Source organism: Octopus sinensis, linkage group LG14, assembly GCF_006345805.1.
Source record: "Octopus sinensis linkage group LG14, ASM634580v1, whole genome shotgun sequence".
Classification (NCBI taxonomy): Eukaryota; Metazoa; Mollusca; class Cephalopoda; order Octopoda; family Octopodidae; genus Octopus; species Octopus sinensis.
In genome coordinates, this window is record NC_043010.1 from 33,914,929 (window position 1) to 33,986,133 (window position 71,205).

The 71,205-nt window shown below is 37.3% G+C and overlaps 2 protein-coding genes across 3 annotated transcripts; one reads left to right on the forward strand and one right to left on the reverse strand.

Moving 5' to 3' along the window:
• Window positions 1–310: 310 nt before the first annotated feature.
• On the forward strand, window positions 311–36,174 carry LOC115219317 (bromodomain-containing protein 8). 2 transcript variants are annotated; one of them, XM_036508866.1, is made up of 22 exons: window positions 311–768; window positions 4,037–4,130; window positions 5,024–5,096; window positions 7,694–7,743; window positions 8,839–8,958; window positions 10,645–10,725; window positions 12,208–12,320; window positions 13,361–13,479; window positions 15,164–15,459; window positions 15,613–15,626; window positions 15,738–15,883; window positions 17,688–18,117; window positions 21,996–22,196; window positions 23,088–23,392; window positions 24,873–25,077; window positions 25,858–25,907; window positions 27,436–27,611; window positions 29,545–29,625; window positions 30,279–30,347; window positions 30,596–30,773; window positions 32,067–32,147; window positions 35,513–36,174. In XM_036508866.1, exons 1-22 carry the CDS (start codon window positions 753–755, stop codon window positions 35,624–35,626), a joined length of 3,012 nt encoding a protein of 1,003 aa, XP_036364759.1. In that variant the 5' UTR covers window positions 311–752; the 3' UTR covers window positions 35,627–36,174. The 2 variants fall into 2 exon arrangements, with proteins under 2 accessions (XP_036364759.1, XP_036364758.1); XM_036508865.1 differs by lacking the exons at window positions 311–768; window positions 15,613–15,626 and adding an exon at window positions 1,775–1,823 and having other exon boundaries at window positions 15,164–15,450; window positions 15,721–15,883.
• A 3,535-nt stretch (window positions 36,175–39,709) lies between these two features.
• Window positions 39,710–49,085, reverse strand: LOC115219200 (DENN domain-containing protein 10). Its single transcript, XM_029789320.2, has 8 exons — window positions 48,927–49,085; window positions 46,567–46,766; window positions 45,706–45,934; window positions 44,990–45,101; window positions 44,404–44,547; window positions 42,006–42,073; window positions 41,596–41,690; window positions 39,710–40,390 (listed from the first exon to the last, which is right to left on the reverse strand). The coding sequence occupies exons 1-8, from the start codon at window positions 48,964–48,966 to the stop codon at window positions 40,217–40,219; spliced, it is 1,062 nt and encodes a 353-aa protein (XP_029645180.1). The 5' UTR covers window positions 48,967–49,085; the 3' UTR covers window positions 39,710–40,216.
• Window positions 49,086–71,205: the final 22,120 nt, after the last annotated feature.

Here is a 71,205-nt window from a genome sequence, read left to right on the forward strand (position 1 = left end):
TTAGTTAACTAGAAATTGGGTTGAATTCTGTCTGTCTAAAGGAAAAGATCCGGTATAAGATCTCAAGAAGCACCAATATGAGCTGGCATTCGAGAAGCTGCAGTTCAAGTCCATATTACATTTTTCTCTTTCGAATTGATATAATGTCTAATATTTTTATTAATAATAACTGAAAATCTAATTTATCACAAATGTTAACTTTAAAAAATATTATCAATTATCTTTTACTGGTACTATTCGTATATACCTTAAATTTTTTTTAGTCACTCACAAATTTTAATAATATATATTATCATTTATTAAAACACTTTGTTTCGTTTAATTCTATAATTTTGATGTCAAAGCTGGATATCGAGAAGACTATAAGAATGGACTTTTATGTGCAAGAGCTACAATGAAACCAAAAGGTGTACGTAATTCAAATTGGGTGGAAGAAAAGAGGGAGTGGAAGTGAAAGTATGAATATGGCGGCTACCAGCTCTGTACAACCGCCATATTAACAATTACCGGTTGTCACGTGACAAACACACTCCACTCGACTATACTGGGGAAACAATCAGATCCCTTACACGATTAAAGCCTAAGAACGGTCGCGATCAAAACGGAAATAGAAACGCATCGCTCCTTCCTAAGTCGTTTAAAACAAAACACATACTTGCACAAACAAAACCGAATTTGTTTGTCTTACATGCTTAATTAAAGTGATCGTGCGACTAGAACATTTCCATTCGGCTCGCAGACCCGAGTGTAACATGGCTACCGCTCCTAGTGAGTAAACTCGCTCTATCTATCTTTGTATTTCTATATTCATATATATTTAGTTTGCATTTTCTCTAGTAGTGGTTTGTCAAAATTTAGATATCCGATTGAAATTTAAGTCTTCCGCCCTTTATTACTGTGTCTATTGTACATAATCATCCTTTTATTGTAGTATATGTATGAGCGCTCATGTTTTTGTTTACCATTGAACGACCAAAATCCGCATGCATGCACGCACGCTCACTTACACACACATACACACACAGCTGAGTTTCGGAATAGCTATCACTACTTCGTGGAGAATGAAAAGGGTGAGGAATTAGAAGGAAGGGGAGGCAGAAGTATTTAAAAAAATTGAAATCTCTCGTTGAAAAAAATTCGACAATCACTTTCTTCGAAATGGTTATTCCCGTTGCATAAAGCAAATAAGACATAAGGGCGATCTTTCGATATAAGATAAAAAGAAAAACAAACAACTCCTCCCAATTCCTTGCACTTTTCTGCATCTATGAAGTAAACACCACACATTCACATACGTCCAATTGAAGAAAACTGCATTGCGCCGTTTACACACAGAAATGCGGGGATATTTGGATTGATAACTCGTATATTGTATTTATATAGACATTCAAATTTGATATTCCTTTATATATATTTATACATATTAAGAGAGTAGTTACTGGATTCAGTATTTCTGGCATTTATCTTTATATCAACTTCCCTCAGTGAAATGAAAAGCAAAAATCGAATCCGAACGCAATTTTAACTCAAAACAATAAGGGACAAAACTCTTTCTTTCGGCGCAATGCAGTTTCCCTCTTCAATTTCAACACTCGAAACCAGAAGACTTTCGAATGAAAAACCTATGTTCATATTAAAGAAAAATATGTATATCTTTAAAAAATGAGTCATACATTGTTTTAGTTAATGATAAAGTTTTCTTAGATACAACATAACAAAATATAAATTATGGAATTTAGCTTTCGGCAACTGCGATTTGAAATCTCTACAAGCTGATGACGATGCCTCTATGCTGTTGTGTAATTACGTCAATCCCCGATTGAGTAATCTAGAGTCTTCGAACCATAGCCATCTGGTCTTTTTTTTTTACAAACACTACCATAATCGAATGTCTGTCTTTTTTTCTCTGATGATAGAATATTATCTTAGTGACGGTTGGCTGCTATTCCTAGCAGATCGAGGAACCATATAGGTTGTTTCTTAAATGAAACCCTTAAAAGAGGAGATATATTGTATTGTGTGGTTCTAAGTGACTACTGAAAACTAAAATTTCATTTTTTCTGTTCGGTGGGGTCACAGCCAAATTGTTCCGGATTCGATCCCACTGCACGACATCTTATGAAGGACTTACACATTGCGAGTGTAGTTAATTAAGCGATAACTGTTGTTGTTTGGCTCCTAAATCAATTTGATTGATTTGACTTATGGTCAAAGGCGTTCCAGCCTTTGATTATTGGATCCTTTTAGGGTATGTAGGATTACATTGGCCAATGTATTATTCCTTTTTTGACACAGTAGAGTGTGATTTGAGTGGATTTGGCTGATATTTCTAGCAGATCGAGGAATCTTATTGTTCTAGCTAGAGGTTGCTATAAACAGTAGAGTCGACACAATCGCATATAGTCCCCACTTACAAATTTGTGGTCTTGTGCTTTATTTATTTTAGAAATAACAGAATTGGTAGAGCTGGAGTAACATACAAGGAAACTTCTATGAGTGACTCTATCTGTTAGAAATAACAGCCAAGTCTCTTGCAAATTATACACCACTCCTGAAAATGGAAGGATTCAATAGATTGATATATTATAGTTGTTGATACACAATGCCATAAGTCTGATCTGTCAGAACTGAACTGTAACTCCCTGCCCTTTGAGGAATGAAGCACTGTATTGAGTGTTGTGGGATTTGAACTCAGAAGACATGACTGGTGTAAACTAAATGCAGCAAGGTGTTTAATCTAGTCTTTCTACTGTTTCTACCATTCCAATGATAACACTTGAACCTGCAGAAAGTGAAGGCTGACCTCAGGAGGCTGAACCATATGTAATTGATAAGGGCCCATCGCTAATGCTCATACTTTGTACTGAAGGAAATCTGTCTGATGTATGGAAGCATGGGAAAACATGTATAATGATGATGGTGATAATATTTATCTCTTGAGGCATCTGACTACAAATTTTTTTCACGAGAAGGAAGAAGAGGTTATATGGCATCTTTACTTTTCTCAAAAGTAATGTAACTGCTTTAATTAGGAATCATAATTAACTTTGCACATTTATCTTCCCAGAAATTTATTATCTGCTGCTATTATTATTATTATTGAGTGAAAGTGACACTGGGGTAAAATATTATTATTATTAAGACGGCAAGCTGCCAGACTTGTTACATGCTGTACAAAATGCCCAACAACATTTCTTCCTTCTTTATATTCTGAGTTCAAATGTTGCCAAGGTCCTTTCTTCCTTTTGGTCAGTGAAATAAGTACCAGCTGAGCATGGGTTGATGTAATTGACTTATGCCATCCCTTGAAATTGCTGGCCCTGTGCCAAAATTTGAAAAGAAGACAGCAAATTGACAAAATTTTTAGGACAGTGGACAAAATGCTTAGTGGCATTTTATCCATCTTTACATTCTGAGTTCAAATTCTGTCAAGGTTGACTTTGCCTTTCATCCTTTTAGGATTGATAAAATAAGTACTAGTTGAGTACTGGGGTCTATGTAATCGACCCCCTCCTCCCAAGTGTCAGTCATTTTGCCTTTAGTTGAAAGGATTATTATTATTAATAATAACAATGATAAAACAACAAAACTGTTTCTAGGCACAAGGTCAGTGATTTTGCGCAGAGAAGCTAGTTGATTGTATCAACAGTAGTACTTGACTGGTTCTTCATTTTATCACTCCTGGATGGATGAAAGGCAAAGTTGACCATGGCAGGATTTGAAATCAGAATGTAAAGAGCTGGGATATATAACATAAAGCATTGTGTCTGACACCTTAATGATTCTGCTAATCTGCCACCCTGGGTAAAAAGCCAGAAATTTGGAGGAGGAGAATAGTTGATTATATTGATCCAAGTAATTAACTGGTACTTTATTTTGTCAAAACTGACATCAGCAGGATTTGAACTTATGATGTAAATAAATGTAACTAAATACACTGCAGCATATTGTATAATGTGTTACTGGTTCTTTTATCTGCTTTGACAATAATGTATGTAAATGATTTTATTTTTTGAAAATCTGGCTTTATTTCCAGAACACAAAGTGAAAACTGGTCAGTTAGACAAATGGTCAATCAAAGAACAACTTTCGCTGGCCTGTTCTGTTATGAAGAATGGTGACCAGAACTGGTAAAATTTTCTTCTTTTTTTATTTTTCTCCTGTGTGATCTCTCATTTGTCTGTGGCTGTCTGCGTTACGTCATTTTGGTGTGTCTGTCAACATTTCTCTGTGTATGCTTTTACTAGCATCTCATATTGTGTTCTACATTCACCACTAAAAACTATCACACTTCTTATACATCTCATAGTCCTTGTTCACTGTCATATACCATTCATACTTTTTACACACTACAAACAGACCTCTACAGTCATTTATGTTTCACTACCATACACTATCACATGTCTTACATATGTCACTAATAGTCCTGTGTATTCATTGCTCACATATCACTATTATTACCATACACACCTTGTAAGTGGGGTGGGGTTAAGACCCCCTTTAGTCATGAATGCCCATGGGATTGCAACTAGAAAGTTTCTTTCCAAGGCACAAGTCCACACAAGATTTTTGTGGAAGACCAACAGTCATTCATGCATACCAGTGTCTCCTCTCCATGCTACTGATGTTGTTCAAGGGAAAAGCAATAACCAATACAGCTTGGCACCAGTGACGTTGCAACTCATTTCTATAGCTGAGTGAACTGGAGCAACTTGAAATAAAGTGCCTTGTTTAAGAACACAACACATATAGCCCATCTGGGAATTGAACTCATAACCTCATGATTGTAAACTCTGAGCCATTCACCCATGTTACACTTAATATACTGCTCTACACTCACTGCTCATATATCACACACCATCACAAATCTTATATAACCACATATAATCCTCTAAATTCATTGGCCTTTCTTTGCTCTTCATATAAAGAGAAAAACTCATATACCATTTAATGTCAATACTGGCAACTGTACTCCAAATCTCTTTAATGGATTACAAAAAAAAAATTATTATTTTCTATTTAGGGTGTCTGTCAGTCGTGCAATTAAACCATTTGCTGAAGGAGGATCTCGACCTGCAGATTGGTTCTCTCAAAAGGTAAACTTGAACTTTGCACAATTTTTCGTTTTTTATGCATATATATGTACACGCATACACACACACACATGCCAGCATAGAAAACTGACATTAGATGATGATGACTCCCTTCCTTCCATGTTATTGTATGAATGGGAGAAATTTTATGAACCTGTATGGTAAGAGGTTTGCTTCCCAACAACATGCTTCCAGGTTCAGTCCCACTGTGTGGTACCTTGGGTGAGTATCATCTACTGTAGCCACTGGGTTGACCAAAGCTTTGTGAGTGAATTTGGTAGACAGAAATTGAAAGAAACCTGTTGTATATATTTGTGTGTCTTTGTGTTTGCGTCTCTCTTTCTCTCTTCCCATCACCACCACCACCACTTGACAACTGCTGCTGGTTTATTTACATCTTCATAACTTAGCAGTTCAGTGAAAGAAAATGATAGACTAAGAACCAGACTTCAAAAAAAATAAGCACCGAAGTTCATTCATTTGACTAAAACCCTTCAAAGTGGTGCCCCAGTATGGCCGCAGTCCAATTACTGAAACAAGTAAAAGATAAAAGATTAGAATAGTGTTAGAAATTATATTTACACTTACATGTCTATCTGCAAATCATTCAACTGTAAAGTTGAAGTGGAATCTGTTAGATAGGCTGAGGTAAATAGGGCTATGTACATTCCCTCCATTGTTCCACAAAATCAGTGTCGGATTATTTGAACTTGCACCATTTCATATACACTGGGGATGAATTTAGTTGAAATATACTGTTCCCCTATAATAGTAGTTCTCAACTATTTTTTGCTTATGGATCCCTTTGATTCCTATTTTACTTGAGGGGGCCTACATAACCATTCCATGTTTAAAAAATCCTATTTATATTTTTATAATTAAACTAGCAGTATCGCCCGGCGTTGCTTGGGTTAGTAAGGGAAATAACTATAAAGCATTTTTTAGAGAGTTATAGCCAAAAAATGGAAAAAAATGATGGTAAATTTTTTTTTTAGTTAAAAAGGTCAAGTTGCGTCCCCTAGACAGTCTGTGGTTTGTGTTTCTGATTCTCGACCCCATGTCGAATTTATCGATTTTTTTCAGAACTGGGGGAACTTTTCAAAATTTTCGCTGCGTTAGTTTTGAATTATGACATTGGGCTATGTGTGTGTCAAGTTTCATCAGAATCGGTTGAAAGCCGTGGTCAGGGTGAGGGTACAACCTGACAGACACACAGAAACACACACAGACAAACTGCCGTTTATATATAGAGAGATATTAGGAATTGCTTACTCTTTCACTTGTTTCAGTCATTTGACTGTGGCCATGCTGGAGCACTGCCTTTAGTTGAGCGTATCGATCCCAGGACTTATTCTTTGTAAGCCTAGTACTTATTCTATCGGTCTCTTTTGCCAAACCGCTAAGTTACGGGGACGTAAACACACCAGCATCAGTTGTCAAGCGATGTTGGGGGGACAAACACAGACATACAAACATATACACACACATACATATTTATATATATATATATATATATACGATGGGCTTCTTTCAGTTTCCGTCTACCAAATCCACTCAAGGCTTTGGTTGGCCCGAGGCTATAGTAGAATACACTTGCCCAAGGTGCCACGCAGTGGGGTTGAACCCGGAACCATGTGGTTGGTAAGCAAGCTACTTACCACACAGCCACTCCTAATATTGTTAAAATATTTTCTGTATTGTAGAAGTGTAGCCAATTTATTGCACATAAACTTTAACAACAGAATCTTATATGGACCTGCAAGTGCCTTAAGGGCCCCAGTTGAGAACCACTGCCATATAAGATTGACATTATATTCAAAATCACATTTTTGTAAATCACATAGGTATAACTAAATAATTGGGTTGTCTGACTAAATAATTAACCATTTATTTAATCTCATCCTGCAATATTCTGAGTTGAAATCCTACAGTTGCATTTGCCTTTCATTTCTCTAGAGTGAATTACATAAGTACCAGTCGCATATTGTGGTTGATTTTGGCTGCACTGTAGTTTCATACAGTTCTGGTTGTGTAATAATGTAAGAAATCATTATCATGTTAGCATCTAATTTTGTCTCCTATCCTTCAGGATTACTGGCTTAATTTAATCATTAGTCAAACCTGTATCATGACTTTTTTTTTTACTTTTGTACATTTTTTTTAGTTTATTTTCCTTACATTTTTTTAAAAACACAAATTAACCTCCCAGCTGACATTAGCTATATAACTGTAATTTAATTTTGTTTGAACCATCATCATACATTTATGTTCCACACTGGCATGGGTTGGACTCCTGTTAACAATAATTAACAATATTATTACAGAGTTTATAATGAAAAGAAACTGGTTTGTTTTACCAAAGACAGTATACACATACTTTTTTCGTATACAAAAAAAAAATTATAATAATTAATGTCTAATGGGTCTCACTTAATACCACATCCAGATGACATTGGTTGGGGTGAACAGTACAAAATAGGATATCCAAATGAACCCCTATTTTGTAAAGTGTACAGTTGCAAAGTAAAAAAAAAGTCATTATATTCAATATCAAGAAAACACTATGATTCTGGTAAGAATAAATGTTGTCTTTATTCCAGAATTGTGCCTTACAGTATGCAGATTTATTGGAAAAAGTGGAAATCCCAAAGTATGTAAAAACTTCTGTAGTTATCCTTAACAAATGTTAGTTAAAATCATTACCACCTTCACTGTGTTTGTGTATATTCACAAAAGATATGGCCCTTGGCAAAAGAAATCTAACCCTTGTATTTTCTTTCTCAAGTTGCATGTGCACTTCCTCATTACTCTTAACATTGTTAATGCAGTGAGCCAATGATTTGCCTGCAGGAAGTCTGTGACCTAAAATGCTATTGTATGCAAGATGTGATATATATTAAATATAAGTGTTATTAACAACATGGCTTTGGGTTCAGTCCTATTGTATGACACCTTGAACAAGTGTCTTTTATAGCGCCAGGCTGACCAAAGTCTTGTGGGTGGATTTGGTATATGGAAACTAAAAGATGACCATCGTGTGTGTGTTGATATTACATGATAGATGTAAATGAGATGTCACTGTGATACAAGTGGTGCCCTTCATTTCCAGTCTTCTGTCCATGGGGAAATATAACCTTACTCGGAAACAGGTGACAGTTAATGACAGGAAGGGGATCCATCCATGGAAAAATCTGCCTCAAGGAATTCTTTCTGACCCATGCAAACATGGAAAAATGGTCATTAACCCTTTGGTGTTTAATCTGACCCTTCACACTATCCCGACAATATTACTCTAAAAATAAACTATCACATCATCAAAATCTTGAAGCTATGAGATAATACATGATTAATTCAAAACAATGCGAACAAATGAGCATTACAATAATTTGAATGCTAAAGGGTTAAAGCAATGATGATGATTGATGTTTGCTGCTAGAGGGTCAGTGTGAAGAGTGGAGATGGCAAGTGATTCATCAGAATTTTTAGGTTCAGAGAAGAGGTCATTGTTGTAACAACAGAAGTGGGGAGAAAAGGCAGTTTCTGTAAACTAGTAATTGTAACTTAATGGTGGGAGTCAGGGTGGTGTTTAGTCTTTTGGCAGTCTGTCAAATGACTTTGTTTTGAATCTTGTCAAGGATGTTTATATGTGATCCCTGATATTTGAGCTGTATTCCACTGTATAAACTTAATAGAATAAATTATATTGCTTTGTTTTGTTTGTCTTTTTTTGACATTTTCCCTCTAGAAGAAAACGTAGTGATAAAGAAGCTAATGAAACTCCTGGTGAATTAATTGTACGCAAACTCACCATGGATCGGCTTGAAGAATTGAAAAAAATTATCGTTGAAGAAGAAAACAGATACAGGTTTGTATAATATGGAAGTTTGTACTTTGTTTTTAACTCATGATCTGCTTATAACTGTTGGCTAATTTACTTATTTAAATTATTGCTTGAATTGCTGAAACTTCAAATTTAATCAGAATTTTGGGTAAAATTTTCGTAAATGACTACTAATTTAAGACAGAAAATGACAAAAAAGCTCCTTGTATTCCTTTGACTAATCCATAAAAATATCTTGTAGCCAGTCCCATTATTTCTTATTCCTTATAGTTATATGTGCCAATTAAAATGTAACTGTGTCAGTAATATTATTGCAAGCAAAGAGTGGTGATGGTGGAATGTTTGCAGACATTCGATATTTTTCACTAAGTATTATCAGATACTATTTGTGTAAGAAACTTTTTTGTGGTACAAAAAAAGAGCATTCAGATGATGATAATGGTGATATCTCCAAGAGAATTAAGGGCTTTTGAATGTGGATCAGTGCTAGCTCCAGTTTTATTGTACTTTACAAAGATGATACTGTGATCATATCTTCTTTTTGCTCTAGATATGACACCTGTCTATCACAGGCAGACTTTCCTAGCAGACCTGTTTTTATCCATTTGCAATAAACAATAAGCTGAACTGGAGCAATATAGAATAAAGTGTTCTATATTGTGACTGTCCAATACTCCATCCACTTTACCATCTCCCATTTCTCTATCTCCCTATTGAAACTGTTAAGAACAATAGGTATTATATGTGAGTGGAGATATTAGGCAGGTGGCTACAGTGAGCCTTATTTTTTGAAGGTTGGATACAGACGAAAATTATATGTAATATAGATAGAACCTTTATGTAATAAGTCATAGATGTTTTCTATATGTAATATGTGAAACTGTATAAGTGACTTATATGGAACCCATATTTAATAAAGACATAGTTGAGACGTAGGTTCAGTCCTACTGTGTGGCATTTTGGACAAGTGCCTTCTATTATAGCTCCAGGCCCAAGCCAACCAAAGCCTTGTTAATAGATTTAGTAGGCAGAAGGTGAAATAATCTTGTCATGTACATTATATATATGTAAATATATGTGTGGGTAAGTTGGTGTATCCTTGTCTGGACATTGCACAAGGTTGTTAACGAGCATGTTCATTTCTAGTTTTCCATGAGAAACATGTCTGGCCTTTGGGAAATATTACCCTACTTGGAAACAGATGAGGGTTGGCAACAGGAATTAGAAGAGCATTTGGTCATAGAAAATCTGCCTCAACAAATGCTGTCTGACCCATGCAATCATGGAAAAGTGGGCATTAAAACAATGATAATATAGTTGGGACTCATATTTAATAAGTTGGACATGGAGCCCATAAGTAATCTGTTCTAAAGATGAATCATCACCATCATAGTTTTATGTCTGCTTTCCATGCTAGTATGGGTTAGATGGTGGGGAAACCACATCTTACTCGTGTATTTCATTTTTAGATTGGTTTCCGTGGTTGGGTGCCCTTCTTAACACCAGGCATTTTACAGTGTGATAGGTGCTTTTTTCATGGAACCAGTTATGTATTAAATTATACAGATGGAACTGGGATGCAATGAGTTATATAGATGGAATCTTAAGATACTAATTGTTATTTTGTAGTTGTTTTTAAAAATATCAAACTATTGCATCACGTGTGTGCTATGGAATACTCATTATTGACTCCTTCTATTTATATACCAGAAAGTTAAAACGAGAAATTGAATGCATAAAAAATGGCCAGTTTGATGACTGTATCCAAGAAGTATGGGAAGCCATGGTCCAGTAAGTGATATTGTTGATTGACTTCTGTTAATTAGTGTATGTGTTTATGTGTGTGTCATCATTGTTGTTTAACATCTGCTTTTGGTACTAGAATGAGTTGGATGGTTTGACTGAAGATTGGCAAGCCAGGAGGCTACTCCAAGCTCCAATCTGATTTGGCAAGATTTCTACAGCTGGATGTCCTTCCTAATGCCAACCACTCTGATAGTGTAGCGGATGCTTTTTATATGCCACTGGCATGGGAGCCAGTCAGGCAGCACTGGCATTGCCCACACTTGAATGGTGTTTTTTTATGTGCCACTGGCACAGGTACCTGTCAGGCAGCACTGACATCAGCCACACTCGAATGGTGCTTTTTACATGCCACCGGCATTTTGTGTGTAAATTTATGTGTGAATGTCTGGCTTTAGTGTGCGTATTTGTGTTTGAGTTTGTGTTTTTATATATATTTGTGTGTATATTTGTATGTGAATGAGTGCATGTATTTTTGCATCTATATATATGTGTTTTATGTCTGATTCTGTGGGTATATTTTGTGTGTTAACCATGCATTGATGGATATTTCTGGTCATGTAAAATGGTCAAGTAATTTCATAGACTCAAAGACTGGTCATGTTTTTTTTAACAAATTATTCAGAAGAGGATGAGAAGTAGAGCTCATGACATTTGCATGCCTTCTCAGACTGGTGAGATTGATGCTGCTGTTGGCCATCTTAAGCAGCATCTGTAGTATTAGTGTAGGCAAGGAGAGAACCAGGGATTTCATTTCAGTGCTTGTCACAGAGCGAACTCTGCTAAAGGCACTCAAGAAAAAGCAGAGCATTTATTTGTTGTTATTTAGCCCCAGGTCAACTCTGATAAAGCAGACCAGTGTCCATATGTATTCTAGTCATGATCAGCCTGTCTCTTTTGGGAGAATCTATGGTTAAAATATCTAACGTATCCTTTCCTTATTTAAGGTGGTAGGGTATAGTTTGATGGTGTGTGGCTTGGTGATGAGGGTATTCTGCTCCCAGTTGTGAGGTTGTGTGGCCGATTCCCAGAAATACGTTGTGACCTTGAGCAAGAAACTTTATTTCACATTGCTCCAGTTCACTCAGCTGGCAAAAGTGAGTTGTAGCTGTAATTCAAAAGAGCCAGCCAGCTTTGTCACATTCTGTCACACTGAATCTCCCTGAGAACTATGTTAAGGGTACACGTGTCTGTGGAGTGCCCAGTCACTTGCACATTAATCTCATGAACAGGCTCTTCCATTGATCAAATCAATGGAACTACTTGTAACTGATAGGGAGCCAGGTCAGGATAAAGTTTGAGGGAGATTTAAAAAAATTTTTTTTTTTACTGCTATTTCTAGCTGTTAGGTGACCATCTTAATCCTACACTCAAACTGCTTTTTCATCTTCTGCATTGTTTTCTATAATAAATGTTATTACTTTGCAAACTAATACTATGTCTTTCATGAAACTCATTCATTGTTTATAGGGAGAAGAAGGTAAAAGATGCCGCTGTCCAAGCTGCTGCTGCTGCTGCTGCTTCTCGGAAGACTGCAAGAACAGAAGGTTCTTTAGATCCTCACCGAACTTTAGCCTCAATAGGTAAGACGTCATCATTATAATAATAATAATTATGTCTTGGTATAAAAGATGGGCTACAGGAAATATTCTGCTCAATACCACAGATTTGCTTGTCAGTTGTTTGACCTTAACCAGTTGAGCATGTCCCTTAGTGGCTGATGATATGTGCATCTCTGATCAGGAGCAGAAGTAGTGGGGGAGCATCATAGCCATGTGCTGAGAGGAATTCTTTGGGGTTTGAATAATTCACCCTTGGAAATATGAGTGTTTCGTTCAACATCCTTAAACAACCCTTATTCAGGGACCTTTTGAGCATGATGGGGCTAATCGACCTGAAGAAAATTCTAACTGGGCCCCACCACAAGGTCATGTGCTGTTTATCTTGATATGAAATCATGTCACGCACATATGATTGTGATGCATGTGCCTAGTACACCCTTATCAGACAGTCATGATGGGTTTGCTGGGCTTCGTATATTTTACCCCAGTGTCACTTTGATAGCATGCGCTGCTCTCTCACTCAATAATAATAATAATAATAATAATAATTATTATTATTATTAAAAGCAAGGTGCCATGTGAAAAGCATTGGTACTGGTGCCATGTTAAAAGCACTGCTGATGGCATCACATAAAAGACACTGCTGATTGTGCCATGTGAAATGCACTGCTGACTGTGTCACATAAAGAGCACAGCTGGTGGTGCCATGTATAACAGCACCCAGTACACTCTGTAAAATGGTTGGCTTTAGGAAGAGCCAAAACTGACATTGGATCCTGGTGTGGGCCCTGGCCTTGCCAGCTCCTGTCAAGCTGTCCAACCCATGCCAGCATGCAAAACAGATGTCAAATGATGATGATAATGAGGTGAGCTGGCAGAATTGTTAGCACACTAGACAATGCTAAGTGGCGTTTCATCCATCTTTACATTCTGACCTTAAATGCCACTGGCAATTATTGGACAATTAAATTTAAGATATTTAGTTATGGGTTCTCATTACAGCATTTACCAATTCAGTATTTTTTAAGAGATTGTTTTCACTTCTTTATTTCTTTTTTTAGGTTCCTTTAAAATAAAACGTCCGAATCCAAAACGTAGCCGACCACCATCATCAACAGATGTGTTTGACGATAAAGATGATGAGCCCACAACAGAAACTTCAACAGCCGAGAAAATTACAGTAAATATAGTCTTATTAAAGTTCCTCATTTTTTGTTTTGTCTAGTCTTGCCTCAACATTCAAGGTCTTCTCTTATGAATGATTTAAATCCACACTTTTGTTACTGTGAAGACACATGACTTAGTGGTTAGGATGTTGGATTCATGATTGTAGGATTGTGGATTTGATTCCTGGACCAGGTTATGTGTTGTGTGTTCTTGAGCAAAACAATTCATTTCATATTGTTCCATTCCACTCAGCTGATAAAATTGAGTAATCCTGCGATGGACCGGTGTCCCATCCAAGTAGAAATGTATACGCCAGACAAACTGAGAAACTGGCCTTGTTCTCCTTAAAGGAATAATGTGGACAAACTCCCCACTCCCTTGTAAATTGAACAAAATATCCTTAAATGGATGGGTCACTGAAGAAGTGGCAAGTTAGTAAGGTGAATCCTTTATACACACACACACACATACATATATATGTGTGTGTGTGTGTGTGTATTCCTTTAATATTTAGACAGGCCATATCTGGCCAAAATATTCTGCTTATGTTCAAACTGGCCAGATCTGCCCTCTCACATCAACTCTGTATTATCATTCTAAAAATTAAGTTACCTCATCAAAATCTAGGCTGTAAGATAATGCAAGATTAATTCAAAATCATGAGAATAAATATGCATTACTTTAGACAGAATAATGCAAATGCTAAAAGGATATAAATATATATATCTTGAGGTTATTAAATGTAGCTAGAAATACCATGTAAAATCAGTAATACATAATACTCTACCCTAAAGTCCCTTTACCATTAATATAAACTGACCAACTATGAAGGTTAGTTGAGCTTTTTGATTCTCCCTTCCCTCTATCTACTGCCTGTATGCTGTTTGCCGTCTCTCCCTTTTTTTTTTTTCAGTATGTTGCTTGCCACCAAATCATGCAATTCTCAAATTGCCCAACACACCTAACTGTGAATAGATACCATAGGATAGATAGATAGATACATAGATACAACTGTCTGCTCAAAGAAAGAACAGCAAGGGCACTGCAGCAAAAAAAAAAAAAGAAAAAATAGTTTTTGTAGCTCTCAGTTCAACACCTCCTGTAAGGTCTTGGAGAAAACAAAGAGAAACCATTTCATTGTAACATTCCATAGAATTCACTTCACTGGAGTCATTATGTGAAGACTAGTTCTTGAGTCCTTGGATGCTTTAGCAGAGTTCATTCTGTTGCAATCATTCGGGTCAAGTCTCTGGTTTGAAGATATCTTTCCTTCTCTTGTTGTCCCTCCTGTTTAAGAATACTTTTCCTTCTCCTGTTGTCCTGCAGGCTTTCACATTGACATTGTTTGGACTGCGGGGACTGAGGCCCTATAAAAAAGTCATGGGTGCTTTGTGCTTCTTTTCCCTCTTGGCTAAGTGATAAAATAAAAATAGGGACTCGGCAAACAACACAATTACAGGACAAGCCAGTGAAGAAGCCCTTACGTTGTAGTCCAACCTGCAAGAAATAGCAACCAAATCTCTCAAATCATCTAATGTAATCTTAGATATGTTATGTCTGCAAAAAAGACAAAATGGTCATGGTTGGAAACCTTTAATTATATGTCTGCATGATCAGAGCTGACTTAGGATTTAAAAAATCTTTAGTCAAGTGTTTCAAGTTTTATCTTAGTCTTTTTTCTAATTTTCTTTCTGCAGGAAGCTGAAGACTTTGAACCTAGACACATAACGCCACAGGTGACCGAGCAGCCTGAGTTGGTTAATACTACTACTACTAGTAGTAGCAGTAGCAGCAGCAATAGTAGTAGTAGTAGCAGCAGTAGTAGTAAAGTGGTGCAAACTCAGGCAGCTGGTACATCTGCGCCGGTAGTGTCACAGGGATCATCACAGCAGCAACAACAACAGCAGCAGCAGCAACAGTTGCACTTGAAACAGTTACAACATATTCAGATGCAACAGTTACAGCAGCTGCAACTACAACAACAGCAACAACAAAAACAACAGCAACAGCAGCAGCAGCAACAACTGAAGCAGCGTCAATCACAGCAGTCACAACAATCACAACAACAGCAACTTCATACTTTGTCTCAACTGTCACAGCAACAACAACAACAACAACAACAGCAGCAGCAGCAACAAGCACAGCAGCAACAACAACAAACTCAACCTCAACAACAACAACAACAGCAGCAGCAATCTGTACAACTACAACAACAGTTGCAACAGCTACCACCACAACCACCTCCTCCTCCACCACCACAACAACAACAGCAACAACAACAACAACAGCAGCAGCAGCAGCAACTACAGCAGCAACAGCAACAGAAAACCAAACCAACCCCACCGTCGTCTCCACTGCTCTCTTCCTTATTACAGAGTAAATTAAAAAGTGCTGACAGCCTCCAGCAACTGAAGAAGGTTCGTCCTTTTCCGGTTTTTGAACCCTTTTTTGCAACCATATTTCTGTTGAGATACACTGCCTTTGTTGCAATTAACTGAAAATAATCAAGATTTAATTAAATAACTTTGTCGTTATTAAGCTGGTGTAAGGTGGTGAGCTGGCAGAATCGTTAGCACGCTGGGGGAAATGTTTAGCAGCATTTTGTCTGTCTTTATGTTCTGAATTCAAATTCCGCTGAGGTCAACTTTGCTTTTCATCTTTTTGGGATCAATGAAATTAGTGTTAGTTGAGCACTGGGGGTCGATGTAATTAATTTATCCCCTCCTCCAGACTTGCTGGCATTGTGCCAAAATTTGAAACTATTATTATTATTATTAATAAAGCAGCAAGTTGGCAGAATCATTAACTCACCAGGAAAAATGCTTGGCAGCATTTTATTCATCTTTATGTTCTGAGTTCAAATTCTACCAGGAGTCATCTTTACCTCTCATTTTTTCGGGGTCGATAAAATAAGTACCAGTTGAACACTGGACACTGAACCTTTCAGGCAAGATGACAAAGGACCAAGATGTCTGGCATCTTGCTGTACTGAAGAAGACCCATGCTCTGCATCAGAAGTGTTAAGATTGGTGCCTCTAGTGGTGTAAAGTGCTTGTGACAGTGCCATGTAAAGCACCCGTGCGTTGCCATGTAAAAGCACCCATATGGTGCCATGTAATAGTACCTGTGTGGTACCATGTAAAAGCACCCAGCACACTCTGTAAAGTGTTTGGCATTAGGAGGGGCATCCAGCCACAGAAACCATGCCAGATCAGACAGGAGTCTGGTGCAGCTTGCTGGCTCTAGTCAAACTGTTCAACCCACATCAGTTTGGACAACAGATGTTAAGTGATGATGATGGTGATGATAAGTTGATAGAGATCTACCAGTGTACTCAATGTGGGATACTATCAGTAAAAACAACTGTTAGTATCTCCACTTGATGGTAGATTTATGGATGGACGTATTCATTAGAACATTGATTGTAACTAAATACTACTATGTAGTGATTAATCGCAGCCCTTTATGTTGGGTGTTGTTCAAACTCCAATGAACTTGACTTTGCTATTTATCTCTCTCTGGGTCTGGACAATTACTAAACAATGTATACCTATGAAAGCCTACAGGCACCACATCTAAAAAGATAAGCACCCATTGACACTGTGTTGTTCAGATAGAAAAAAAGATGCTAATTAAGATGCAGTTACATGTTAGTTAATAAGCATGGCTGGTTATGAGGAAATCACGCTAGTGTTTTCTTCTGCTGTAATACCACTTGAAATGTAAGGATGCAATGTGCAAAAGTAGACATAACTGCTATATATACATATGTACACATGTATTGTTTCTATATTAACTACAAGCTGTTAATGTAACTAATAATTTTAACATAGCTCCTCTTTATCTATCCATCCATTCATCCATATTTACATATATGCATGACCGCTAAATCTACAGGGTTTTTTTTTTCATTCTCTGTCTGTTTATTTTCTCTTCTTTTCTGTTGAAGAGCGTAGGCTCGAAACGTAAAAGAACTTTTCATTTCCCCAAGTATCAAACTAATACACCTGCTTCTTGTTCATACACCGTTTTCATCTTTTGTTTTTACACACACACACACTCTATTTTGTTGTATAGTGTTGTACATCAAATAATGTGTTTATTTATACAGCCATACCCATATATATCACAGCGTTATATTTTTTTATTTTTATGAATATTGACAGAACACCACCACCATCACCACCACAAGTAATAACAATATTAACAATTCTCTTTTAGGAAGCTGAACAGGAACACTCTGCTTTCCAGGCACTTCAACATTTGCAAGTTCCGGTCACACATTCTCTTCAATTGCCACTTTCCACTTCATCAGCGCTGACCGCAGTGGAATTACCAATTAATGTGACAACCAGCTCATCGAGCCTGAACGTATCCATTTCCAGTAAGCCAGTCTCCTCAAACAGTAACCACAGTTCACCTGTCACCACTCCACTGCCAGCTATTGCAACCCTCAGCACGTCTCAGCTATCAACTCTCTCTTCTTCCACTGCCAGCACTGTCACTTCTACACAACAACTGCCACCAATGACTGTCCTGGCAGCTTCAAAAGTCCTATCTTCAGCCACTCCCACAGTTCTTGGTGCACTCTCAGGTGACCTGCCTACAGTAATGAACAGGGTCTCTGTTGATAATACGTCCCCCTCTACCTGTAAGTTTCACCTTCAGATTTACAGCTTTTATAAATGCCATAAATTCTTTTGTAAGGAGCAAGAAAGGCTGTCTTTATTTTTGTTCTATTCTTCATTTAGCTATAAATAAAAAATATATAATTAAATTATTTAAGATCGTTACATCTTCAGCAAATAGAATTCCACCCTTCCCACCCATCCCCCTTTTCTCTTGCATGTGTCTGCTCTTCCTTTAAATTTCAGTTTCTCATTATTTGCACTGATGTTGTCAAAAATGATTTGTCATGATTTTGATATGAAGCTATTTGATATGTCACATATCTGGATGCAGGCATGGCTCCGTGGTAAAGCAGTTCATTTCAAAACCACACGATTCCGAGTTCAATCCCACTACAGGCACATCAGGCAAATGCCTTCCGTCAGAGCCTTAGATTGAACAGTGCCTTGTGAGTGAAATTTGATGAACAGAGACTATAGTAGCCTGCCATTTATTTTTGTGTGTATATATATATATGTATATATATATATATATATATTAGTGGTGTTTGCTGCATGAATGCAAAGCATGCAAAGCATGCCTATAATAATAGATAAATGAATGCAAATAACAAGCCTGATTTTGATATAAATCTTTTATTTTTAAAAGAAACAACTTGAATAGAGGGTAAATATATTCTAAATGTACCCTGTTTCAAATGTATGGCTTTGATTTTTAAAATTGCATGCTCTGGCTCAAGTATCAGCAGTCACCCCCTAACATATCAGCAACAGATATATATATATATATATATATCTTTTACTGATGAATATTAGCAAAAGATGCAAAACATCACCAAGAAAATTTGTAAACCAGTATTCTTTGGAACTAAAATACCTTGCGGCATCTCTTCCACCCAGGTTATGCATGCATGCACTCACTCACTCACTCCTTTGCCATTTCCTCCTTCATAAATGTCAGAAGCAAATGATTGTCCCTCTAGAAACCTGTAGCTAGTGGCACTATTGTTCACAAAATGCTATATAAAATAAATGGATTTGCTCTAAATTAAGCAATGTCAGGACTTGGTAAGTTAAGCTGTCTTCTGTCTGTTACTTGTTTTAGTCATTAGACTCCAGCCATATTAGGACACTGCCTTGAAGGCTTTTTAGTCAATTGAATTGACCCCCCAGGACTTATTTTTTAAAACCTTGTACTTATTCTATTGATATCTTTTGCTAAACCGTTAAGTTACTGGGATTTAAACACACCAACATTGGTTGTCAGTGATGGGGGAATAAACACAGATGCAAAGACATGCACACATAGATACATACATACACATGTACATATATATATGTATGAGACTTCTTTCAATTTCCATCTACCAAATCCATTTACAAGGTTTTGGTCAGTCTGTGACTTTAGTAGAAGACACTTGCCCAAGGTGGCACAAATTAGGGCTGAACCTGAAACCATGTGGTTGGGAAGCAAATTCCTAACACAAAGTCATGCCTGCACCCTGTATTTAGCCTTGCTGTAGAGAGATTTTAAATTAAGACTAATATTATTAACAAAGTCTATATAGGAGGCAAATGAGTTCTTTTGGTGATGTGGGGATTTAATCCAAACATGTGTAGCAGACTATGTACATATGACTAAGTTTAATCTTAGGTTAGGTTTGAACAAGCAAACTTGGGATCACAAGCATTCCAACCTTTGCCATACTGCCCCCACCTTTTTTTTTTTTGACAATAAGGTAAGAAAGTAGCCTCTATGCTGTCTGTTGACTAGAGTGAGCTGTCATATCACGTTCAAAAGGCAAGCTTAACATTTCACTAGCTGGTCCTTGAAAGCTTTTAGTGAAGTGTGCTTTGTTGTAAACATTTGGATGCAACCCTATGCTTCTCTTTCCAATCACATTATTGCTGCAGATATTGACCTATAAATGTTATGAGATTGGACCTCAGTTGCATTTAACAGGTCTGAGAGGGCCTGCAAAATATTTTTTTTTAAATCATACCCTAGCATCTTAAAAAAATAGGGCATGCTGGAAATATAATGTAGTCCTAGATACATTATGTTTGAAAAGAAACACAAGGCAGCCATAACTGAAATGCCTTTGATCATAGATCTGCTTGATCAGGACTGATCTGGGGATTAACCAGTATCGAGATGCATAGACATGGTTGTGTAATTAAGAAGCTCCCTTTGCAACCATGAGGCTTCGGGTTCAGTCCCACTGCACTGTCCTTGGGCAAGTGTCTTCTACTATAGTACTGGGTCAATCAATACTTTATGAGTGAATTTGGTAGGTGGAAACGGTGTGGAAGCCTAGCATGTGTTTGTGTATGTGTCCTGCTTGGCAACTAGTGTTGGTTTGTTTATGCTTTGTAATTTAGCAGTTTGGTAAAAGACCAATAGAATATGTACTAGAATCAATTTGTTCAATTAAACATTTAAGCTAGTGCCCCAGGATGGCCACAATCCAATGACTGAAACAAGTAAAATGACCCAGTAATATAAACAGATATACTGATGAGTTAGTATATGATGTGATATGATTGTCAGAGCAGTTTACCAAGAATTTTCATTAGACAAAAATTTTACAAGAAATTTTTGACTTAGATTATTATTATTACCTGTTTAATTAAGGTGGTGGGTTGGCAGAAATGTTAGCACACCAGGCAAAATGTTTAGTGGCATTTTGTTTGTCTTCATGTTCTGAGTTCAAATTCTGCCACGGTCAACTTTGCTTTACATTCTTTTGGGGTCAATAAAATAAATACCAGATGGTCACTGTTGTCGAAACCATTATTATCAGTTTAACTGAATCTCTAACTACTAAGTTTATGAATAAAACCCTACATTTCTGTACAGCTAAATTTCTAACTACTTACTGTGTTTATAAGTAAACCATATAGTTGTTTTGCCATTGTTTTAACATTCACTTTTCCAGAGTTTATTGAAACACCTTTTCTATGATTAGATACCCTACCTGCCACCAACAAGTTTCCAAGCAGTGTTGTATTTGCCCATTGCCTGACATGCTTCCATGGAATATTGGATAGAGTCTGGCCTCTCTCCCTTGACCTGTTCAGTGTAGGAAACCCCACCAGAATCTTGTGCTTTGCTGGCATAGCATTCAGGCAGACATACAAGCCACTCACCTGCAACAAGAACTGGACCTTGTAGTCATCATCATCATTTAATGTCCATTTTCCATGCTGGTATGGGTTAGACGGTTTGACTGGGACTGCTCAGCTGGAGAGCTGCATGAGGCTCCAGTCTATTTTGGCTTGGTTTCTACGACTGGATGCCCTTCTTAATGCAGAGTGTACTGGGTGCCTGCCTATGTGGTGCTACATAAAAGCACCTGTGCAATGCCATATAAAAGTACCCGTGTAGTGTAAAGTGGTTGCTTTTAGGAAGGGCATCCAACTGTAGAAACCATGCCAAATTAGACTAGAGTCTGGTGCAGCTTGCCAGCTCTGGTCAAACCATCCAACCTATGCCAGCATGGACAACAGATGTTAAATGATCATAATGATGGTACTGGTGCCTTTTACATGTCGCCAGCACAAGTTTCTCTTATGCATCACTGGCATGGGTGCTTCTTATATGTCAACACTGGCAGTGACCACAATTCACTTAGCTTAGCATGTCTTCTCAAGCACAGCAAATTGCCAGAAGTCTTAGTCACTTGACATTTCCTCCAATCAGCCTGGCATTTATTCTTGAGCCTGTTCAGGAAGTAATATACTGCTTTACATTTATTTGTGTTTATCATTTAAAGTAAAGTACTGAACAAGTTATCAATTGCACTTTTCCTCAAAGTGTACGACCTTGTATCTGAGTTAGAAATTATCAGTATTGTTGTTGTTGTTATTGTTATTGTTCTGTTTCTTTTGTTGATACCAGCTGCTCCTACATTATCAAAACTACTTGGCACACCTAACCAAACCAAAATACACCCTCTGGGCCTGGATTCTTCGCCGGGCCCTGCAGTCAGCCAAAGTTTAGAAAAAAAGGAAGTTGAAATTGAAGATCCGCTAGCTGTGAAGGAAGAATCCATTGAAAGTACAACTACTCAGGCCACTGATCCTCAATCGGTGACGCAAGGTAACGGCAAATTTTTTGTTACACAGCATGAATGGACAAAAATAAAAGGTGGGCTGAGTGTCATTGCTTTTGTGTTATGTTTTGTTTTTCTATTGGTGCATGCATGGCTGTGTGGTTAAGAATCTTACTTTTTGCAACCATGTAGTTCCAGGTTCAGTCCCACCGCATGGCACCTTGGGCAACTATCTTCTACTATAGCCCTAGGCTGACCAATGTTTTGTGAGTAAATTCAGTAGATGGGACCTGTGCACTGTTCCCCTCCCCCACCATCACCACTCAATAACTGGTGTTTGTTTATATCTCCTTATGTTAGCAGTTCAACAAAAAAAGCTGATAGAATAAATATGAGGGGCAGTTTGTTCAACTAAAATCCTTCAAGTAAAAGATAAAAGGAATTGGTGGGGTTGGTATTTTGCGTTTTGTTGCAGTGTTTTGATAGTTTTGTTTATAACTGTTGGATATTTGTGAACCAGACAGAAATAAGCTATGTGCTTGGGAACCCTTGATGCAATGCACTACTGGTAGCGGCTGCTGCTGCTGCTGCTGGATGCCCTTTTTGACACCAACTACTTTTCAGTGTACTCTGGGTGCTTCTTTCATGCTACCTGTGCTAGTGAGATTGCAATGCAGCTTGCAAGACTACAGACGTCTAGTGGGGATGGATAACTTTACATTTGGAGAGTAAGGAGTAGAGAAGGGCTAAGTATTAGTGGGGGAAAAGGGTCAAAGCAGAACAGGTTTCGTGCTGAAGAGGAGCTACATGAATACTCACATTTTAGAAGAAAGGGTTGGTGGGAAGCTGGAGTTTGATGACAAGGTGTAAGAGTGGACCTTTAAGGTGCAAATGAGTTTTCTGTTTCAGTTTTTAAAATCTATTTATTTTGCTTTTAGAAACTATTGAAGAGAAGATCCCAGCCCCAAACATCCAAGATGAGGACACATCATCGCTAGATTCACAAGCTAAAGAACCTGTGACTGTTGAGGATGTTAAACCAAAGGTGACGTTACACACTGCAACGAATGTTGACCTAGATGAGGAGGAAACGCAACAGGTTCCGGCTTTGTCACCAAAGACAGAAGGAGAAGACACTCACGGAGTTGCCACAACATTTGCCGAAACTGTGTCCTTGGAGTCGCTGCATAAATCAGAAACCCCAACTTCAACATTGACGACTCAAACTCAGCTTAAGATGGATGTAAGGGTGACTTTTGCTCACAGCTAAATTATTTTCACATATTAGGAGGACTATTGTGTGTTGGACTATTAGTTGAAATGTTAATTTGCATGTATTTTTTCACAGAGTTAACCCTTTAACATTTAAACTAGCCATATCTGCACTAGCATAGCTAGGGTGTGTGCTGCCCGGGACGACCCTTCAGTTTGCCACGCCCGGGCTCCCACAAAAAGTTACATATTGCCTACAGCAGACCCAAAAGTGGTGCCTCCTGGGATGAACCATACTATCTTTTACATGGACATAATGTATTTAGGACTGCATTTTACAATGTGTTGTTACATTTTTAAGGAGGTAGGCTGTGATTTCTAGAGAGTCAAGTGACCACATAGAGAGTTGCTCTTTCATTGGATTGTGCACTCCTGTTTGTAGGAAGGTGTACCACTTGTTTATTTGAGAGATTGCTCTCTTATTTTCTCAGGACAAAACGTATAAGCCAAATGATCAGTCTTCAACTACCAGGAGCTATAGGATCAGATGCTTTTAGGGACCATGTTGCTTTAGTCATTCAGATGTTTCCATTTGGAGTAAGGCAGCTTGCTGCCTTATCATCCAGTTTAATATTACCTCCTGACACATAGATACCTTTAGTGAAGGCCCTCTGTTGCATGCATTTGTGCCAGGTTTCAGGTCTGAGGATAAACTTCCTCTCTCCACTCTTGGAGGTCTTGAGAAGGGTCGTGAACTCTGCCTTTCCTCTCCTCACAAAACTATAAAAATAATATCATCATCATTTAACGTCAGTTTTCTATGCTGGTATGGATTGGATGGTTTCATAGAATTCAGTGAGCCACAAGTGCATCATGCTCCACATCAGCTTTGGCATGGTGATATATATATATATATATATATATATATATATAGGCGCAGGAGTGGCTGTGTGGTAAGTAGCTTGCTTACCAACCACATGGCACCGGGTTCAGTCCCATTGCGTGGCACCTTGGGGAAGTGTTTTCTACTATAGCCTCGGGCCGACCAAAGCCTTGTGAGTGGATTTGGTAGACGGAAACTGAAACAAGCCCATCGTATATATGTATATATATATATGTGTGTTTGTGTGTCTGTGTTTGTCCCCCTAGCATTGCTTGACAACCGATGCTGGTGTGTTTATGTCCCCGTCACTTAGCGGTTCGGCAAAAGGGACCGATAGAATAAGTACTGGGCTTACAAAGAATAAGTCCCGGGGTCGAGTTGCTCGACTAAAGGCGGTGCTCCAGCATGGCCGCAGTCAAATGACTGAAACAAATAAAAGAAAAGAGAAAAAGAGTAATATATTTATTATGTATTAAATGTCATGATGATATATATATTGTCTACATTGAACAGAAACTAAAGTAAGAGGTGAGGATTAGAGGGTCCCTGTTCTGTTGCTATAGCAACTTTGTCATTTTTGTCTTTGCATGTTTAATGTTCTTTTCTCTTATCTACCCCTTTTCTACAGGAAACCAGCAAAGACAGCAGTGATGATCAACCTATTACTGAAACAGAAGGTGTCGATTCACCTGCCATCAACTCCAAGTTCATCAGTGTCGACGAGGAAATCTCCATATCTATGAAAGATGAACCACCTTCCCCCTCCAGTAGTGTTTCTTCCAAATTGAGTGAACCTACCTCGAGTGCTGGCCGCCCAAGGGGTCGTGGAAGAGGTCAGTTCTTCATATTTAAAAAAAATATTTTATTTTGTTTTTTGTTTCTCTTTTTATGTACTGTGTTTATGAAAGATCTGTTACCCTGAATATGTTATGATGTTTAGTTTTGATGAAAACTTCATGTCTGTCCTGTTTGACCTGTGTGGTTAAGAAACTTGCTTCTTAACCATATGGTCTTGGGTATGTCTTTGTCTCCCACCACCACTTAACTGGTGTTTGTGTGTTTTCATCCCCATGACTTAGCAGTTTGGCTAAAAAGACTCATAGAATAAATACCTGGCTTTACCAAAAAATAACAAATACTCGGGTGAATTTGTTCGACTATAGTTCTTCAAGGCAGTGCCCCAGCATGGCCACAGTCTAATGACTGGAGAACGTAAAAGATAAAAGATATCTTTCTGTGGCCAGAAAAAGTTTGGATTTGTTCTTAACACAAACCAGGACTTAACTGAAATGGCCAGTCTAATTTGTATAATTCCAAATTATCCAACGAATACTGCATCCTTTTGTTTCCAATGTTTTGAGAAAACCTTCTCTGGCCTCGGGGAAATATTGCCTTGCTTGGAGACAAATAACAGTTGGCAACAGGAAGATTATCCAGCTGTAGATAAATTGCTTCAGTGAGTTCTGTCTGACCCATACAAGGAAGGAAAAATGGGTGTTAAAATGGTGTTGACGATGATAATGATGAAAAAAATTATTGTGATTTTTTCACTGAAAAATTGTATTTTCCATTGTTCTTTTTAATGCTAATTTTTCTTCTTAATATATTTTCAGGCAGAAAAAAGGGGGGAATAAACAGACGAAATGTCAAGAGGCAAATAATTGTGAGTTATATTTGTATTTATTTATTTATATATTTATTTTACTGTGTGGCATGACTTGCCATTTCTTAGTTGGTCTCCCTCTCTGCTGAGTGTCATAGGGCTGGCTCAAACATGAGTATGAAATTGTAAGACTGATCTGAAATCTGAAAGAAAAGACCTAATACTGGTTTGAGACCCTGGGCAAAAGCAGAGCAAAGTTCTAAGGCTATAAAAAGACTAAGGGAAGGGAATGAAGTCCTAGAACTGGCTCAAGAACAGTGGCATAGCTAGAGTGTGCTACCCAGGGTGGTCCTTAAGTTTGCTGTCTTCTGCCCCCGCCTGCCCTTACAGACTTATACAGTAGACTCGGATGTCATCTCCCCCCACTCCAGCTATGCTACCACTTATGAACCAGAGGGTTGAAATTGTAGGACTGGCCTGACACATGTAGTGTGTACAGTTATAGGACTGGTTTGAAATTAGTTTGGAGTATAGTCATAGAACTGGCTTGAATATAGAGTGAGGGCAGACCAAATAGCAGAACTAGCTTGAGATGTGGGAAGTGAGTAAAGCCATACAGCTATGCTTGAGTGGTGAAGTTTTATGGCTTTCCCAAATCCAAAGGTTATGGATTGAAGTCAGTATTCTTAAAAAAAAGCTTAACTTGAATTCTTCAGGCTATCTTCTCAACTACCCCACACCTTTTTATGTAATTATCTTTCCTAGACTCTATTTTGACTCAGTTGAGTTTCCCAACTTAAAACTCAGTGCAGCAGAGACATATACACAAAAAGATGAAGCTGTTGAGAATCTGAAGAACTTGAAGTTTTTGTTGTAATTACTAATCTCAAAAATTACTATTATCTTTTTCTCACTTCATTATTTCTAATTAGCTTTTTAATGCCTCCATTAAAATATGCCAACACTCACTTAACTGTTGTATTTTTATATGGATGGTGTTCCTATAATTTATTTTTTAAAACATGCTTATTTTCTACAACACGTGTACTATATTGCATACGTTTCTTTAATCATTCCCTCATCCTTATTTGGGCAAATACAGTTAGTTCTAAACTTATGTGAAGAGATCTAAGACATAAATGCGTCTAGAGTTGTCTCCCATACTTGCTAGAATAATTAAATTATTTGACATTGACCGGCATTGTCTTTTCTTCACCACATAATTATTTCTAATTAACTTTCTAAATGTTTGCTTAATTTAATATGATAATGCTTACCGTAAATCCTCGAGTATAGTCCGCCCTTGAGTATAATACACAGGGGATTTTTAGGGGGTTATACCTTTGAAAAACCTAAATCTTGTGTATAATATGCACCCCTTCTCTAACTTTCAGGCTTAGCTTAAGGTATTTTCGCTCCCGGCATCGCAAAATGCGTCTGAATAAACATTGCCAGATATCAAATAGAGACTTGAACATTGCTTAGAAAATAATTTTCATTTTTAACCTCCTGTATAATACACACTAGGGATTTTGACAAAGAAAAAATAAGAACAAAGAAACATATCCATATTGTTTATCTTTTAAAGGAAGATGAGAAGAAAGAAGATGGCAACAGTTCTAAACACAGTGAGGCTGAGCTGACTGAAGACGATTCAGCCAGAGAAAGTGATGATCCAACTAATGCCATGCTGCTTGCAAGATCCACATTATCAGGCGCCCTATCTGATTCCATTCCAAACAGTCCTGCCTCTTTGTCACATTAGTAAGTCCATTCTCTTTTTTACCATCTCCTGTATTTATCTTCTATTTTAGTGATTTATTTTGGTACTTTGTGTACTAAAAATTTTTTTTTATGATTAAATTAGAAGAAGTGGAGCAGTACCCTTGATATGTTCAGTCTTCATTTGAAATTTATGGTATTGGCGTAGTTGATCTTCATTTTATGTAGCTTTATGGCTGTAGATTAAAATATAAGTCAGTAGGGAATTTCAGAGGGTTGATGTTCTACAAACAAGAGGATTGAGTGAAGTGATTAAGGTGGCACCTGTGACTGAAACAATAATAATTATGAAATTATTGTATACAGTGCTCAGGTGCACCACAACTTGTCAAAAGTGCATATAAAGCATATGCAGTAATGTACAAATGTCTGGAAAGTGAACAGTGTATGAGTCAGATACATGCTTGCGTGTGTATGGAGGGGAGAAAATCAGGTGTAGTGTTGGTGAATCTCAGGAAGCATGGAAGTTTTGAAGGATGCAGTGCTCCGACAACTAACAACTGATGCCGGCAGTTTGTTCCATGCTTCAGCAACTCTTAGCGTGAAAAAATGTTTTCCAAAGTCATGGGAGCTGTGCTGTTTTCTGACTTTGTAAACATGTCCACAGGTGTTAGACAGATGGAGTTTGAAAAGGTGCTCAGAGTTATTGTTAGTAAGATGGTTAATAATTTTATGGGTGTCTGCCAAGTCAGCTGCCAGACGTCGGAATTTCAATGCATCCATGCCCAGGGAAGTAAGGTGTTCAGAATATGGCAAATGCCTGATGGAGGGTATTCTCTTGGTTGCACATCGCTGAACGGTTTCCAGATGATTAATATCCTGGGCAAGATAGGGGTTCCAGACCGGTGATGCAATATTGATGTTTACTAGAATATGGCCTCTTGAGCAGTTGAATCTTCACTAGTCTCAGTGATAGGTTTCTCCAAATCTAACAGTAACCTTGGTTAGACTAAGAAAAAACCTGAAACTAATTTTTTTTTAAATTCAAATTTACTGACAGTTTTATTCCATTTATCAACTTCCTCATTTTTATTTATCAATTCTATTTGGTTCTGAGTTTTAATTATAATTTCATATTTTTGTTATTAAAATGAAAATTTTTCTTTCAATTTCAGTTTTTATTTGAACTTCAATTTGTGGAGTTTTCAAAATTTCGAATTAAAAGCAAAAAGAAAATGGAGAATCAAAATTAATCCAAATTCTTATCACTGCTCTAGATTTAATTTAGTATAATTTCGTTGCCATTCACTCTGCTATCCTTTGTGAAAGCACCACAGTCAAAAGGGTGGTAACCACTTGGCCAATCCAGTCTCTGATTTGTATGGTTACTTTCACTGTACTTCACCATTTCAATACTAATTCACTTGAAACCACCTCTGTTTTTACAATATTAAGCATCTCACATTAGTGTTCATGTCTAAATTAAACCTCAGGTTACTTCAGCTTAATATATCAATTAATAAAATAGTTAATTCCACTGAATTGATTAGTTTTAGAAATATTTTTTTTTAACGAATCGGCAGTTTATTTTCATTAGAAATATGCTTATAAAATTTTTTGAGTATTGAAACTTTACTCTTAACTATTTTGATATAAAAACCTGCCTGAGACCATCTCTAGTTCTGATGATACAAAATTATTCATTTTTAAAGCATGTAGGCACTTTATTTCATTAAAATTACAGTGATGAGAAGAATCTTTCAATAACCTGCAATTACTTAAGTCAATATCTTGTTGGAGAAAGAGTTATGAGACCACACCACACTTGTGCTTCACTCACAATATGAAAAGAGAAGAGTTTCAGAGTTGACCCAACATTTCATGGGTTATGGGATGTTTTCTCTTCTTTTTCTTTAATTTTTTAATTTGTTTGTTTGCTTTGTCATTTCTATTGCTAATGTCTCATCTGTCTCAGCAGTGACACGGAAGATGAAAAAGCTTACCGCACTTGGAAGAAGTCCATCATGCTAGTATACCGGGCTGCTGCTACTCACAAGTTAGTGGGCTCTATTTTCCCTCTCTTTCTCTCTCGGTGCATATCTGTGAATTATTGTGGTTATATATGGATGACTGAACATTTATTGTGTGTGTGTGTGTATCATCATCATACATCTGTTTTCCATGCTGGCATGGGTTGGATGATTGGACAGGAGTTGGCAAGCCAAAAGCTACATTGGGCTCTATTTGTCTACTTTGGGATTGTTTCTATGACTGGATGCCCTTCCTAAAGCCAACTGCTTTACAGAGTGTACTGGGTGCTTTTTACATTTCACCAGCACAGATGCTTTTTAAGTGGCACCAGTACAGATACTTTATAAGTGGCACCAGCATGGGTGTATTTTACATGGCACCAGCACAGGTGCTTTTTTTGTGACCCCAGTGAGGTTGCCAAGTAGCTTGCAAGAAAAAACACCTCTCAACAGGGAGGGTGTTCCAGCCTCAGGAAGTGGCTGTGGGCCAGTTATGTGTTTGTGTGTGTGTGTGTCTGTGACTGGCTTGTTAGTGAGTATGTGAATGTAAGAATCTATTAATAGACTTAATGCGTGCTGTTTGTAATATCACTTTGCCTCTGTATATGAAGTATAACAAAATAGCTGGGCTATTATTACCATTGTTTTTATTGTATGTTTGTTTCCTTTATTACTCTAGGTATGCTAATGTATTTCTGCATCCTGTTCGAGAGGAGATAGCTCCAGGCTATCACAGTATAGTACACAGGTAACTATAAACACAATCTCTTTCTTCTCCATCTCTTGTATTTTTGGAGTTTCCTCATGTTGTTAATTACTAGTTTATACTTCGGAGTAAACATCTGGAATTCAATAGTTACAAAGTTTAAGTTGTATTAGATGAGCTTCTTTTTCTGCCCTGTCTTGTCCCATTTTTATTAGACATCAAAATTTAAGGGAATTTACACGAAAGCCAAAAAAACTTTTTCATTTTTTTTCTCTCTTGTTTATTTTCAGACCAATGGACTTAAGTGCCATTAAGAAGAATATTGAAAATGGTGTTATCCGCTCTACAACAGAGTTCCAACGTGATATGATGCTAATGTTTACTAATGCCATAATGTACAACAGCTCTGACCACAATGTGTACAAGATGGCACGAGAGATGTACAATGATGTTATGCAACACATTGAGGTTTGTACTGTTCTTTTATTACTTCATGTATATTTTTTTATATAATTACTAGGATGGAGGGGAGATAAGCGGAATTGGTAGTGCAACAAACTAATCAGTGTTTCCCAAACTTTTCGCGCCAAATTGCAATATCGCCCACCTATTGGCCAAAAAATGCTCCATTGCCCACCTGTTTAAAAAAAAAAACCCTGACGCAACCCCACCAGCACAAAATCCCCTAGCCCCACTCCTGTATCATTTGACACATACACTATATTTTTCAGATGAGATTAACTTCTGGAAACCTGCACTTTCTTTTACACTGATTTTCATTTTCCCCAAATGAACCATTGATTAGAACTACCAATGCAAAAATAATTAATGATTGATTGTATTATAAAGGAAAGGAATAACATTTTTTAATAAGAGAACCATATGTCTCGTGCGATTCAGCTAGTACAGATACATTTGGTTTCAAACTTGTTGACTTTAGCCACAAGTCTCCTCGTTATTTCACATCCAGTCCAATTTAACCTGGTATGAGGTAGGGAAGGCAAGCAAAAGTAAATTCAGATATTTGCACACACTGGGGTAGGAATTCAATATACTGTTGGCATCAATACCGAGGGCACCTATAACAACTGGGATTACCTTCTGGGCGAAATGCTTAGCAGCATTTCATTCATCTTTAGTTCAATTTCTGCTGAGGTCAGCTTTGCCTTTCATCCTTTTGGGGTCGATGTAATTGACTATCTCCTTCATACATATTACAAGCCTTGTGCCTATAGTAGAAAGGATTATTACTATTATCATTATTATTATTATATGAACCATTAGAGCATCAGATAAAATGCCTCACATATTTGGTTGTGGTTCTTTACATGCTAAGTTCAAATCACACCAAAGTCTTTGTCTTTCATCCTTTGTGGTGGGGGGTGTCAATAAAATTAAGTACCAGTTAAGTACTAAACTTGGTTTAATCAACTAACATCCTCCTTTCGAAATTTCTGGCCTTGTGCTAGATAAAATGCCTTGTAGTAGTTGATTCAGTTCTTTACACTATGATTTCAAATCTCACTGAGGTCAGCTTTGCCTTTCATCCCACTAGGATTACTATGATAAAGTACCTGTTGAGTACCAGATCCTACATAGTTGATTAACATCTCATCTCCAATTTTTTGCCTTGTGCCAATGTTAGAAACAAATAAGAAATGTTGAAGTGCTGAGAGAAAACGGCAAATTGTGGCCACATATACATGTACACGCACATGCACACCATACATATGTATATATATTATATACATTTCTTTGCAGCAATTTGTGAGCACACAGTTAATGGTGCAAACGGAACCAAAAATGCTACGGCCATCGCGCAGGATGGAAAATATCGAGAAGGTACGTATATTGAAGATGTTTTTAACTTTTATTGTTAAACGGAAATAAAGAGAGAGACAGAGGCAGGGTAGAAATTGAAGACATCCACAGTATAAACCATTGTGTGCAGAAGTGAAGACTAATGTGGCCTTGAGGTGCAAATGGAAAGCAACTCATAGTTAACTTACATTTAACTTTTACAGTACTTGACAGAACCTTTTTTTGCCTTTTTGGGGGTTGTTTTTAATATATTTTTTTATAGCTTAGTCAAGGGAGAAAAGGCAGCATCTTTTTTATTTTTACAGTAGCTTCAAAACTGTAGGTCTGTGATGTCCTATATTGTTGGTAACTTTTAACCACTACTTTGATCTCTGTAATTAGCCCTGTTTGAAGTCAGTGGCTGCAGATGGATCTCTCACAAAAACAGGTCAGAGCTTCCAAGGTGTCACTAAAGAGGCTGAGTTTCTGTTATTTACTTTGTATATGTGTATACTCTTGTTTGTTGTGACAATTCAGCTCCTTGAAAGCTAGCTGGAAAAGGTGAGGAAGGAGGTTCTTCTTTTTTATAAATGCTAAACGAAATAAAGGCACACTAATTGCTACACACTGGTGTGGATTTATATCATCATCTTCATCGTCGTTTAACATCTGCTTTCCATGCTGGCATGGGTTGGATGGTTTGACTGAGGACTGGTGAGCTAGAAGGCTGCACCAGGCTCCAATCTGATCTGGCAAAGTTTCTACAGCTGAATGCCCTTCCTAAAGCCAATCACTCCAAGAGTGTAGTGGGTGCTTTTATGTGCCATCAGCATGAGGGCCAGTCAGGCAGTTCTGGCAACAACCATGCTCAAATGGTGGTTTTTATGTGCTACCTGCACATGTGCCAGTGAGGTAACGCTGGCAACAATCATGCTCAAATGATGCTTTTTACATGCCACCGGTACGGGAGCCAATCAGCGGCCCTGGCAATGATCACACTCGGATGTGCTTTTAACATTCCACTGGCACAAGTAGCTAATCAGGCAGTACTGTCATCAGCCACATCAGTGATTTTGATTTCACTTGCCTCCATAGGTCTTCACAAGCAAAGTTTATTGCCCAATGAATGAGGAGTACTCATAAGTGGGCTGGTTACACCCACTGGCATAGGCCACGAGTTATGGTCTCATTTGGCTCGTCAGGTCTTCTCAAGCACAGCATATCTCCAAAGGTTTCAGTCACTAGTCATTGCCCCGGTAAGGCCCAATGTTCGGAGGGTGTGCTTCACCACCTCATCCCAGATCTTCCTGGGTCTACCTCTTCCACAGGTTCCCTCAACTGCTAGGGTGTGACACTTTTTCACACACACGATTGGCTTTCTGCGTTGCTATTTTGTATATCTCTTATTATAAAAGGCAGATTTTATCTGCCTCCCTTTGTAACTTATAGAAATCTACAATATAGGATTTCTTCAATTACAATTTACCTAGCATTTTTAAGAGTAGAATGCATCGGGTCATGCCAGGTCCAGTTTTTAAAATTTAAACTCCAATTAAGCAAAATTTACAGAAAACTCACATTCTGGTGTGTATGTCAAATGCTTTTCTTAATGTGGTTTACACCACACGCACACGCACACACACAGTGTGCAACGAATAAAATGAAAGTAAATAGCGACAGAGTGATTTGAGGAAGACTAAACTGAAAGTATTTAAACCACTACTCAAAAAATAAAAAAACACAGCAAACAGAAACAAATAAATACATAACGATTTACTCCTCACACAATTTCTTCAATTAGAGTTTACCTAAGATTTTTCAAAGTACTCCATTCGGTCATGCCATAATATATTTCTTTCAATTTCACCCCCAATTAAGACAAAATTCGAGAAAACTCAATATTTTAACATTTCACTCCGAAAGCATTGATGTACATGTGTGCGTGCATGAGTGTGTGTGTGTTTGATGGGTTGTGCGACACAGAAAGTGTGGTGTGTAAGTGAAGTGCTTTTGTTAGTGTGTGTAAAGAGACAGACAGAGTGAAAGACAGAAATAACTGAACTTTTTTTATTCACTTTTTGTAGTGAGTGACTGAGAGAGAGAGGTTATGTATGTATATATGTATGTATGGCTTCAGTGACACACACACACAAAAACACATACCTACGTACACCTAAAGCACACACACACAAGCGGAGCGCGAACTTCAAAATTTTGGTAGTATTAATTTGCGAGCGTACTTCTAAGCACGCGTAATTGAAAGTTTTCACTATGATATCATCACGTGCGAAAAAATTCGAAGGGTTTTGAACAATTGAGATACACATGTCACGCCTGTATTGAAACCATTGCTAAGCTGCCGTAATTGCTTAATTAAGACTTTGTTTAAATTGAAAGGGGCAAATATGTGACGAGGTTGAAAAAAAATACCCCAGAAAAAAAAATGTACTGCTGGTATTTATATAATTCACTACTATTTTGCTACAATGTCATGAAAAAGAAAAAATTTAGGTATGTAAATCGAATTCGCCACCCCCTTTTCCCCGTTCGCGTTTGTGTAAAAAAAATTATTAAGTTTTAAAAATTATTTACTTTGTTCAAAAAATATTAATATTAATTAATTTTCAAGAATTATTTAATTTTATTCTGTAAAATAGTAATTAATTCATTTATCTGTAAATCCGCGAGGTTATTACTCAGGCACCTAGAATGGTAACCTTCAACTAACACTATCTCCTCCGAGACCCTGCGGCGCAAGTTGACCAAAATTGAGAGTATGGTAGAAGAAGGGTTGCTCTTCCTTCCGTAGAACATAAAATTCAAATCGGACTATGTTAACACCAAAAATTATTTACATCAAAAAGATGCTTTTTTTCTATGAAAATCCCTATTGTTTACGATTTTTTCACTGCTGTGTCGCCACTTTTCGGTGTATTTCGACCAGAAAAATGTTCACAAAATTTTTACTTTTCAAAATTACAATTCCAGCAGGTCGAAACAAACCCGAGCAACGCCGGGCGATACTGCTAGTTTCCATGATAAAGAAGATAGCAGGATGGCAAAATCATTAGTGCATCAATCAACATGCTAAGCAACGTTTCTTTTGACTCTTGACATTCTGGGGTCAACTTTGCCCTTCATCCTTTCAAGTTCGATAAAATAAAATACCACTGGGTTCAATGTAATTGACTAACCCTGCTTCCTCTGTAATTGCTGAGCTTGTGCCAAAATTTGAAACCATTATAAAGGCAGCATGCCATTTGTTATTTCAGTTGTATTCTCAGTTGAATAGAAGCTCCCTTTCTGCTTCAAGTAGTCTTCCATCTTAGAGATGGTAGCAAGTCTTTCTTTATTTTAGTGCATCTATCCAACACAGACATTATATTGTATCCTATTTTATGTTGTAGGAAGAAGATACAAAAAAACGAAAGACTGACCCCAATCAAGATGGTGGCAAGAAGAAAAAACGTCCCAAGCCAGTAACTCCTGAAGACACGCCTCCAAAAACACCCAATGAGTGACTTGAATTAAGAACTGACCTGCTATGTCCCAGCTTGTTGTAGCTCTTGCCTCTCACCACATCCACCTCTCTCATTGTCCTTGAGTCCTCCTGTCATACGTTCGTAATCAATATTGCTGCTACTTTTAACTATACCTCAATCTCTTCCAAACAGAGAGACATGGTTGAGGTTTGGCTTGTTGGCTTCAAAAGTCACTCACACTCAACATCAGTCTTTTTTTTTCTTCTCTCCCTTTTTTTCTAATAAAATTATTTAAAACTACAAATGAATTAACTAAGCTTTTCAATGTGAATTGACATTAGACATTTTAAACATCAATTTGCAACAGAAAAGAGAACAATGATGTTGGAACCATATATTTATTGCTTGCCAAGGGACCACATTACCAATTACACTACATAGTGTATGTCACTCTTTCTCCCTTAAATTAGGTACTTAAATCTTATTTTTTCCATTCTTTTTTTTTGTTTTTAATTTTCAAAAGATAATTGGTCAGTTACTTAGCATACATAGCAGAATAGCTGCTGCATACATAAATATATTCAGCATAACAATAATGTGCCCCACCTCTTTTCTCGGTTCTATGCTTGCAAGCGATAATGATAACAATAACTATAAACCTCCGAAATCAAATAATGAATGAATGAACTAAGATTTTCCAGTGTGAAATTATACTTGACAGTATTTTTAAAACTATTTTCTTCAGTCAAGAGTTGTGACCTCTTTTTATCAGAAAATTAATTCTGAAAAGTGAGGCATATTTGTTTGCTAACGAGAGATGGAATATCTTACTATTGTTATTAAGGTGGCAAGCAGGCAGAATCATTACCATGCTGGAAAAATGCTCAGTGGTATTTTTCCCAACTTTACATTCTGGGTTCAAATTCCACTGAGTTTGACTTTTCCTTTCATCCTTTCAGGGTAGATGAAATAAGTACCAGTCAAGCATTGGGGTCAATGTAATTGACTTACCCCTCCCCCCCAAATTGCTGGCCTTGTGCCAAAATTTTAAACCATTATTATTAGTAAGGTGGCAAGTTGGCAGAATTGTTAGCATGTCAGAAAAATGCATAGCATTATTTCTTCTGGCTTTACATTCTGAGTTCAAATTCCACTGAGGTTGACTTTGCCTTTTATCCCTTTGGGAGGTCAATGAAATAAGGACCAGTCAAGTACTGGAGTTAATGTAATCGACTTGGCCCCTTCCTCAAAATTTCAGGCTATGTGCCTGAGTAGAAAGGATTGTTATAAAGATGGCAAGCCGGCACAATTGTTAGCATGTCAGACACAATGCTTAGTGGCATTTCTTCCAACTTTACATTCCAATTTCAAATTCTGCCAAGGTTGACTTTGCCTTTCATCATTTTGGGATTGGTGATTTCAACTAACTTCCACCACTCCTCAAAAATTGCTGGTCTTGTCCCTAAATTAGAAATCATTATTATTAAAGCACCAGTTGAACAATACATCATTACCCTCAAGATTGCTGGCCAAATGCCAAATTTAGAAAGAATTATTTTACTTATTTTTATTTATTTTCGTTTTTATTTTTTTATTTTTTTTTTCTTGGTTTTTCTCTTATGAAGGACCCAGTTTGAATTATTGTCTTGTAAGAAGACATCTGCAATAAGTATTGATTTCTATTTTGCAGTTTATTTGAAGCATCTTCATATAAGTATTTAAAAAAAAATGAAAACCATTTACCAATACAAATTGTAGAGAAAAAACAAATAAATGCATTGAATATTTTCAGATTCACAATCAAAAGTTGTTAAAGCTGGAATATTTAATAAATTCATTGTGCACCTCTACTATAATTCTTCCTGCATTCAAAATGTGCAACCATTTAAAGTATTTTAATTACCACTGTTTGCATTGTTTATTTGTTCGTTTGACTGATCAAGTGCTGTCTGTGATATCACAGAAACAATGGAAGCAAAAAAGTCAAAATTTCATCATCATTGTTATTTTCAGCCGGAATTCGATAGTTACAGGGTTCGATTTTCAATAGTGGTATAAGGGTATTTGCCAGATCTTCTAAGCTGCTTTCACTATTCTTTGTTCAAGACTTATTTTCTGTAAAATATCAATATCACTTTCACTTCTGTTTTTTTGTTTTTTTTTTCTTTTTTATTCTGGCATGGATTGGGTGGAACTTTGTGAGGCAATATTTAAAAGTTGAAGGGCGGTGAGCTGGCAGAATCATTAGCATGCCTGGCGGTATTTCGTCTGCCGTTACGTTCTGAGTTCAAATTCCGCCGAGGTCAACTTTGCCTTTCATCCTTTCGGGGTCGATTAAATAAGTACCAGTTACACACTGGGGTCAATGTAATCGACTTAATCCCTTTGTCTGTCCTTGCTTGTCCCCTCTATGTTTAGCCCCCTATGGGCAATAAAGAAATAAATATTTAAAAGTTGAGAAAATAAGTTGTACACAGGTAGATTGGTGATCAGCTTTGTCTTGTGTACAGTGAGACAAAATGAAATCAATAATTTTAATTTTTTTCCACATTGTCATCATCATCATTTAACATCCGTTTTCTATGCTGGTATGGGTTGTACAGTTTGACAGGAGCTGATCAGGGTCCAATTGTCTCTTTAGGCATGGTTTCTACAGCTGGATGCATGTGGCACCAACATGGGTGTTTTATACATGGCACTGGCACAGGGATTTTTTACTTGGCACCAATGTAAGCTCACCGCCCTTCAACTTTTAAATATTGCCTCACAAAATTCCACCCAATCCATGCCAGAATAAAAAATTAAAAAAAAAAACAGAAGTTTTGGTATGGTTTCTATGGCTGGATGCCCTTCTAACACCAATCATTTTACAGAGTGCACTGGATGCTTTTAACATGGCACCAGCACACACACATGTGTATACTACAGGCTTCATGCAGTTTCTGCCTATTAAATTTCTTCACAATGCATTGATCAACATGGAGCTTTATAGAACACACCCATGGCATTGCACAGTAGGACTGAACCCCAAACCATGTGTTTGAGAAGCAAACTTCTTAACCTTACAGCTATACCTGCGTCAGAAATAACTAAAATTCCTTACAAGACGGTACTCCAGCATGGTCACAGCCCACTGACTGAAATCAGAAAAGAAACAAAATACATAGTTTTGATTTTTGTTTTTTAATTACTGAATTTTATTTTGTTCTTTTGCAACATTTTTGGAATATTAAGTACACAACTGAAAATTCTTGAACATGGGCAAAATATCTGAGTCTCAACAGAAAGAGCATCTTCAAGTAGACTTGATAAAGTATCCTCCCCAGAGAATGGCACAATTTATCTCATTAGGGATTAGTCTACACTACTCCATAAGGAACATAGGGCCACAACCTCTTCATGCCAATGAACATGATCTTGGGTTACCTCCTTGACTTCAGACGAAGAAACACCGACTGCTTTCACTTCATCTTCCACGCATTCTTTCCAAGTCTTCTTAGGTCATCCAACTTTCTTCTTTCCTTCAGATTGCCAGTCTAACACTTGCCTTGCAATGTTGCTTGGAGGTCTCCTTAGAGTGTGACCAATCCAGCCCCATTTCCTTTTCAGAATTTCTGGATTGATGGGAGTTTGGTTTGCTGTGTCCCACAGAATTTACCTCATTACAATCTAGCTTAAGGCTACGAAACTGATTACCTTCATTTAATTCTATTTCAAACCATGCACCAAGTGTAAAGTAAAAAAGGTGAGAAAAGAACAGTTGAAATGTGTTGCACAAGTGGTAAGATCTGTCTGAGAACATTGCCAAAGCCTTGAAGAATGCTGCTAACAAGAATTTGAGTCCAAGCAAGTCCTTTAAAACATTTGAGCATATAACTGCATTCCAAATAACATGATTTGGAGCAAATATCCATCTAAGAAGCTAACATGCCCACTTTCAAAATCATACCAGCACCATGCAATTGATTCAGTGCTGAAAAGCACCAATTTCTGAAGTTATACTTTGTTGGTAATTTAAACAAGCAAGCAGAACAAAGATGTGGGAATTATCATGGTTTAATGTTTGATTCAACTCTACAACTTCAAAAAATGATTCCCAGTAACACCCCATACAATTTTAAAAACTTGCAGTTTCCAGTCAGTAATATATTTTTCCATGTTCATCAACAAATCTTAAGGGCATACCTTAAAGGATGCTAGATCCTTGCTTTTCTCATGGTCAATTATTACATGCTGCCTCACAAATCCAAGCATAAAATGACATCATTATGTGTATGATTCACAAGAGAAAACAATGAATAATATTAATCAAGGTGTACTGTAATGTAAATAAATTACTTTGTGATATTATAATTCCCTGAGCTATTTTAGCTATTATTTTGATTATAACAGAATTTTTAAAATACAGTTTTTTTCAAATGTAACAAAAAAAAATTGATAAATCTCTTAAAGTTTATGAAATGGAAATCTGTATTGAATTGATTGAATCAAATTATGTTATTTTTGTTGGTTTTATTTTATTAATAGAAAAAAAAAAGAGTATTTCTTTTGGAATTTCCAAATCCACAAGCTGTAATGCACTGAAAGTGGTTTAAAAATTCCTAATTCAGGTGTCATTTTAGGAAAAACTTAATACTTGGCCAACCCTTCACAAACAGCAAGGTTATAGAGAAAGGTTTCTGTATTTTTGGGCATTTTCCTACTTCTCAGTAGTTCTAAAGTTATATAAGATTTCCCAGTTTCATCAGTTTCTGACAAGGAAGTCAAATTGGTAAGTAATTCTTTGGTTTTCTCAGAAATTTTCTGAAAAGATAAAAATTATGTGCATGTACATGTGTGTTAACTTAAAATTAAGTGAAACTCTGATAATTCAGTTATAATCAACTCTAATACATTACAGAGCATTTCTATTCATCTTTAAAATTGTTATGAAAAACAATTACAAATGACGTCTATTACAACTGAGATGTTTGAAAGTTGAGATATATTGCAGGAGTGATTACAGCAAAGTTTTTTCATTGGCCCATATGGTCCCTACTTCAGAGACAATAGGCTGTTTGTTAAGACAGTTTTAGATGAGTGATTGTATACAGGCACCTAAATTGAGATATGTGGCTCTATTTTAAAAAAACAGCCCCAGATTTTGCTTTACAGAGATCTTTGATTAAAAGGTACAGTTTTTATTATTCCATCTTTTTTGTTTTCAGAGAGTATATATCAAAGATTACAATGACTAAGTTGTCTTTCCTTTTTGTAGCAATGTAAGGTATGATTTGAAGGGGATTTGGCTTCTATTCTTAGCAGATTAAGTGACTGCTTATAACAATTTGTTAGGAGAGATTTGGTTGTCACATTACCAATAATTAGGTCCAACAACAAAGAGGGTCTCATACTGACATGTAGTCATCACCATCATCATCCTCGTAATTTAATGTCAAATGTTCCACATGTTGCACAATTTCACAAGATCTGATGAGCTACAGGGCTGTACCAAGCTCCAATGTCAGTTTTGGCATGATTTCTATAGCTAGATGCCCTTCCTAAATCCAGTGTGTACATTATGCTTTTTTCATGCTACTAGCACTCTACTTCACAACAACCCCTAAAACATTATGTGAAGGCGCATGGCTTATGGTTACAGTGCTAGACTCATTATCATAAGATAATTCCTTTACCAAGCAATGCATTGTGCTCTTGAGCAAAACATTTCATTTCCTGTTGCTACAGTCCACAGCTGGTAAAAAAGAGAACTCCTGCAACGGACCGGTATCTCATCCAGGGAGGAATGCATATAGCAGAGAAACCAGGAAACTGACTCTATGCTCCTTACAGAGTAATGTAGACTAACCAGCCCCTAAACAATATCAACATTTCCAGCATGGAAGTAGAAATAGTACTCACCTTGAGAAGTACGTCTCTACATGCTAGGACATCCCACTTCAAGTGTTGTATATAAGCAACTGAATGTACTGTTAGTACTTGATATAGTTATAAAGGATTTGTCTTACCTTAATTAACTGCTGTTGCGAGCAGTCTGTATCTTCAGCACATTTCACCATAAACATTGCTATATCTTTATGTAGTTTTCCCATTGCAAGTGATTCTGAAAAGTGTAAAGGAGGACAATATCAAATACTATTACATTAAGTATTTCTAGTACAGTGACAGTAAATATTTATACAATATATCAAACTAGGAGTAACACTGCCCTCTGGCCAGTTTCCTGCTAGCATATGTAATATGTGTATGCTCTAATAACTTGTAATTCACCAAATTTGAGGGAGATTTGTCTGCCACATATATCAGAATGGACACTACATAGAGACTTCCTCAGTGATCTAGCCAAGAAATCATAGACACAATTAACAGAAGAAATAATGAAATAACTTTTCTAGAAATTACTAACATAACAACTTACCTTTAGCCCCTGGGCTAACACTGATCTCACGAGTCTGTAGATTCACAAGTAAATCATAGAGGTCAGATCTATAGAGAAAATAAATCATATGTATTTTGAAGATGTACTTGTTTGGCAAGAAATACAAAGGAATATAGTGTCAATGACCATGATAAAGATACGCAACAAATAACTTCAATACTGAATAACATGTAATAATAATACTATTACAAAATGAATCGTATAAGAGTGTATGTTTTAAATGTATTTCTTTACTGCCCACAAGGGGCTAAACATAGAGGGGACAAACAAGAACAGACAAAGGGATTAAGTCGATTACATCGACCCCAGTGGGAAACTGGTACTTTATTTATCGACCCCGAAAGGTAACGTATGTTTTAAATGGTTGGCATGACACTACAATGATGAAATTACTTGATTATATATCAGATATCAGGTATATCTGATATACATATATATATATAAAAATTTATCTGATATATCAGATAAATTCTTGATTTATTGAAGGTACCTCTATTTTCAGAAAGTGTAGACTATTGACCAACTGATTAGTGACAACTCGCACCTACAATAAATGAGAAGGGGAGATAACCTCAAGAATTAGAAATTCTTGAAAATTGATATGCCATTATGGAAAAAACAATTTGCCTGTCTGAAGGCAAGAGGACAGCTGTAGATAAGTATTTCTACCTTAGTAGGTGTCATCAGCAGAAGAGACACCTAAACATAAATAAAAAAGAAACAAGTTTACAGCCTAGGTAATTTGCATATATGAAACGAAAATGAGCTAGAGTACCAAATATATAAAGAACAAACACATATTTATATATACTAAATAACATATAAGACATAATCATGATTTATCGAAATTATCTCTACCTCCATGGAGAGTAGGTCAACTGCTTAGAAGCAATAGGTATGAACTCCAAATGTAGAGAAGAGATAATCTCAAGAACCAAAATCTCCCCAAAATTGATGTGCCATTAACCCATTAGCATTCATATTATTTTATCAAATCTAATGCATATTTATTCACATTTTTTAAAATCCATCATGCATTATCTCGTAGCTTTGAGATTTTGCTGATGTAATTGTTTATTTTTAAAATGACATTATTGGGCAAGTGTTAGAGGCTAGATCTGGTCAGTTTGAACATAAAGCAGGTAGAGTATTTGCACCAGAGATAACCAGTTTAAATGCTGGAAAAGACGGTGTGATTCTCTGAAAACAAGGAGATAGATGTGGATATTGTACCGATTACCACTAAGCAATTGGTCTTGTCTCCCTGGAAGCAGAGATAATTTCAATAACTCAAGAGTGTATAATGTGTTATTTAAAACATTTATCCATCTTGTGTTGTTCAAATATAAGGCACTTGCCATTCTGAGTTATTTCTCTTAACTCATTTTCATTTTATGTGTCATCATCATCATCTTTATCATTTAACGTCAGTTTTCCATGCTGGCATGTGTTGGACGTCTTGACAGGAACTGCCAAGGCCAGGAGCAATGCTTGCTTCTGTAATAGTCTGTTTCGGCTTGGTTTCTACAGCTGGGAGCCTTTTCAAAAGCTAATCTAAGTTGATCTAAATTTGCATTGCATATTCTACTCAGAGTGTGCTGCGTGCTTTTTATGTGTTCCATCACCTGTGCTTTTTACATGGCACCAACCCCAGTGCTTTTTAGATGGCACCAGCACCTATATATATATATATATATATATATACATGCACACACATACGCACAAATGTTGAATTGTGATTGAATGACTGAGAGAGGAGTGCTCAAAACACGTTGCAAACATATGGTTTTATTGAAAGTGAATATTTATCTTAGGACTCAAATTTCCCACCACAGTAATTTTCAGGCTGACGAAATCACAGACATACTAAAATTTACCTTCAGTAAACTATCATCATCATCGTCAACATTTGACATCTATTTTTATGCTAGCATGGATTGGATGGTTTGACAAGAGCCAGCTAGGTAGAAGACAACACCAGGCTACTGTGTCTGTTTTGGCATGGTTTTTACGGCTGGATGCCCTTCCTGACACCAACCACCCCATAGAGTAAGCAGTCTTTTTTACATGGCTCCAGCATAGGCAATGTTTTGGCATGACTTTTACAACTGGCTGCCCTTCCAAATGCCAACCACTTCAGTGTGAACTGGATACTTTTTACATGGCACCAGCACAAGTAGGGTCACCAAATAACTTGCAAGATAAGGAATTGTGAGAGGGGAGGGGGCATTAGAGGAGGTGATTTTGTGTCAGATGATGAAAGATTAGAGTGTGACAAAGAGACAGAGAGGCAGAAACAGGTGTCTTGCTTTAGAGGAGGTACTTGGTTACCCAGCCAAGAGAGAGAGAGAGAGAGAATTACTGAAGACAACAATACCTGTTCTGAATCAAGGCATCAGTAAAACCAGCAATATAAGATGTTCGACTTTTCAAATCAGTCTCAATATCTGTATTGTCCAGCGTGATGTAAGGAAACAAGTTGCTCCAGTCTTGACGGTGCCATGCTAGTGCTGGTAAACTCCTGTAAATTGAAAAACCAAAACAAAATTCTTATATAATCATATATATATGTGCATGAGTATACGTAATCATGTGCACACACACACACAAGGGGGTGCTGAAAAGTTCCTGGCTTTAAGGGCATCATGAAAGGCCTTGTTGGAGACCCAACCTTCCAAATTCTTTTATAGGTATTAGAAAAAATGAAGGATCACTGCAATAAGTGTGTGAATCTGAGAGGGGAATATGTTGAATAAAATCATAATTAACTGATCCTCTGTATTTCCTTTTATCCAAAGCCAGGAACTTTTCATCACCTCCCTCGTTTTTCAAAAATATATTACACACACACACATATATATTTAAAAATATATATACACATACATACATATACATTCATATGCTGAACACACACATATACAGCCATATACTGGACACACACCAAAAATATACCATTTACTCACCGAATAAAGGTCAGCAATTCACTTATTTTAGGATGGTAGACTACAATAGACTTTTTCAGTAACTGTGCAGTGTAAATTAGAATTGTTTCCACTCCAAAGATTTGTATAACATCTGGAAGAGAAAAACATTTTACTTGAGTAAAATCCAAACACTAAAAACAAAAGATTGATGACTACTGAATAAATATTACATTGTTGTTATTTTTTAATCTGTGTTTTTTTTTTACTTTTTTTTTTACTTTTTTGTTAATAGGTTTAATAAGGAGAGACTAGCTGTGTGCATGACTTTCACACATTCTCTGAGACTAATGATATTGTAGTGGCTGTTGTTCTACTTCAACAGCTGCAAATTGACAACCGCAAGAAAAATGCAGGGCAGAATAAAATTTCAAAAGATATCCTGGACATGAAGGATTGAACAAAGTGGTGGGTGGGTGAGGAAAACAGTATTGGTGATAATATGAGAGACCAGGAGAGAACATTCAGATTGCTCTGTCAAATATAATGTATCTTTATTCACATTTTTCTCAATTCATCATGCCTTACCTCATACTTTTGAGATTTCGAGGATGTCATTTATTATATTTTTAGAATGACATTGCAGAGTAGGTGTGAGAGGCCAGATCTGGCCAGTTTGAACATAAAACAGGTAGAATATTTAGGTCGGATGTGGCCGGTTTAAATGCTAAAGGGTTAATCATGGGTTCTTTACTCACTTCTCAGGTTAGATGCAGCATAAGCTTGCCTGACATCAAAGTCTTTTGCTGTAAAATGCATCTTGTCTTCTGTTTTACATTCCCCTTTGGTCACAACATTCAAGTAACACTGTAACATTGTTGCTGGACTGGCAGATTTCATGTAGACACTGCTAAGAACTTCACACAAGGCTTTATATTGCTCTGGTTGAAAGGTTTTGGCAACTAAAACCAAAGACACAAAGGTCACCTGTAAAAGTAAAATATTAGTCTATTTATTTATTCATTTACTCTTCCATGCTGCATCTACTTTTTCTATTCCTTCTTGGAGAGAAATGAGGCAAGAATGTAAAGTTAACTTACAAGTGAGGTGAGAGAGTGAATGGTTATTAACGGCATTAATTGATGCAATCATGAAGAAAAGACTGCATTGGAATTGATGATGTAATGTAATGTGAATAGATAATGAGCAAAGGAAGGATAAGATACAAGGAGAAGTGATGGAGGTATGAGGGATGCCGAAAAGTTCCTGGCTTTGGGTAAAAGAAAATACAGGAGGATCAGTTAATTATGGTTTATGCAACATGGTCCCTTATCAGATTCACACATTTATTGAAGTGGTCCCTTAGTTTTTTCTAAGTTCTGTAAAAGAACTCAGAAGGTTGGGCCTTCAACCAGGCCTTTCATGATACCCTTAAAGCCAGGGACTTTACTGTACCCCTTCATATATCTCAAGATGTTGTGCCTCACAGATAAGATGCATAGAATTAGGACAAATAGTGATATTCAATACTGTCAACAAACCCAACACATACCAACATGGAAAAATGTATGTTAGAACAATGATGATGATGATGTAGTAAAAATAATAGTGGAACAAACCTTAGGTAAACTGTGACAGTTCAGAGGTACTTGTGTTGTATAAATGTAATACCAATGTCGTTCAGACTGGCTGTACAAAAACTCTATGTGAGGAGATACCTCTGTGGCAACATTGCAGCGATGCAGAAATTTCTCTTGCTGTTCACCACTAATGGATGGATATGACCAAACAAACAGGCTGTCAGCATTGTTATCTTTCTCTGCGAACCAGGGAAACAAGAATATAAATATTTTTTTTTTAAAAACCCAAAGATATCTAATATAAAATATATGAAAATTTCTTGACATGCAAAAGATAACACTATCTGGAGATACAAAATTTATAAAGGTAGCTTGAAATAGAAAACATGTTGACAGACAAAACCTATAAAAATATTTTTAAATATATGGTGCAAAGATGTTGCAGATTGCAAGCAGGAAATTGTGATAGTAAAACAAAATCTGGGAAGGGGTTAGGAGGTCAGAGCAAACCTAAAGACAATCTACCAATATATATATATATATATTATATATATACACACACACATATGATGTGCTTGCCCACTTGAGTGATCAATGTACAGGCATGAAATAGTAGGAATATAGCGGTACAAATTATGAATACTCCAATGTATGTGGAAAAAGACCTCAGGGGTACACTTTTTTTTCATACTAAATACAAATATAATGAGATGGGAAACTTTGATCAACCAAGGTTATCCAAGCCTTTAGTAGCCAAAAGATCCTTGGACTGTTTAAAAATCTCAAAATAAGGGCGACTACTGTAATAAGATCAGTTGATCTAAATTCGCATTGCATATTCTAGTCAGTTGCCAAACTAAGAGTGATCAATAGATAGAGAAATCCAAAGAATAGCTTTGGCCCAGTGGTAGAATGCCTACAATGCTTATAAGAGATGTGCATTTCAGTCCCACAAATGACCTTCAACTTTTTCTATGGGTTTCTTCAACCCAGTATATACATCCTATCATTTATATCCTTATCTGCTTCGAGATTCACCATTTCAACAAAGAATTATTTCATGCTCTTTCAAAGGATATTTTCCTTTAGCCATATGGCTTGTATACATAATCAGTATCACACATTCTTTCTATTTCTTTGTATTTATTGACCACTCTTAATCATGTCAGTGGAGAGGAATATACTTCACTGATGAGGTCTAATTAATATTAAAACAAGCCTGTTGTTTTCACAAGTTAAGTTTTAAAGACCAATCCTGGTTGTCTTTATTATCCAAAGGTCAACTCATCTCACTGAAGTTTTTTTTTTTAACATACTAAATTACAAATGTGGTAACTTCACCGTTTTGTATAATAAATACGTTAAACGCTTTCCTTAAATACTTTCTCCTCGTACTATATATATATATATATAGATAGATAGATAGATAGATAGATAGATAGATAGAAAGGAGGGGGGATCGAACTCATGTAGATCGGGTTTCGATCCCACAGCGTGACATCTTATGCAAGAATCTTCTCTTATAGCCTCGGGTCCGTTAATACCCCTATTGGTGAAATTTGGTAGATGAAAACTGTGCAAGTAGTTCGGCGCTATATGCGTGCGGCTGTGTTTACGTTTTCGGACTGGAAACCACTATTGCTTATATCTAAGTCTCGAAGTACTGGAAGTGTTACATTCCGCCAAACCCTTGAGGGCGGTGCCCCGGCATGAAACCAGTATAAGAATATATACACTACTTATATATCATCACCTGATACAAAGTTAAAATTTTAATGTGTATAAACTATATATATATACATATCCTTAATGGAACCGGGAAAACAAAAACTTTTAAAAGCTTATTTTCCAGAAGGGGTGTGTTACAAGTTCATTCCGTAACCCGTTAAAACACCTCCTCTACAAGCATCAGTTGATTTCATTCATAAACCTGACCTATTGTATGAAATTTTAGGCATATTTGCGTTGCTAGCTTCTTAGACACCCAGTCCCACGTTATGATAAATAAGTACATAAATACAACCAGTTAGGAGTGTATTTACGAGTGTACGTGTGTGATATGAAATGTTTCTTCCTTAACAATAGTCATATCCAGGTTTTCTTTTCTCTAAACATCAACACCGATACAAATTTAATAAAAATGATGATGATAATAATAATAACAAAATAGTAAACAAACATGGGTTTAACAGACGGCTGCTAACGCTTAATCGTGTAGCAATGTATTTCCTTGATGAGAGGGGAGGATGCGATATAATGAATATTTACAACTTATAAGGAGACCTTATATATACGAAAATAGATTTGTGTGTAAGGTTAAGAATTAACTGGGCAAAGAAGAGAAAATATTTAAAAAAAAGTATAGATATACGTAGAAAAACAAAGACACCGCCACTCACCAACCAAACCAATGGATAGCAACTGACAAGCACCCGCCATCTTGCTAGTCTAACAATCATTCAGTATAACTCTACATAGAAGAACTCTTGAGAAACTACACAGACTCAATTCTTTGAAGCAGAAATATCACACATTTAGGCTACAATAATGAATATTATTTTTCTTCTGTTCCACTTCTTTTTTGCTTTACAATAATACAAATGGATATATTTTTCCAGCAATATCCTTTATCACCTTAGATTTCAATAAAAAAACCAAAAAAAGAGGACAAAATCCTTTCCCTTTCTTTGAGGAAAAAAGTAAATTAATTTTAAAATGGAAAAGTATGAATGGAAAAATAATGAATTAAAAGCAACATAATGTTTATTAATCATTGAATGTTTCATGCCTCCTCTCTAAAGAACTTTGAAGAAAAATTTTCTTTATGGACTACCATAGAAATTTTAATGTAGTTTCATATTTATTTCAATGGTAGCATCTACAGGAATATCATGATCCACCTTTGGGAAGAGGGAATTCTGCCAGAATTCCTAAACAACTAAAATGTCAAGGAATAATTTGTGCAATTGCGTTGTGGCTGTTGCACATGATCTGCATACCATCCTACTCAAATAAATTGCGCAGTATAAACATCTCAATATATATATTTATAGATATATACATATGTGTGTGTATACCTTATATAGACAGATATTAATACATCAATATAATCATGTAGGTTTTTTTTTAATTACAATCAGCAGAAGTAACAAAATGACTAAAAGGTTGTATGGTTACAAAGCCTACTTCCAAACCATATGACTTCAAGTTCAGTCCTGTTATGTGGCACCTTGGGCAAGTGTATTCTACCATTGCTGCAGGTTAACCAAAGCCATGAGAGTGGATTTGGTAGATGGAAACTGAAAGAAGCCCTTCCTATATGTGTGTGTATATATACTCTGTCTGGATATCACATAATGGTTGTAAATGGTTGACCATCACTGTGATACAAGTTAATTTCCAATGTTTCTGTGCAAAAACATGTCTGGTCATGGGGAAATATTACCTTGCTTAGAAGCAGGTGAGGGTTGATGACAGGTAGGGCATCTGGCCATACAAAAGATGTTGGTTTCCCAACAACATGGTGTACGTGTCTTCTATTATAGCCCCAGGTCAATGAAAGTCCTGTGAACTGATTTGGTAGACAGAGTATGAAAGTCATATATATATGTGAATGTAATATGTGACAATTATTTGGTAGCCATGATAAAACTCCGAGTTTCAGATGCCGAGGTGGAAATCCACTCTACCATCTCTTCAGTTATCCGGCCATCAGAAAAAATGCTATGAAAAAGATGGTCTTTTTCATAGCATTTTGTCCGATGGTGAGATAACTGAAGAGATGGTGGCGTGGATTTCCACCTCGGCATCCGAAACTCGGAGTTTTATCATGGCTACCGAATAATTGTCACATATTACATTTACAGATAAATTCCTCTATTTACATAATATCGAGGTCTCTTTCATTCTTATGTTGTCTTACCATTTTTATCAATATATATATAGATATAGATTATTATTATTGACGCTTGCGATGGTATGGTCATGTACTGCAGATGGATGAGGAGAGATGTGTGAAGAAGTGCCACTTCCAAATAGTTGAAGGTATCAGGGGGAGAGGTAGACCCAGGAAAACATGGGATGAGGTAGTCAAGCATGACCTCAGAGCGTTGGGCCTCACTGAGGCAATGGCAAAGGACCAAGATCTCTGGAGATATGCTGTGACTGCAAAGACCCGGGCTGCTTCCTGCATCAGTTCTGCATAGCCCCTGCCCATTCAAAGTACCCTGGATCCCAGAACGTCCCGCTGTGCTTGAGGAGACCTGTTGAGTCAAGTACATGAACATGAACGTCGAAATAAATATCAATGGAAATAGTAGTTGTGATGCCTGTGCCGGTGGCACATAAAAAGCACTATCCGAACGTGGCCGATGCCAGCGCCGCCCCGACTGGCTTCTGTGCCGGTGGCACATAAAAAGCACCATCCAAACATGGCTGATGCCAGCGCCGCTCCGACTGGCTTCTGTGCCGGTGGCACATAAAAATCACCATCCGAACGTTGCCAGCGCCGCCTTGGCTGGCTTCCGTGCCGCTGGCACATTAAAAGCTCCAACCGATCATGGCCGATGCCGGACCCCCCCCCCTGGCACCTGTGCAGGTGGCACGTTAAAAGCACCCACTACACTCGCGGAGTTGTTGGCGTTAGGAAGGGCATCCAGCCGTAGAAACTCTGCCAGATCAGACTGGAACTTGGAGCAGCCCCTGGCTTCCCAGACCCCGGTCGAACCGTCCAACCCGTGCTAGCGCGGAAAACGGACGTTAAACGATGATGATGATGATGATGATGATATATATATATATATGTGTGTGTGTGTGTGTGTGTATGTATACATATACATATATATATATATATATATGTAAAAAAAATACAAACTGGGACAAGAACACAAAACATTTAGAAGACGATACAAAAAACACGGACGGAACATTCGAAGCCTTCAATCTTCAGTCAAGAACCAGATCATCCTCGCAATTTCGGCTGATTAATCTTGAAATTGCTCCGATCTGGCCAGCCCCAAAAGAAAATCTAAGCCAAGCACATTAGATTCCTTGGAAGAAAGCCTCGAATGTATACAAAACAAGGATGGAAAAACGGACGATGTTACACCCCATGTTTAATTCAGGCATGTGTGTGGATAAGTCACAAAAATGGTGAAATATCAATATTCATCACTCCTCAATTTGATGGGGACTGAGTTGTCTCAATTGTCTATGACTTTTAGGTGTTTTAACACCCAGTGTTATGAGGGAGTCATCCCCCAGGCACTAAACCACAGCAAACAAAGAAAACACACACACTGAGTATGTGAAGTTGATAATGTGTACAACACTAACTGCTGCTTTTAACTTGTTATTGAATTTAATCTTAGGCATACACAGCCATGACACACTATCAGTAGATAGTTCTTACATTATTTATATATAGTCATAGACTAGCAATTCAATTTGTCCCCTGTTTGATTCAGGTACTTGATGTTGATTAAAAAAATGGTTGAAATATTGGTATCCATCATTTCTGGAAGTTGTCTCACCTTCCTACAATTTTTGAGTGTTTTAACACTTAGTGTTATGAGGGAGTTTTCCCCAAGCGCTATGCTGCAACAAACTGGAAAACAAATTAAAACATGCTTTGAGTATATGTGGTCAATCATGTTTACAACACTAGTATTGCTTTAAATTTGTAATTGAATATATATTTATGCATATATGTATGTGTGTGTGTGGGGGGAGTCGGTAGGTTGTCTATGAGTGTGTATGTGTTGACATTGTGTGATAGCCATAAATTGATGTCACTGTCACTCAAGCTGTGTAATTAATTTTCAACAGACTACGGAAACATGTCTTGCCATGGGAAAATAATACTACCTTGCTTGAAAACAGATGAGGGTTGGTGACAACAAGGACATCCATCTGTAGAAAATCTGCCTTAATATAAACTTTACCTGACTCATGCAAGCATGGAAAAGTGGATGTTAAGATGGTGGTGGTGGTGGTGGTGGTGGTGATGTAGGTGGTGTCGGTGACAGTGATGATGGTGGTGGGGTTAGGGTTAGGGTTAGGGTTAGGTGGTGGTGATATGTATTCTTCTTTGTATTAAAAATTATTGGCAAATTTCAAGGTGAGATGTTCATTGTGAGCCAACATTGAATTTTTAATGAATTTTGATATTTATTTCATTGCAAATGTCCACAATAATAATATTATCCATCTTTGGGGAGAGAGAATTCTGCCAATTCTCATCAATAACTAAAATGTCAAGAAATACTTTGTGAAATTCAACAATTATATATATATATATAACAGATCTCATCACTCACTGTAGTCTGTAGAGACTTCAGTATATCCTACCAAAACATGTAAAGATCATCAACATCATCCTCATCATCTTCATTATCATCATTGTTGTCATCCTCACCACCACCAAAGAATAAATAGTCAAAAAGAAGAGGGAGTACAATTCGACAGCTGTTTAATAAACACTACACATGTTTCAATACAACATAGATCCACATATATACAGGATTGAAATTTTAATTAAGTAACAATTTACCTGCATAATAGGACTTAGTTGTATCTTCTCAGGCGATATATAATCGCTGTCTCCATAAGTAAATGTTTGATTTTGATGCTATCACATCCAACTGGCTCCTTTGAATCATACTCTCTCTTCTTTTTGACTATTTATTCTTTGCTTTTTATTTTCACACACGAGGAATGCCTAAGCCTAGAATTGGTAGAATACCATAATACTGCTGGCTATCTTGTAATTCTATGAGTGAACGAGCTCTATTTTATAGTCTATTAGTACTCTAATACATTCCTAATAGAATACACCTCAACTTTATATATATATATATATATATATATATATATATCATCATTATTATTTTCATCATCATCATTTAATGTCTGTTGTCCATGCTAGCATAGGTTGGACAGTTTGACCAGTGCTGGTAAGCTAAGGGGCTGCACCAGACTCTTGTCTGATTTGGCATGGTCTCTATGGCTAGATGCCCTTCCTAACACCAACCAATGGCACCAGTATCTGCCATGACTACGATTTCACTTATTTTGATGGATCTTCTTCTCAAGCACAGCATATTGAAGAAGGTCTCAGTCATTTGTCATTGCCTCTGTGAGGCCCTTTATTCGAAAGGTTCTTTTTACATGCCCCTGGCACAGTTGCTAGTTATGTGACACTAGCATTGTCCACAATGCCTCCATAAGGCCCAATGCTCAAAAGGTGCTTTTAACATCCCATCAGTATAGTTGCCAGTTACATGATGCATCGTGTTTCCTTTGTGAGGCTCAACACTTAAAAGTCGTTTTCCTGCATGCATCTGGCACAGGTACTAGTTACACGACACCAACATTGATCACATTGCCTCCTCAGTGAGATCCAATGCTCAAAGAGTGCTCTTACATGGCACCAGCACAAGTATCAGTAACATGACACTGGCATTAGCCACAACTATGAAGAAGTTCTTGTCAGAAGTGGAATTCAAACCCTTGCTGGGAAGACCCAACTGTGACCTGAATGCAGTGCCTTAGACTGTTTGGCCATCCTATATACACACACACACATATACATATATATATATATATATATATATATATATATATATATATATATATATATATATGAGTGTATATAAATATATATATATGAGTAATCCCTTGCCCTATCTTGGTTAACCTGTCACAGTTCTCATATCGCGTGACAGGTCAAAGTAGTCATCTAAATGTTGACCCTTCTCCAATATAACTAGAAACAATCTAAGGGATATAACTGCATCTCACACAATAAAAATATTTGAACAGTAAACTTTCATTTCAAGATTTTTGTACACATCCCTAGCTAACCAAGATTCTTTCCCAACCCCAGTTATAGGGAGGTTATGTACCTCTGGCCACAAAATCTGAGGAGTCATCTATACTGCTATAGGTACAAAATCAATGGTTACTCTTTGACCAGCAATAACCAACAACCCTTTAAGTATATGCATATGTATGTATGTATGTATGTATGTATGTATGTATGTATGTATGTATGTATGTATGTATGTATGTATGTATGTATGTATGTATGTATGTATGTGAAAATAATTAGACCTCAAAAATTTCTGACCAAGATTGTTTTGTTGTATTTGATTAATCAATATACTGTGTGCTCAGAATTAGTATTTAAGTGGCTGAGTATTCCACAGAAATGTGCACCATTAATATCATTCTCAAGTGGAGTTAGCATGACACTGTGTAACAATGCAGGGCCTTTAAGTTACTGGTACAGTCCATAAGATTGGCTTCCACACAGTTTCCGTTTATGCAAATATATAATTTCACTCACAAGATTTGGATCAACTTGGATCTTTATAAACATGTGTGTATATGTTCCTATATATATATATTTAAGTCACAATATATGGATTCAAGTAATCCAGTTGTACTCATAAAAAAAAAGCTTAATGTATCATTCTGCAAAACATATCTTCTTTATATATAAAAGAGAGGTTGTGTGCTGTCTGTCTCCTACGATTTAGATTCCTAACTACTCCCACATTTTGCGGTGCAGTTTAACTGCGGTGCAGTATCTTATAGTCGTGATTCATATCGAGCCCTTCTGGGTATTAGCGCACGTCTACAATAAGTCTACGATTTAAAAAAATTTACCATCAATTTTTCCCATTTTTGGCATATATAAGGGAAGTAACTATCTAAAAATTTATTATTAAATCTCAGAACGTAAAAAGCTACAGTAACACCACCCCCCTTTGTGGTTAGCCATATTGAGATGGCTATTATACTTTACATCTCTAAAAATGCTTATATAGTTATTTCCCTTACAAACCCGAGCAATGCCGGGTGATACTGCTAGTAGAATATATAGTACGATACAATTCTCCTCAATAAGGCTCTTATATTTGCTATGAAAATCTCTAATCTAACTAGAAATGAAATTGGTATTATTCTAACAGCTTTGAGAACTATTATCAAATCTAATGACAAACTTTGGACTAAAAAGGATAGACAAAAAGATTTTGATAATATTGATACTATGGGATCTGTGAAATTAGAATGTTTTTACTATTAAATAAAATAACATCAAACTATTTCTGTTATTTGTGACTTTACTTATATATTAAAAAGCACCCACTACACTCTTGGAGTGGTTGGTGTTAGGAAGGGCATCCAGGTGTAGAAACCTTGCCAGATCAGATTTGAGCCTGGTGTAGCCTACTGGCTTGCCAGTCCCCAGTCAAACCATTCAACCCATGCCAGCATGGAAAATGGATGTTAAATGATGATGATGATGATGTATATATATGTGTGTGTGTGTGCATGTGCATATGTGTATGTATGTGTGTGTGTGAGAGAGAGAAAGAGAGAGAGAGAGAGAGAAAAATTTGAGAGAAAGAAAATAGAGTTTGAAATCATAAAATGGTAACCATTCTATATCTCACACTAACTCTCCAATTCTATTATCATTCCATTACAGCTACCAGTCTTTCAATACCTCTTTTTGTGACTCCAAGCTGGGTGGAAGCCTTGTATTCAGGATATTTTTCGTCATGCCCAATCTGGGAGGATTTGGGAGGTGTGAGCAAATTTTTGAAAAAATTTGTTGTTGGTCTTAAGTTAAATAGACAAAAGTCAACACATATAGATTAGCAGATTCTACAAGAATCTGAAGAAAGATTCTTGAGATTTGAAGAGATTTATCATTCTGAACCTCAGGATAATATCTCTGTTGAGTGAATTAGTAGTGACAGGAGTGGTGGCAGCTGCGACAGTGGCATCATTTGCAGCAGCAGCAGTAGTAGTAGTAGACCAGTGGATTGGCAGAATCATTAAAACATTGAAATAAATGCCTTGCATTTGTTCTAGCTCTTTACATTCTGGGTTCAAAAACCCACCCGTGTCAACTTTGCCTTTCCTCCTTTCAGTATTCGTAAATTGAATTACCAATTAAGTGCTGGGATTGATGGTATTGACTATCCCCATCCTGCCTCAAAATTGCTGGCCTTGTATCTAAATCAGAAACCTCCACCTTAGCAAAGGCGGAGGTATTGTTTTCAGTCATGTTTGTTTGTCTGTGGACAAGATATCTCAAGAATCACTGGATGGATTCGAATGAAACCTTCAGGGATGTTTGGCCTCATGACTGGTACAAACTGATTAGATTTTGGGATTGATCTGATACCAAACAAGGATTCTGGGTTATTTTTCATATTTTTTACTCAATTGAGAGTGGTCAGGTTCATTTTCAGTATTCTCGTTTGTGAGAGCAGTCGAGTTTATTTCAGATATTCTCATTTTAAAAAGCATCTCTGACTAAGCGGAGTGACACACAGTGACACAGAAAAATAAAAGAAGAAAGAAATATAAAGAAACAACTGACAAACTGGGGAGGCGTGAGAAAATAGAGCTTCCCAACATCAACAACAACGACATGCACTCACAACAATTAGCAACACCTTCTCCACCACTACCACCACACACACCAACACACACAGACACCACCACCACCAATACCAACGTTACAGCAACAAACACAAAAAATGAACAGCTAGTGACATACAGGAAAAACAATACAAACACGAAAATTTCAGATTTTGTCATACCCACACACAACTCACCACCAGCACACAGTCACACTAATAAATTTCACACGATAACTATGAGAAAATGAAAAATAAATTGCCGGATGATGTTAGGTCACTAGGGAGAAGTTTCTCCAAAAATCTCTTTAGAAATCCGGTGGAAATACCCACACAGAAGCACAAGGAAGCCATCCCAGCCATAAGTAGAGCCTTTTCTCCTTGATAAATACTTTTTTTACAACTTGGTCGTGCTCAGAATTGGTAGAATAAATGTGAGAGGCCTTGGATCGCCTTGGAAACAAGGTCACCTGTTAAACGACCTGAAGTGTTACAGTGTGGATGTAGTAGCCATTAGCGAAACCAGGCTCTCCGACCCATGGGAACTCACGGCCCTTTTTGGCAGATATGAGATTTTTCTATCTCCATGTTGGCCAGGAGCAGGCGGTGGTGGGATTGCAGTGTTATTTCGGAAACGCCTGGATTTGAAAATAAAGACAGTCTTCCTGGATCCAGAGGGTAAAGTGGTAGTCCTGGACATGGATGGTAATGATGGTGGTCCTGGACGTGGATGGTAATGATGGTGGTCCTGGACATGGACGGTAATGATGGTGGTCCTGGACGTGGACGGTAATGATGGTGGTGCCTTCAGACTGCTGGCAGCCCATGCTCTGACAGGAGCAGGGCAGTTGTATTATTTCAAGCATCTGGAGGTTTTCTTGGGCACATCCCGCACTTTAGTATTAGTTGGGGATTGGAACATCTGATAGGTGAAGTGAGTGCAAAAGCCTCACTAACCTGCTCAGACGCTTTCAGCTGTCTGAAAGGTATCGACTAGACAACCCGAATGTGCCAATGTGGACTTGGACTAATCGCATCGGGTCGACTAGATTATACTTAGATAGAGTTTTCTGTAGGCCAGCAGATAAGGACAGCATAGGGTGTCCACAATTCCACATATTCGTGATCTGTACAGTCGACTTAGATAGGCTACATAGACAGAGTCCTAGTTACTGGAATCTAAACGCGTCGTTAACGGCATGCAAAGCCTACAGAGACCGGATTAGTTTATTAGTTGAGTGGGCATTGACAGGGGCAATCATCAATAACAACTGGTGGTTTGCTGTGAAGAGGGCAATTAGAGCAAAATCAATTAGATTTAGTAAGGCTCTAGCTGTAAAACGTAAGAAAACAGAGCAGGATCTAGTTAGGAAACTAGATGAGGCTCTTGGGACAGGCATCGCAACCAATGTGTTGGCAGCCAGGTTGGCCCTCAACCAACAATTTGACACCAAACACAAAGGTTGCATTGTCAGAGCTAAGGCATGTTCGGTAAGCAGAGGGGGGACTAAGGCTGCTTGATGGGCCCACATGGCGGAGGCAAAATAAAGCAACATTTAGCCTTTGGTGGACCAGAACGGGCGTGAAGCAGATGTGTGCGATCTTTCAGCAGCACTTTGCTCGACTGCTCAGGATGAACAGTGGGACAGATAACGGGACAGACTTCGGTGTGTACCTGGACGGCCTGCCGCAACTCTCAGCCAGAAAGGTGGAGTGCTGTGAAAGACCGATATCTGCCTGGAAAGTAGAGGAAGCGATGCAAAGCTGCACAAGAGGTAGATCGCCGGGTTTGGATAGTCTGCCCTATGAGCTTTACACTTCAATGCCAGACTTGTTTGTGGGCTTCTTGGTGAACGTCTACTGCAACTGGCAACAAAACAGAAGAATTCCTGCTTTTGTTTGTCGAGGAGTGGTGGCATTGCAAAGGAAGAAACCAAACAAGGGGGACTTGATAGGGAACTTTAGGTCCATCACTCTGCTCAATGCAGAGTTGAAGATTTTGGCCAAGGTGCTAGCCAAGAGGTTGGCGCCTGTCATGGACAAGCTGATTTGCAAGGTGCAGACATGTGCTGTAACCACCCGGTCTATCCACAATAACCTCCATCATCAGAAGAACTTTCAGGCCAGGGCCTTCAGATAACTTCCAAAGGTCCCTCGCCTGGCAGTGCTACCGAGGGGTGCTGCCTGTTCAAGATAATCTCTACTGGCATGGAAGTGCCGTCAGCTGGGCCTGCCCAAGGTGCACTCAGAGCGACGAAACTGTTCTGGACGCACTCGTCCAGTGGCTGAGTATTGCTGACCTGTGGGTTTATGTCGAACAGCTACAGTTGCATGTAGGACGGATCCGGCTATCAACTGAATCCATAGATTGTCCCGCCAACCTCCTTTAACCGGGAGGGCAAGGCAATTTTCTGTTGTCTAGTGGCTGTAGTGAAAGAGGTGTTATGGTGGACCCATTTGAAAGGCCTAAAGTCAGATACTTTCCTCTTTGGCCAAGGCCTCGTCAACTTTCTCGAGTTCCACTTGAAAAGGAAGATGAGAGTAGAGAGGGAAGTGCTGTCTCATAGCAAGTTATTGAAAGGTGAGTGAATGTCGGTAAAATGGCCAGTATGAACGGACTAATTCTGAGGTTACACCTGTAAAAAAAAGGTAATATAAAAGGAGAAGGGTCTCTCTACCCCTTTTTGACTAGGCTCCTGTGGCTGGATTTTTCCTTTCAAAGCGCCTCCCTCTATTGGGAGTTTTATTTGTTATATATTTCACTGCTATTTTAATGTTTGCACGGACCTTTTTTGTACTTTATGTCCTGTGTTTGTCCTTACATGTTTTTGATTTATGTTAGCTCTTGTGGCCAATAAAACCAGAATTAATTAATTATTATTGTTATTATTATTATTATTATTATTATTATTATTATTATTATTATCATTATTATTAATATCACCATCATCATCATCATCATCATCATCATCATTATTAAGGTGGTGAGCTATTAGAATGGTTAGCACACTAGGCAAAATGCTTCACAGCATTTCGTCTGTCTTTATGTTGTGAGTTCAAATTTGGCCAAGGTTGATTTTGTCTTTCATCCTTTTTGGGGTCAATGAAATAAGTACCAGTTGAACATTGGGGTCGATGTGATCAACTAGCCCCCTCCTCCAAAATTTCAGGCCTTGTGCTAATAGTAGAAAGGATTGTTATTATTAAAGAGGTGAGATAAGGCAGCGAGCTAGCAGAGTCATCAGCACGCTGGGCAAAATGCTTAGCTGTATTTCATCTGCCGCTATGTTCTGAGTTCAAATTCTGCTGAGGTCGACTTTGCCTTTCATCCTTTTGGGATCGATTAAATAAGTACCTGTTACACACTGGGGTCGATGTAATCGACTAAATCCCTTCCCCTAAATTTGAGGCCTTGTGCTTCCAGTAAAAAGAATTATTACGGCAGTGAGCTAGCAGAATGGTTAGCATGCCAGGCAAAATGCTTAGCAGCATTTTGTCCGTTTTTATATTCTGAGTTCAAATTCCACCAAGGTCAACTTTGCCTTTCATAATTTCAGGATCGACAAGACAAGTATCAGTTGTGTACTGGGGTTGATGTAATAGACTTAGCCCCTTCCCCGAACTTGGTGGCTTTGTGCTAAAATTTGAAATCATTATTATTGTTGTTATTCAAGCAGTGAGCTGGCAGAATCATTAGCATGCCAGACAAAATGCTTCGTGGCATTTCGTCTTTACTCTCTGTTACTCTTTACTCTTTTACTTGTTTCAGTCATTTGACTGTGACCATGCTGGAGCACCGCCTTTAGTCGATTGAGCAAATCAACCCGAGGACTTATTCTTTGTAAGCCTAGTATTTATTCTATCAGTCTCTTTTGCTGAACTGCTAAGTTACGGGGATGTAAACACACCAGAATCAGTTGTCAAGCAATGTTGGGAGGACTTTCACAGACACACAAACATATACACACATATACATATATATATATATATATATATATACATATATACGACCAGCTTCTTTCAGTTTCCATCTACTAAATCCACTCACAATGCTTTGGTTGGCCCAAGGCTATTGTAGAAGACACTTGCCCAAGGTGCCACATAGTGGGACTGAACCTGGAACCATGTGGTTGGTAAGCAAACTACTTACCACACAGCCACTCCTAAGCCTATAATTTCTGACTTGAAAATCCACTAAGGTCAAATTTGTCTTTTATCCTTTTACGGGGGTCGATAAAATAAGTACCCATTGAGTACTGTGGTCAATATAATTGACTTTTCCCCCTCCCTCAGAATTGCTGGCCTAGTGCCAAAATTTGAAATTATAATTATTACAAAATGTTAACAAAATTAAATAAAATAGTCTATATATGTTTTTAATGTCTACAATCACTCTAGCAGAATGTAATATATTTTTAGCATAGTTCTAAAATAATTTTGGGGTTATATCCACTACAGAGAACTGAAGAAATGAAATTTCAATGTGTTTGGGTTTTGTTCAGCTTTAGTACAATTAGAATCATGCTGGTTTATAAATCAATCAATATTCAGATTGTTTATGTACCAATCAATATTCCGAATATATAATGCTGGCCGTATAGATTTGTGCAAGGAAGATTACATAACACAACATAGTCTGTATGAATTCATTTATTTTATGCAAGAATGCATTTCTAGACTGGCTCTACAGCTATAGTCAACAGCTTTGACATAGTTGGGTCTGAACCTAAGTAAAAATTAATACTGTAGTTACTAGAACTGCATGTTATAACCACAAAATTACTTTAGGATAAGGCTAAGAATAAGGCTAAAAATAATTTTTTTGTATAGCTTGATTAATTTTGTGTTATATAATAGCTATATATATCTATCTGTTTATGTATCAAGCGTCTCTTTCCTTCACTGTATCAAGATGCCATGCAACAAAGGATGGTACAAGACCTACCTATATTTCAGTACCCGTTTTTATTTCCATCCTTGTTACCTTACCTCTTTCTTTCATTACAAAGCATACATATGATTGCATCAGATTTGCTTGTAGCGAATACATTTTACACTTATCCTCTCTGTCTGTCTGTCTGTCTGTCTGCCTCTCTCTCCCTCCCTCTCTCTCTCTCTTACAGGTCCATTCTTTACTGACATCCCTCATTCCCTCTTCCCACTGTATACCTGCATTATCATCTCTATCATGACCTCCCCCTCTATCTCCTCTCACCCCCACCTAGTTACTCTCTTTGTACCTTCATAATCTTGCACCCTTCATCCATCCATCTTTGGGCTTTGCACTCTCTTCTTTATTCTCCTCCTTTCTTTCTCTTGGTTTGCCTTGAGCAGATTAACGCATCATAGAGTAATGAGAACACTTTAATTTCTGGGGTACAAAGCAACCCCACTAGTGCTATGGTAATATGTATCCAATATCCTGTTTAAAGCAGTTCATGATAGGAAGTGTTGAGATGTAGAAACCAGATCCAAAGCGGAAAAGAATGAGCAGGATATGAACCTCCATCCTGTCTAGAATAGAAATTCTGAATAAGAACTGACTTGGATAATATGTCAAGCTCACACCAGATGTATGGTGATAATGATGATGACCACACACACACACACATTTACATTTATACAAATATATAAATATAAACATAAACAGAGCCCACTGGGTCTTTGCATTTATAAACAAGTTTTAGCAAGCCATAAATGGAAGATAATCAAATGCAATGTTATGGAGCATGCTTCAAATTTTAGCTTTCATATTTCTCTTTCGGATGTATCATCTGCATCAACATGGCACATTCCAAACTGACACATGAAATGAAATGGCATGCCATACTTGTCAACCATCCAACCACCAAACATAGCAACTCAAAGATCACCAGGTTTTTGAATGTGGCCCTGTCAGTCATGTTCAGGGTCAGGAAAGATCTAAAAGCTTCTAGAGGGGACACGTTATTTCATAACTGAAGAAATATTGGTGCAAGGCCAACAATTTCAGAGGTAGGGGTAAGTTGATTATATTGATCCCTGTGCTCAACTGGTACTTATTTTATTGAGCCCCGCAAGGATGTAAGGTAAAGTTGACCTTGGTGGCTTTGAACTCAGAATGTAAAGACAGACAACATACCACTGTGCATTTTGCCTGGTGTGCTCACAATTCTTATTTCTTTATTGCCCACAAGGGGCTAAAAATAGAGGGGACAAACAAGCACAGATAAAGGGATTAAGTCGATTACATTGACCCCAGTGCATAACTGGTACTTAATTTATCAACCTGAAAGGATGAAAGGCAAAGTTGACCTCGGCAGAATTTGAACTCAGAACGTAGTGGCAGACGAAATACCACTAAGCATTTCGCCCAGTGTGCTAACCATTCTGCCAGCTCGCCACCTTTACTTTGCTCACAATTCTGCCAGCTCACTGTGTTCTCAGGATGTTATCAGGACTGATGGATGAATTTAGTAGGTCCAGTTCTTCATCAGTGACAACCTTAGCAGAACAATGTGGGACTTTATCAAGCATCTCAATGTGGTGGAGTCTGCCATGAGATGTGTGGTGCCTGAGGGCAAGTGCAGTTGTGGCTGTGTGATAAGAAGTTTGCTTTGCTTCCTAACCACATAATTCCAGGTTCAGCCCCACTGCATGGTGCCTTGGACAAATATCTTCTATAATAGCCCCAGTGAGTGCATGTGCATGTGTGTGTGTGCGTGCAAGTGAGTGCGTGCATATGTATGTGTCTGTTTCTTTGCCTTGACATCATGTGATGCTCATATATGAGTTTTACCATCATACAAGTGTTGCCCTTTATTTCCAATATTCTGGGGAAAGATGTTTGGTTATTAGCCAATATTATCTTACTGGGAAACACATGGGGCTTGGTGATAGTAAGGGCATCCAGCCATAAAAAATCCACCTCAAAAAATTCTGTCTGACCAATACAAGCATGAAAAAGCATACATTAAAATGATGGTGATAATGATGATGATGATGGAGCGATTCTATAAGATGAGGGGAGGACAGTTCATGCCTAACAAGATCTTGGAGAACTTGCAATCATGTGAAAGTCATGTGTGGTATCTTGATTCTCCTGATTAGATTTGAACCTCTTCAATTATTACTTCTGAGCCATTGTCAATGTGTGTGTGTGTGGCGGGGTCCTGGTCAGTAGATCTATGGTGCTATGGACTAGTCGGGAACTTTTGCAGTGGGCATAAGGAAGGGTGTCATGGTTGGAAGCGGGTGGGTGGCATCTGACTTAGTAGTCCACTTCTTCTGTGGCTGCTTGAGGTTGAAGGTGGTTCAATAGCCAGTATCTTTGAGGTATCTAGCTAAAAACATGTACCATTTTCCTTGGGGTGTTGTTTTTTCCATTTAGTGATTCATTTTTCTTTGTGTTTAGTATAGTTCTCAGTTACCTGAAACCACTGTATGCATGTACACACACACACACACATGCACACACACACATGCACGCACACACATGCACACACACATACATACTGGCGCCATGCAAAAAGTACCCATGCAAGTGCCATGTGAAAAGTACCGGTGCTGGTACCACGTAAAGGACCACCCTTGCCAGCACCATGTAAAAAGCCTCCGTGCTGGTGCCTCATAAAAAGCACCTGTACCTGCACCAAGTAAAAGAGCACCCATGCCGGCATCATGTAGAAAGCACCCAGTACACTCTGTAAAGTGGTTGGTGTTAAGAAGGGTATCCAGCTGTAGAAATCGTGCCAAAACAGATGAATGGAGCCTGGAGCAGCCCTCTGGCTTGCCAGCTTGTCAAACTGTCCAACCCATGCCAGCATGGAAAACAGACATTGAATGATGATGATGCACACACACATACTCATCTACTATAATAATACTCTTGTGCTTTTCTCCATTACAATATTTGAATGAGAAAGGAAGGGGTGATAAATGAATAAGGAAGGAAGAGGTGATGGCAAAATGGTGGTGGGAGCATTTCAACTCTGTGAGTATATGTGTGTGTATGTAAAAGGGAGGTACGTGAGTATGTGTGTGTGTGTGTATGTGCAATGGATGTGGGATGGTGAAAATCCAATGCTGAAAAATGTGAATATTTGTATGTGTGAACCAGCATTCTCTCAGTAACAAACAATCATTGATGTCATAGCTAAAAAGACAACCACTTGATAACATTGACAAGTGTATTAATTTGATTTACCATTCACATTTGTATATAAGATACTACAATTAGCCATCACTTTTGATGGCACGGAGCCAGCTAGTATGTATATATACATGGTCTGATCAATAAGTATCTGGACTGTTGCTATAGTAACAAAGCTAAAGCACTGAGAGTGAAGCCTCTTGGCACAGATTGACCTTGAACTCTGCTGTGTGTGTGTACTAAGTTTTAACATTCTAGCTTACTTCTGCTGTTTACAGCAGTGCTTGGAAGGAAGGTGTGTAGCATGTGATTGTTGCATTGATCATGACAGAAAAAGTTGAGCAGAGAATCTGCATCAAATTTTATCAAAAACTTGGCGATACCTGCTCAGAGGCCTATGCAAAGTTTTCAAAAAGTTCTCATTGATCTCAATAACAATCAAGGAAATCTTGTGCAACTGAAACCCGGGTGTCTTTTTGGTCAGCTGGAAGCAGTTTTGGTATAAACTTGGCAGACACGCATCTCATACCCAAATCTTCAGTGATAATGGACGGTGGTGAATCATAACTAATCTGCACATCCTGTGATAACTCACTGATGGTGATTTGACAATTCTCCCTCAAAGCTGCATGCACGTCTGCGATATTTTTCACTGGTTGTGGGTCTCCCTGAACATTCGTCAAAATCGACGTTTTTCAGCTATCTTGGAAATGTCTGAACCAGTCATACACTTGTGTGCAGTTCATACATTCATCTCCATACTCTTCTTGCAACTTTATGTAAGCCTCTGAGCAGGTATTGCCATGACAGCTTTGTCATGGTCAATGCAATGATCACATACTACACACCTTCCTTCCAAGCACTGCTGTAAAAAGCAGAAAAGAGCTAGAATGTTAAAACTTAGTGCACACACACACAGCAGAGTTCAAGGTCAATCTGTACCATGTGGCTTCACTCTGTGTGCTCTAACTTCGTTATTATGGCAACAGTCCTGATACTTATTGATCAGACCTCATATACACACACATACACATACACACATTATAGTGTTTATTCTTCTGTTTGTACTTTTCCCACTGCTTTCACACTTTACCATCCAATATTTCAACTTTCATCCCCTTAAGCCCTTCTCCCTTCTCAGTATTATTTCTGTTGAGCCGTTTTTAACTACAGATTTCCTCCTCTTCATTGCAAACCAGACCATTGGTCTCTTGTATTTGAGCACTTCTGCAAAAGGCGGTGAGCTGGCAGAAACTTTAGCACGTCAGGCAAAATGCTTAGCAGTATTTCATCTGTCTTTACTTTCTGAGTTCAAATTCCACCAAGGTCAACTTTGCCTTTCATCCTTTCAGGGTCGATAAATTAAGTACCAGTTGCGTACTGGCATCAATCTAAGTGACTGCCCCCCCCGCCCCCAAAATGTCAGGCCTTGTGCCTAGAGTAGAAAAGAATATTGTTGCATATGACTTCAATTCTATCTGAAATAAGAACCTCTTGACTAAGTTGTTTTCCTGTGGTCTTCATTTCTTAGAGCAAAAGTTTCTTGCAAACTGCTCAATTACAGCATGAGAGGTTAGGGCTCTCTTCCACTCTGGTCTATTCTAAGTTTATGTTACATCTGATACATTCTTTCTTTTATCTATTAATGACTTATTAGCTATCAGTTCTAATGACAGACACTCCAAGACAGATGAAACCATGCTTCATATTTCCTTAACCATTTGTGTAGAGGTATCATCCCCATGCAACTCAGAGATCTCAATTCATGCCAAGCAGACAACAACTCCCTGAAAAGAAGCGTTGACCATATCCCAACATCAGCAGTATTAAGTCCAATGGGAATTTACATTGGTAATGGAGATCCCTAAAGATTCATGAGATCAGTGGCCTGGGAACAAAATTTGTTTAGGGAGTGCAAACTCAGGTCCAATTTTTTTTACAAATAAGGCTGATTTTTCTTCAATCTTAATATCAAAACAAACACAGGTATGATAATATCTATTATTATTATCATTATTATTGTTGTTGTTGTTGTTGTTGTTATTGAAGGCAGCGAGCTGGCAGAATCTCTAGCATGCTGGGTGAAATGCTTAACAGTATTTCATCTGCCATTACATTCTGCATTCATATTTCATCGAGGTTGACCTTGCCTTTCATCCTTTCGGGATCGATAAATTAAGTACCAGTGAAACACTGGGGTTGTTGCAATCGACTGCCCCCCCCTCTAAAATTTCAGGCCTTGTGCCTTTAATAGAAAGGATTATTATTATTATTTTTACAAGTTGGTGAGCTAGCAGAATTGTTAGCTCACCAGGTGAAAAGCTTAGTCTGCTACTACATTCTGAGTTCAAATTCCACCGAGGTCAACTTTGCCTTTCATCCTTTTGGGCTTGATTAAATAAGTACCAATTATGCACTGGGGTCAATGTAATCGATTTAATCCCTTCCTCCAAATTTGAGGCTTTATGCTTCCAGTATAAATAATAATAATAATAATAATAATAATAATAATAATTATTATTATTATTATTATCATTATTATATATGGTAAAGTAATGCTTCAAATCATACCAAACATTTTTCTATGCTTGCACATTTTGGCAATAAAGTTTTCCAAGAGGATGTCCAAAGTGTTTTCATTGCACAAGTTTTATGTACATGAATTATAGTACAGTGTGTCAGATGGTGTTGCATCATTGTGTGCTGAACATACTTTTGCTTGATGCAATGGACACTGGTTGCAACATGATGTTCTCATCACAAAGGCTTATCCATAGCACTTTCAGAAGAATGGTGCATTGCTATACAAAGTTCAATGCATCAGTGATTATGGCAACTGTAGATACAATTTCTTGGAGGACAAGGTCCAGAGAGTGGTTTCTGCATTGTACAAAATATGCCAGAAAACATGTCTTTTAATCTCTTTTGTATGTCTGAAATATTTCTGCTAATAGTACATGCCCAATCAAAGGCAAAAGCAACATAATTTTGAGTCCAGAAAAATGTTTAGGCAACAAAAATATCCAGAATAATCTTAGTCAGTGTCTCCAAAATGTCAGGAGGGTTATAAAAGCTGAGAAAATATTTGTGGACATTCTGGTTTTCAGAAACATAGCAAAACTTCTGATTCTTGTTCCATGTCAGAGCAACCTCATATAACATCAATAAACATGGAATCTTCAACATTTTTTTCTTATCTCATGCTGGATGTTATGAGCATATGCCTCTAGGATTTCATTTTGTATGGCATCAGATAGGAAATTAACTCGTAGTTTAAGCTGCTGACTTATTTCTGCAGCATATTATTCTGCAACTTCTTTTTGGGGATTTACAAAGTTTGCTGTGACATGTGTTAACTATCTCTTCAAAGATGGAACTAGTAACTTCCTTTTTTTTTACTAAGTATATTCCTCAATCCATCAACAATGGAACTGTGAACTGCTGTTATCTCTCACTAAGGATTTTCTTAATTCTCTTATCTTGAAGGTGCTAACCACTATTATCTTTCACTAAGTATGTTCTTTAATTCTTTGATAAACTGGTAATTACTAATATCATTTATTAAAGATATTCCTTAATTCTTTTTATCCAGAGAAAAGTTGGTTTACATGGAAGTCTTTGCTCAGTGATATACGATCTATATGTTCAGCTGTTCTAGAAACAACAACAAGAAACTTCACAAATTATTTTTTTAATCCCTTATTTACTATAACTACTCTGTTTATTTGTTCATTTCTCTTTCTAATATATCAAGTCATCCCATAAGTAATGTCCAAATTTTGGGTAAGAAAAAAAAGTGATCTAATTTTACATTTTATTTAAATGAAGTCCTCTTTTACTTGTTTCAGTCATTTGACTGCGGCCATGCTGGAGCACCGCCTTTAGTCAAGCAAATCGACCCCGGGACTTATTCTTTGTAAGCCCAGTACTTATTCTATCGGTCCCTTTTGCTGAACTGCTAAGTGACGGGGATGTAAACACACCAGCATCGGTTGTCAAGCAATGCTAGGGAGACAAACACAGACACACATACATATATATATATGTATATATAATATATATATATATATATATATATATATATATATATATATATTATATATATATATATATATATAATATATATATATATATATGTATATACATATATACGACAGGCTTCTTTCAGTTTCCGTCTACCAAATCCACTCACAAGGCATTGGTCGGCCCAGGGCTATAGCAGAAGACACTTGCCCAAGATGCCACGCAGTGGGACTGAACCGGGAACCATGTGGTTGGTAAGCAAGCTACTTACCACACAGCCACTCCTGCGCCTATGTCCTGTATATAATTCCCATCATTATTGATGACTTCCTTCCATCTACTCATCAGTTTTTAAATTCTATTGGTGAGAAACTTTTCTGGTTTTGATGAGAAGAAGGAAGAGAGGTCAGTTTTAACCACTTTGGAGATTTTGAGTACTAATCCATCTAAATGATTTTCTAAGCATTGAAACGAATAGTAATCAGAATGAGTGAGGTCCAGTTGATATGATGTGTGAGGGATTTTTCCCAGCCAAGTTCCATGATGTTTTCTGATGTACTTTTTGCAGTGTAAAGCCTTGCATTATCATGATGAAACACCACTTCCTTACGATTCATCAAAGCAGTCCTTTTTTAAAATCAAAGCATCATCCAAACACTCTAATTGTTGGAAATAAGTTTGAACAGTAATTATTTTTTTTAGTTGGTGGATCACTCCGATGCAATCTCACCAAACAGAAAGAACATTTTTTGTTTGGATGCCCCTTTTGGGTTGTGGTTTAACGTGTTCCCCATTGCCTACATCACTTAACATTTACAAAAAAAAGTCCATTTTTCATTACCTGTCACTAATCTGTTCAAAAACGGTGAGATACATTCAAAAGAGTGAAGAGACGAGCAAATGTTCACGTGTGATTTTCGGATGGCATCTGTCAAATCATGGGACCCATTTTCCAAGTTTGGTTACCTTTCCAAGCTGTAGAAGATGGCGGTGAATAGTTGAATGGCTTGAATTGAGCTTGCTTGACAATTCTTTAACTGACACAGCATTATCCTTTTCAATCTCTGACAAATGAAGCTAATGATAAAATTAAACAGGGTGTCCTGTTTGTGACCTCTCTCTTCAGCTGAAATCACCATTTATGAACTTTGCAAACAATCTTCTGCAACTTCAAGCACTCTTACTCACAAACAGAATGGATATTTTGAGTTGCTTCTGCTGCACTGTTTCCCTTTTTGAACTCACAAAGCATGACTGTGCCTTAAATACTCCTTCGATACACCCATCTTTGAGGGGTTAATGTTAGTAATTATTTCAGTAAGATTATTTTGTAAAAAGAAGTTATATTAAGTTAAAGATTTTAAAATTCATATGAGTCTCAATTAATACCATTTGACCTTTTAGAATACTGTAAAATTTGATAGAAATTACATATATGATATTTCAGACATTATTTATGGTATGGCCTGATGTATCTACTAGCTCAATGACGAACCACTTATAGCCATCTTTGATAGGAAACATTAATGACACCTTTGTTTCATTAATGACACCTTTGTTTCAGCTGCTGTTGAAACTATATACACACACACATATATATACATGTACACACACATACACATATACATACATATATACACATACACACATACATATATATATATATATACACATATACATATATATATGTATATATATGTATATGTATATGTGTATAATATATATATATATGTATGTGTGTAGGTGTGTATATATGTAGGTATATGTGTATGTGTGTGTACATGTATATATATGTGTGTGTGTATATATATATATGTTTATATGTGAGTATGTAGAGATATAAGTATATGCATGTATATGTGTGTGTGTGTTATAATATAATCTTATATATATATGTATGTATATATATGTGTATTGGGTTTTGGTGTTTATCTGTATATATATATATATGTGTGTATGTGTATGTGTATATATGTGTGTGTGTGTATATATATATATATGTATATTGTATGTGTATGTGTGTGTGTGTATATATGTGTATATTATATATATATATATATGTATGTATGTGTATGTGTATGTGTG

Bases quoted from the DNA above. Each gene is read 5' to 3' on its own strand.
- LOC115219317 (XM_036508865.1), top strand. From the start codon at position 1,790: ATGCTGTTGTGTAATTACGTCAATCCCCGATTGA. The intron at 8,959-10,644 runs GTTTGTATAATA...TTTATATACCAG, and splicing joins GAAGAAGAAAACAGATACAG to AAAGTTAAAACGAGAAATTG. The intron at 25,908-27,435 runs GTGAGTTATATT...TATCTTTTAAAG, and splicing joins ATGTCAAGAGGCAAATAATT to GAAGATGAGAAGAAAGAAGA.
- LOC115219200 (XM_029789320.2), bottom strand. From the start codon at position 48,966: ATGGCGGGTGCTTGTCAGTTGCTATCCATTGGTTTGGTTG. The intron at 44,548-44,989 runs GTGAGTAAATGG...TTCAATTTACAG, and splicing joins GAATTGCTGACCTTTATTCG to GAGTTTACCAGCACTAGCAT. The intron at 40,391-41,595 runs GTAAGACAAATC...TTATCTTTTCAG, and splicing joins CGCAACAGCAGTTAATTAAG to AAAATTTCTGAGAAAACCAA.